This window comes from Taurulus bubalis (genome assembly GCF_910589615.1).
Source record: "Taurulus bubalis genome assembly, chromosome: 4".
NCBI classification, from domain to species: Eukaryota; Metazoa; Chordata; class Actinopteri; order Perciformes; family Cottidae; genus Taurulus; species Taurulus bubalis.
This window is the reverse complement of record NC_136592.1, coordinates 21824112-21885059: the sequence shown is the minus strand read 5'-3', so window position 1 is coordinate 21885059 and position 60948 is coordinate 21824112. Positions and strand designations below refer to the sequence as shown.

Here is a 60948-nt window from a genome sequence, read left to right as displayed (position 1 = left end):
CTGCTGGCTTCACATATTACAAAAGTACAAAGTACACGGATATAAAACGAAGTCATGAATAAATACATGGACCAATATCTGTACTTTCGGGTAAATGGTTACGGTACGCCATTAACAGGTTATGCTTGCGCATGCGCGATTTGACGCGACGCCATGAGCTCCGTGAGCTCGTCTTTTCTTGCTGTTGCGTTTCTCAAAATAAAAAAAAAACAGATCTAAGCTCAATATTGAGCATGAATTGAGAGAGGCTGTATCACATCTATAACCCTGTTTATAACATATGTGTAGAGGAAAGCAGTTCACTGCAGCCACTAATACTGATACAACGTGATGGCTCACACATCTGCACTCATTCTGTTTTGTTTGGCAAAACAAATTAAAAACTTATTGTTTTCCACAATGAGCTATTTAGTAGTAACTAAATATGAGTTATTTTTTGCACAGATATAACTTACACAAAACATTGTCTGATGGGGCAATCTGATTTACTTTTCTTTATTCTGTTATTTATAAAAGCACAGATGAGTCACACAATTATGTTATTTACAGAAAAAGTTTGAGAACCCCAGCTTTAAGTGTTTGTGTCGGAGGCGCCGCCGCCGCCGCCTATTTTGCACTATTACAATACTTATAGGCAACTAGTTATCATGTCTTCCGCTCCATGAAACACATGTTAATGCTCAGTAGTACACATATGGTACTTTAATGTATTTGCATTGTAATAAAATGTGATCATTTTAAATGGGCATATATGCAGCTGAAACGGGTAGCCTAGTGCATCCCACATTTTTCAACATAACATTTTAAAACATTATAGTCATTATGGCCTTTATAAAAATGATTGCTTTGGGAGGAGGTGGGGTAGTGCACTATAGGCCCCTGAGATGCGGCTTAAGAGTCCCCTGAGATTCCCCTTACATTACTTTTACTTTTATACTAAAAAGCTTGAGTTGATACTTCAACTTTTACAGAAGTATTTTTAAAACCTATTATCTATACTTCTACTTGAGTAATGAATGTGAATACTTTTGACACCTCTGATCATGTAGGATGATTGGAGGGAAAACACCTCCCCCTCCAAGTATGCATTTTAAATAATATGTTTGTGTGTATATATATATATATATATATATATATATATATATATATATATATATATATATATATATATATATATATATATATATATACATAATGTAATGCTATTATCTTTTGGAAACTATTAATATAGCTCTGTTAATACACTTTGTTAAACAAAAATACACCACTTCTGTGGATGTTTTCTAAACAAAGTGTTGTTCTACTCTTTTGTACTACAGGTTATAGGCATAGTCCTCCTCATGTTCATCTGTGTGGGTCTCATACTGTATGCAATCAGAGAAAGCTGTAAACAAGATGAGGAGGATGCAGATGTAGCCGAGGTCACTGGGTTTTTATAAGCTCCCTCTGGACCAAGACATCATGAGGGGACATACAGCGCCCACCCCTTCTGCTCTGCTGGCAAGGACACTTTGTAAATACTCAGACTATGACTTTTCACAACTGTTGTCAAGAAGTATTGCTTAAACTGTATTTTCCCCTATACAGATTTGACATAGGCCTTGAATGGTCAATGATGCTGCCCCATGAAGTTGCCATAAATATAGACATTATTGAAAACAGTGTTTCTATTTTTTCTGTGTCACCAGTGAATATGTAATCAATATTGTGCCTGTGTTCATCCCATATTTCAGTGCAGTGACTTATTAGTTTTAAAAGAATAGTTTGATGTTTTTGGGAAATACGCGTATTTACTTTTTTTAGATATCATGTCTGTACATTAAATACGAAGCTAGTCAGCAGTTGGATAGCTTAGTTGCCAGGAGCCGTTTTATTAGTAAATAACACGTACGTTTTGGGTTTACATAAGGACACATAGTTATACATAATGTGGTTATACATATTTTACCGTTACAGATATGAAGGCACTGCACATCCAAAGAGTATTAAATCTATGATGCAAAACCTTGACTAGCTATTTTGTAAAATAATGTTGGCAACCTGCAAAAAAAATTTGCATGCTAAAAGTATGACATGTTTGTTTATCAGGGTTTGTCTAGGAATATGTGCTTTAAACATCTATGTTTTTTCTTGATTTTAGCTCTGTCATTTTTACTAGAATCAGACTTTTCTTCAACTAATTAGAAATGTTATTTCCCCCATGTTTTTCACATTTAATCACAGTACAAATAGCTCAGCCAATACTTTAATGTTTACATATTGAAATCATTTTCATTGCAATTGTTATTTTGTTTTAATCAAATTTACTTTTTCCTCTCAGACACATGTAGCATAAACACCTTATCAATGTAGCAAAAATGCCTAGGATTAACAGCACAGCTCCACCTAAGAGGAGCATCACATCAACTGAGTGGTAAGAGTACCAGGGCATTCTGTAGGCCTCTGATCTCAGGTGAGCTGTACCTTTGTGTCTCATGATATACTCTATCCAGAAGATGGCGGTCTCCAGCGGCTTCATTGGCTGATCTCTGTGCAGCCTGGCGAGCCTCTGCATGTTGATCCTGTAGGATGGCTCAGTCAAGACTTCTTGAATAGCCTGAAAAAAGATGTCCTTATTCATCCTAAAAAAATCAATTATTTTCCCTGCTCCTCTTACTTCAATTCTAAACAGATTATCACGCTGATCAAAAATCAATGGAAGTCCTACGATAGGAGCACCATGGTAGATCGCCTCTTGAACACCATTTGTTCCTCCATGAGCCACAAATAGTTTTACCTTGGGATGTCCTAAAAGGTCGTTCTGTGGCATCCAGTCTACTATCAAAGTGTTGTTGCCCAGAGTGGCTGGTCTGTCACCTTTATACCTCCAAATTACTTTCTGGGGTAATTTAGCAAAAGCTGCAGCAATCTCATCAGCTAGGTCATGGGGAAGCTCTCCAATCAAAGTCCCCAGAGACATTATGATGACTCTGTGCTCCCCAGAGCTCTGCACAAACTCCTCCAAGTGTTCAGGAAGAGGTTTTGCAGGTTTACACTGGAACCCTCCCATATAGATAACATTAGGCATGGTGGGACGAGGGAATTCAAACACAAAGTCCACTCTCATGAGCCAAAGGTCTGCTGCTTGAAACAGGGATATGAAGTCTTTCTCTGGACCTAAGTATTTGTCAATTAAGCTGACATAATTTGGTAAAACATACTGTGCAATTTGATATTCGTTGAAGCCAAATACAATAGCATTCAGAAGTCGCTCAAGAAAGCTCATTTTATCTGAAAGCTCGGTCCCCGTCATTGGAACATAAGACAGAGGAAATGAAAAATGGCCTTCACCTTGACTAGTCCATCTGACATTAAAAACAAGAGGCAACCTGAGGTAGTGGGCAAGTATAACACCCCCTGGTAGAGCAGGGTCTGTAAGGACGAGGTCATACTTGGCATCCCTCAGTGAATGTATAAGTTCTACGTTTTCAAAAAGCAACTCAAGCATTTTGCATGTTTTCTCATGCAGCTCAGAGGCCTTTTGTGTTTGTTCCATTTCCAGTTTAAAACGTGTCCAGGCATACTTCCCTTCCCTCTGGATTGCCAGCAACTGGGCCACAAAAGTCGTTGCAAAGTCTTCACCAAATCCAGACTCTGCGTCGACCGTGATTGGAGTATAGAATGGGGAGGTTTCCTTGATGTACCAACTGTCTGTCGATCGCACAACAGAAACCTGGTGGCCCCTTGAATGTAGTTCCTCAATGATGACTTTCATGTTCACCCAGTGGCTTCCGTCCAATGGAAAAACAAGAACCTTGCCACCATAAATCACAGGTGGACAGAGCAAGCAGAGAGTGATCCAGACCCAGGGAGGATGCATTTTGTCTAAAGTTAGGAAGGAAGCATATTGCTTCTTAGCAAATGCATCATGTTTATCAAACCACTAGAATGCATTACATACACCGAATGAGGTTTACTTCAGTGTCAATATAAATTTCTTCATCTTTCAAAAATGTTATAAATTGTAAGCATTGTTTTTGCTTTTAATAATTTTGCAGTACGACTAGCCTTTTGTATTTAGCTTCATCACAGAAAACTGAACTGTTGCAAGTCAGTTACAAATTCACTTTTGGAAAAACACAGTAGTTAAAATAAATAGCTATCATTCATTCATATTAGCAAAATATTAAACAATTATTACCTTTTTGGCTTCCAATGTGTTTCGTTCAATATTTTCCTTTTCAAGACAGCAGCTGGTGCTTCTAGGCTCCGGCCCGGGCAGGACTTTGGTACAGCAATGTTATGTTCTAAAATGCACAGGTGATAAGGAAGTCCAAAATGGAGTAAAAGCCTTCCCAGGTGTGCAACTCTTTCGCAAAGAGCAGTAGCAAGACAAATTATTAAAAAAGTAAATAACTTTGAAAACAACACGATTATGTTCCTATATGTCAACTGTTTAGTCATGTAAAAGGTTAAGATTGTGAGAAAAAAAAGTCAGTTTATATTGTTTAATTGCAATTCCATAACTCAACAAAATGCTGTGATTATGTAACCAGCTAGTTGTGGCATGTGGCCTTCAACACTCAGGTCTTTTTTCTTCTGAAAAATGTCATATTTTAAAGTAGCTGGTATTTTACTTTAACAGGCTGGCAGAATAATGTAAATGGATAAACAACATTACCTGCTGGCTGTCAAAGGCATCAACCTTTTATTTTTTATTACACCTATTCAACAAACCTAGAGCTTTACCTTTCTTTGGGAAAATCCTATGCTGGTTCAGGAAAAAAATAAAGAAATATAAGTGCATTTAACTTTACAGTCCATGTTTTATTCACAATGTCAAATGTTATTTTCAGAATCCTTCCTTTAACAATGGGATTTTAGCATAATGTAGTACACATCAAAATAGAGTATAGAAGAAATCACTTTACTAGTCTAATGGTACTTTGCATTCGCTATTGGTTCTCAGAAAAGTAAATGTTACACTGTTGGTTACATACATAAACAAAAATGACTAGTATTCACACAGACTTTGATCTTGCACGTTGCCTGTCAAAACTGTTGCATTTCATGTCACTTTTCACATTTTTTTCTAGACAACATTGAGTAACATTTCAGGTAAAACCTCTATTCCTTTCAATATTCAACTGATCACAGCTAGATTGGCTGTCACATAGCAGAATATTAGATGTGAAAATGATCATTCCTTCTTTACAGTTTTTTCCGATTTCACTTTGCTTTTACAACACAATTTAAAGCATGACCATACTAACCCAGCAACAAATAACAAAACAACTAACGCAATTGCTAGTAAGAAGAGCATCACATCAACTGAGTGGTAGGAGTACCAGGGCATTCTGTAGGACTCCGTTCTCAGGTGAGCTGCACCTTTGTGTCTCATGACGAACTCCATCCAGAAGATGGCGTGATCCAGCGGCTTCATTGGCTGATCTCTGTGCAGCCTGGAGAGCCTCTGCATGTTCATCCTGTAGGACGGCTCAGTCAGGACTTCCTGTACGGCCTTCTGAAATGTTTTTCTGTCCAATTCAGAAACATCCATAACCTCTGCAACGCCCTTTGCTCTCAGTCTGGAGAGGTTGTCGGCTTGATCAAACACAATGGGAATGCCTACAATTGGAACTCCATGATAAATGGCCTCATATATTCCATTTGTTCCTCCATGACTTACAAATAATTTCATCTGTGTATGTCCCAGGAGGTCATTCTGCGGCATCCAGTCGACTAGTAAAGTGTTGTTGCCCAGAGTGGCTGGTCTGTCACCTTTATACCGCCAGATGACTTTCTGCGGCAATTTAGCAAAAGCTGCAGCAATCTCGTCAGCTAGGTCATGGGGCAGCTCTCCAATCAAAGTCCCCAGAGACATGACGATGACTCCGTGCTCTCCAGAGCTCTGCATAAACTCCTCCAAGTGTTCAGGAAGAGGTTTTGCTGGTTTACACTGGAACCCTCCCATATAGACAACATTAGGCATGGTGGGACGAGGGAACTCAAACACAAAGTCCACTCTCATCAGCCACAGGTCTGCTGCTTGAAACAGGGAGAAGTAGTCTACATCTGGACCAAAGTAGCGCCTGGACAATGCAGAATAATGTGGGCCAACTATCTGCTTGTACAGATGCATCCTCATTGTGTAAAAAACTACGTTTTTCACCCTCTCAAAGAAAGTCATTTGATTTGATAATTCTGAAGGTGGCAGAGGGACGTAGGAAAGGGGGGAGGGTGCAATAGCAAAATGGGCTTCACCATGAACAGTCCATCGAGCATTAAACATTAACGGCAGTCCGAGATAGTGAGCCAGCATTACTCCTCCTCCGTTAGCAGGATCCGTCAAAACCGCGTCATACTTGGCATCTTGAAAGGACTTTATCAACTCTTTATTTTCAAATATGTACGTAACCACTTCACAGACTTTCTTGTGCAATTCAAAGAACTTGTCCTTTAACTCCATGTCTAAAGTAAAACGAGCCCACGCTGACGCCTTGCTTCGTTTAATCTTAATAACTTCAGAGACAAAGAGACGGAAGAAATCCTCATTTCCACCACCGGCAATATCCACTGTGACAGTGTTGTAATGTGGAGATGTTTCACTGATGTACCAGCTGTCTGCAGCTCGGATAACAGTCACGGTGTGCCCCCTTGAATGCAGCTCCTCAACAAGAATCCTCATGTTCACCCAGTGGCTGCCGTCATGTGGAAATACCAGAACTTTCCCACCGTGTGCAGCTCGAATAATGACAGCCAAAAGAGAGATGATGGAAGCCAGAGACAAAAACATCTTGAAATCTTCTCAAACTGTGCCGTCTGAAATACAAGAACAGAAAAAAAGCAAAAGCGGCTACTTAAGTATTCCAGGAAATGTGTGCACAAAAAGGCAGATGATGTACAAGAATGCCGACAAAAGAGTTACAGTGATGCTCCTTTCAATGGTCTCTCTATTTGAGTGGATGCTGCCATTTGTGACAGCCCTCACGTGGATGTAGCACATGCCGCCTCCCTCAGGAAATACTACTGTTTGGTGCCAAGTGCCCCGCATGTATTTTGTGTTGAACCTAATCTCCCCGAGCAGAAGTGCTTTTACAACCGGAACTGTTCATTCTGAAAAAAATATTACGAGAGCTTCTATCTATCAAACACATAATCCCTGTGTAACAAATCCCATGCAGCTATTGATTAAATGTCTAACAATTGACTTGATTCAATAACATTAGCTGTCAAAAGCTAGAAACAAATGTCTCCTCTCTGTACTGAAAAGGTGACTGCAACCTTCACGACAAAGATCACTTACTCTTTTTTTCGTGAACCAAAATCTTTAAATGTCAAGATTACAGAGAAAACATTACCAGCACTCTTGTAAAGAAAGTCTCTCGCCAGATAGTTAAGACCCAAACAAAACAAAGCAGACCAGTGAAGAGCTGTACGTCGCACTAGTGTGGCTATAAAAGACTTCCTGGTTTATTTTGTCCCACCCACACAACAGTTGCAAAATATTCGTGTCCCTTGCTAGGAAGGCTTAGTAGTCATCATGAAGCAATAAGCCTGTGCTGCAGTGCTGCAGGAAAGTGTTACTGCATATGCAGTCGGGGCACCATGCAGTGGCCTTGTGTGTTACAGCTCGTGATGTCTTAAAATACAAGATGAAGAAAGTAGAAAAACATGTTGGTTTATTTTTGCTGCAAGATTTGCACCCCTTAAAAAAGATGTAAGATTTTGCCACATGCTCCAAACAAATAGGGCCAGCATTTTACCTCTACTACTGAATCCAAATGTACCGTCATTGGTTATACAAATAGAAACAGACTAACTACTAGCAGCAGGGCAAGAATACGCACAATTAGACCATACTGCTTAAACTCTGACAGCCTGTAAAAATAACGCTGCTATCTTGTGATCTTCACATATGGCGTCGACAGCGGGCTGGGGGAGCGCTGTGAAACGGCAGTAATAGAACATTTTCTGATCCAGAACTGAAGATCCATCTCCAGGACCTGTTCGTTCATTTTTCCTCACGTTTTAAACTAAAATTCCACAAGGCCATATTTTACGCACTGCACCTGTAAATAACAGTGTATTTGTTATGAGCAACACATACAGTATAATGTGGATGGCACACTAACTGATTGAGCAGTTTAACAACATTTTAGAGACATAAAGTGTGATATTTGGGGGTGTGGGGGAAACAAGACCCTTCTCTCAGCAGTGTGTTGTTGAATGCCAGTACTTCAATGTGTAATGCATGATACTAACTTGCATTATATAGTATATCTAACTCCCTTCCTTAGCAGTGTTACAGAAAGGTACAACACATTTCTTCCACACATCTTATGATGCACATCATTTAATTATCAAATGTATGCACCTCTTTTTTTTAATTATTATTACCGTTATCTTTCAAAAGCTATGAAACAGGCCTTAGATATTTACATTGTTTCAGTATAGCAGTTTTACTCCATATAACAACATATATACAAATCTTACGGCAAGAAACAAATCTATAAATGGTAGACTTACATTGAAACCTTCTTGGCTTTGCTAAACTTCTGCTTCATACTGTAAAGGGCAGGACTGAAGGGCTGTATACACACCCATGAGACTGATAAACCACTTCCTGATTGATTTGTTTGGTCTCGCCCCTGAAAACAGTTCTGCTGAGCCAAATAACATTGAATTATTGTATCCTTAAGATACATTCACTCATTATACTGTAACGAGGCAAACAAAATGTCTAACTGACATTAGACATATAAGTGAAATAATCTGAATTTGCAAGACAACATTAACAAGCTGTAAAACTAATAAAGATTAATAGAAGTCACTCAGCTGAATCTTCAGTCTAAGGCCTCAAGGTTGAGACGCCACCTCTTGGGAAACATGTTTATTAAAGAAAGACAAACACTGCATTCCATTATCCGAACCTCTTATCCTATTCAGGGTCGCGTGGAGACTGGAGCCGGCTGACATTGGGCTCACTGGCTTCTTCTCACTCTGAAGAAGAAGCCAGTCTATCTCAGGGCACATAAAGAGACAGACAACTATTCATGTTCAGAGCCTCCAATTAACCGAAGCTGCATGTCTTTGGATTGTGGGATGAAGCCGGAGAACCTGGAGGGAACCCACGCTGCCACGGGGGATTGGGGATCGAACCCGTGCCCCTCTTGCAGTGAGGTGACAGTGCTAGCCACTACACACCACTGCGCAGCCCTGAAGTCACATGTACTATTATGAAAAAACGTTTTACCCTTAAAAAGACACTTAGAGGCTGCTGCTGTGAGACTTCAGCACATGTGCTTCCAATACATATCCAGTTGGAAAAGAAACAAATAGATGCATTGCATTGTTCTTTACAGCTCACCATTCGTTGATCCAGTATTCTCAAATGCTTCGCTTTAACGAAAAGTACAAACCACAAACTTGGGCATAAACAAAGGCTGTAGCAGGAGCATGAACTACTGAATAATTATCTCACAACACAAAGCAGCAACGCCTGAAGCTGATTGCAATGACCTCCTTACACCAACATCAGTTATGTCTAAAGAAAGATGCACCACCTGGTGGTTGGAGGTGTGAAACTCAAAATGGCTCACGTCACAGAATAAAAATTAAATAATGAATGAGTCAGAAAACATATTCCAGGATGAATCGACTTGAGCAAGCCTGTCAAATCTCTTCAGTGACTAGTTTTTCATAGAGCTGCATTTAGCAACACTAAGCACGGACAACATAGATACGGTGGTTTTAACTCAACTTCTGTTTTTCTTTGGCTGCGGTCGAATAGTCCTTTTTACTTAGGAAGGTTCCTAACTGAGGGAAGTGGCCTCCATTATAAGTGCTGGTTGAATTCTCTAAATGCAAAGGAAAGGAGCTTCAATGCTTCCTTACTTAGCTCATTTAGCATAGGAAACACTGGACCTGCCTTTACAAAAGGGAAGGAGAGAATGATGCACCATTTGGCCATTCAAGAGAACAAACGATCATGACCGATAAACGCAGATCATGTAAATAACCGTTGCTATAACTTGGAAATACTTTCAATAATCTGTTAAACCTGCTGGCAATCTACAAACATGACATCGCTGTTGCTGAAAAATGCTGGAAAGGGATCAAACTGACGTATTTGATATTCTCTCTCTGGTGTTGTACTGCAGTCTCAGCCCTCATTATTTTATTTGACTTCAGCTACAGAAGCTTTGATGAACATGTTAAACTGCACCAGCTCTTGAGTCATGCTTTTGATTATCATCTTTTGAATCAACTATTTTGTCACATAACACTAAAATACTATCAAGTCAACCCTTCTAGGTCACACTGAGTTGTGTTGTGTTTCACAAAGTGTTGTCTGCATATTCTTATGATTAGATGACAATCTGCATATAAACCACAACAACACAAAAGGGATATGAGACATTGTTAGTGGGAGAACGTATTTAATTCAGCATGTTTAAAACTGAACAATGAGGCAGTTTAGTTGCTTTTACTCTGTGAAAAAAACCTTGTTTCACTTTTATATTTTTCTTTAATTTCTATTCCAACCTCGCTAATAAAGTAATACTTTGAACCGGGTTGTTCATGTCGTCTGCATGACGCAACACTGTAAGAACACACGAACAAAGTATTTCAAATGTGTTTCTTTGTAGTCCATCTCCAAAACACTGTAGTTTCAACGCTGCAGGCCGACGGCATTAACATGCACCTGCCGTCCCAACATAACTACGTAGTTTAGTGAACATGGAGTCGGATTTGCTAAACAGCAATATAACAATATAAAATTAAATTAAATTTACATTATTTCTTAGTATTTTTCTTGTAGTGTTCATTATGAAAAAGGTTAACATCCATTTAGTTTGTGCACATACTTCACTAAAATATGATCACGCAAGTTAAAATAATCAAAAAAAATGCCATTACTGTTAAAATGCTGCATAAATGGGCAGTCAAAAAAATAATTTACATAAGAGATTATGTAAATCCCAAAATATATTTACAGACAGAAAATGTATATATGTGTATTATTAGTCACGTTTCACTTTATATTTACACATTGCAGTGTATAAACACCTGAGGAAAATGAAAATAGTTAGAAGCACGAGCAGCCCAGCTCCAGCCAGGAACAAAAACACATCAACAGAGTGGTAGGAGTACCAGGGCATTCTGTAGGCCTCTGCTTTCAGGTGAGCTGCACCTTTGTGTCTCATGACAAACTCAATCCAGAAGAGGGCGCTCTCCAGTGGCTTCATTGGCTGATCTCTGTGCAGCCTGGAGAGCCTCTGCATGTTCATCCTGTAGGACGGCTCAGTCAGGACTTCCTGTATGGCCTTCAGGAAGTTGTTGTCTTTGTCCACGGTTTTAATTGTTAAAAGCTTAGCCGCGCCTCTCTCTTGCAGACGCAGCAGGTTGTCATATTGATCGAAAAACACAGGCAGACCCACAACTGGGACTCCGTGATAAATAGCTTCTTGAACTCCGTTTGTTCCTCCATGAGCCACAAACAGTTTCATCTTGGGATGTCCTAAAAGGTCATTCTGTGGCATCCAGTCTACTATCAAAGTATTGTTGCCCAGAGTGGCTGGTCTCCCTCCTTTATGCCTCCAGATGACTTTCTGCGGTAATTTAGCAAAAGCTGCAGCAATCTCATTTGTTATTTCAACAGGAAGATCACTCACAAAAGTCCCCAGAGACATGATGATGACTCCATGCTCTCCAGAGCTCTGCACAAACTCCTCCAAGTGTTCAGGAAGAGGTTTTGCTGGTTTACACTGGAACCCTCCCATATAGATTACATTAGGCATGGTGGGACGAGGGAACTCAAACACAAAGTCCACTCTCATCAGCCAAATATCTGCATCAAGCACTAACTGGTTATAGTCATATTCTGGCCCAAGATATTTGTCACATATTTGCTGGTATGTTAGCTTAATCACCAGCTGTTGTTGTGTTTGAGTTATTATATGAAGAATGTTGTTCTTAACTCTCTGAAAAAACGCCATTTTATCAGTGTTTCCAGATCCTGTTATAGGAATGTATGATAAAGGTGAAGGAGCAACAACAAGATGACCCTCTCCAGCTATCAGCCACCGAACATTATAAACCAAAGGAAGGTTTAAATATTTGGCCAAAATGGCTCCATGACCCCAGCACGGGTCAGTAAGCACCATGTCAAACTTGCCATCTTGTATGGTTCTCATCAACTCTCGGTCATCTAGCATTGCCGATACAAATTCACCCACAGTTCTATGAGCATTAACAAACATGCCAAACATTCCTACAGTCAGGTGGAGAAAATTCATGAAAGGAAGGGCCCCTCGTTCATGTTCAATGATGCTGGATATCATTTCTTTAATTAACTCCTGATCAATCATCCTCTCCACCTGAACTGTATAGGTATTGTAATGAGAGGAGCTATCCTTGATGTACCAGCTTTTGCTGGAACGAACAATAGTTATATTGTGTCCTCTCGAGTGCAAAGCTTGAAGTAGAATATCCATGTTTATCCAGTGGCTCCCTTCTATGGGAAGCACCAAGATGTTGCCACCTTCACAGGCTCTGGGAAAGAGGATGAGCAGCAGTAAAACACTGCAACAATAGAGCAGCCTCATCTGAAAATAAAAAAAAAAAATGGACAATCAATTAACCATGGTTGGGAGAAAAAAATCTCATTAATGTATTCACTTCAAACTTACTTAAAAACAAATAAACCAACACTTGTGATGCTATCCATGCTGCAGGAAACAGGATTATCTTAAAAGGGAAAGTACCTCACATTTAGAGTGATCAAGCACTAATGGAATATAAAAACAATAATAAGAAGAATGTTTTCTTCAGCTTATAATCACCTAAAAATAGGTATCGTTGTGTGTTTTTCACCGTACAATGATCGTCTTATATCTTCATATCAATGGCCGAAAAACCAAACCTCCCATCTGAAAAAAAACACTAAATACTGAACACTAAAAAATATTATTTGTTAAGGATACCCGATACATAATACAAAATAATGAAAAATACAGATAGTGCAGATAGAAGATTTTTCCTCACTTTTCATTTTGCAGATAGAAAGTTTTGCACTTTGGCCATTGATATGGAGCAGGTGTCCTTCACAGAGCAGGCCCGACATGCTACGGTAGCCCAAACATTAGGTCTAGATAGGGCCAGTCTCTTTTGCACTTTCACCTTAGTTCTCTTCTCCACGCTTGAAACACAGGATACGTTGCAGTTGGTTGCAATCTGCAGCCTCACTAGATGCTGCCACATCCTACACAGTGCACCTTAAACACTTGTGACGCTGTCCATGCTGCAGGAAAGGATTATCGTAATAGGACTATTATGTCTTACTTTAATGATTTATTTGATACTGTACACCTTCATCACTTTCCTTTTTTTATTTTTATCAGCTCCTACAAGCCCAGACTGTTCTTTTTAAATCTCACCTGCACAATTTGCTTCTTTCTTTTTGTTGTTGCGTTTCTGCTGCTTAGATCTACTGTGCAGACAAGTAAATTAGATCGAGATTTAAAGCTTATTTTTATATTTAAAAAAATCAATACTTTTCGCAAAAAAAGCATTAAAGCAAGATTACAAACTGCAGCTGGATTTGTGAATCTCTTTTCACCATTAACGTAGAGTAAACTTGCATACACGGTCATACATTCTTCACAGGGCCGCCTGCAGGCCTACTTACTGTGCTCGGTATTGTTCCTCCACACAGGAAACGTCACAGTAGGGAACTTGCTTTGTCCAGTGCATGCACGTTAAACTAGAAGGAATGAGTGAGGGAAAGGTAAGAACTGTCAGCAATGTGCTTGGAATCACCATGATAAGGACGTTACTGATTAATAAGATCAGTACACCAGGAACTACGGCACAAATTATAATACCGAAGATCACAATTAATCTTTTCATTATCAGATAGACTTATAAAATTAGAAAGCTACGTGGCCATTTACTATAATTCTCTCTCTCTCTCTCTCTTTTCTTAAATAACTAAAAATATCTTGTGAAAACTTACCTTGACCCAGTAAAGTCTCGAACCTTCATAAATGAGGTGACTTAGTTTATTGAAAGCCTCCATTTCTCCTTTCTTCCACTGGATTACGAGACACATACAATAAATCTTCTTACCCATCTTAAGACGGATCTGAACCTTTCTTACCTTTCTTCATAAGAAAACAGGCACTGAAGCAGCGTTATCCTCGTTACTGCTTTGCAAAAACAGCTGGGAGATTCGGAAATATGTCCGTACACCGATTTCATCCTGTGGTCGACTAAGCAGAGCTGATGGGCGGGTTCTTGGTGATTTCCCGAGTGTCCATTGGTTAGTTTTTTCTTTTTTTAGAAAGTGACACACATATCCACCAATCACGCACGCTAAGAGGCGGCGACGCTCTGGGGGCTGTTTACAGAAACACCCGAAACTTGAAGTCTGATTGTATCTCATTTTGAGATGACGTTTTGATTTTTTTTATTACAGAAAATGTTTTCCCAACTGTATTTAAGGGACAACAAATCTGATCTGAGATAGGATAGAACACAGCCAGGACTTTAGGATTTGCCTCTATAATAGACATATATTATTTTCCTATATCTTTGACAATAAGGTAAGATAGGACAAGCAGTTAGGGTATTTTTGTGTATAGGCCCCTGTCTCCAGATGGCTGTGAGTCACATGCAATCTTGCAAGAGAAAAAACCTCGGAAGCAAAGAGGCTACAGATTTCATCTGAACCTACAGTATGTCTGAACCCCAATCAGAGCCAAGGCAGCTTGTCATATAGATGCAACAAGATTGGTATTACACACAGCCTCTGCAACTTTTTCACTCACCAGATCGAAAAGTTGCTTTGGGAACAAATTGTCTTCAAGGCTTTTAAGCTAATTATTCTGCATATGCAATTCAATTTTATAACCGTGTTACTCAAGATAACACAGACCATGTTGTGACAGCCCTTTGAGCACCACCAGCCAAGTGCCATAGTCCCATTATATTAGAGAAAAGACATATCTAAGACCGATTCCTCCAAAACAAGGCAACTTACATCTCAACAATTTAGATTTATAAATAATACTACAGATGAGAGAAAAAAGCTGTATTTTTTTAATCATTTTGGGTTGAACTGTCCCTTAAAGATGAAATCAAAGAGAAAAATTCATAGAAAATACACAAATCCAAAGGTCAGTATCTGAACATATTGTTTACAAGCTAAATCATAATCATAATAAAAACTAAATATGATGTTGCAAATTGATTTTACAACACAAGATGGATATTTCTTTTTTTCCCACATCCCAGACAGCATCTCTGGGTCCCACAATATGCTGTCGCCATGGAAGCACATACAGACTGAGAGGAACTGATAGAGGTACAAAATGTAGCATCACATCACAAGCAGCATCTCAGTGGCAGCGCTGCACATGCTATGCCCTGATGCTGCTGTGGAGCGGCAGTGAGGCTGCTTCGTGGAGGGGGCGACCATCCCCGTCTGTGATGAGTGACCACGCGAGTGCTAGGAGAAGGGGCGGGAAGAGGGCGGGCTCTATGTATGTAGAGGAGGAGGAGGATGTGTTGCCTGTCCACAATTGGAGGCAGCAGGGAGAGAAGCAGCATCTGTATGAGGCGAGAGAAAGAACCTGCATGGAATGGAGGAGCGCTAGAGCAGCACTGTCGTCCAGACTCCCACCGCCTCCACTTCTGCTGCCGATCTGGATTGTGTGTTGATGGAAGACACTCAAAGCAGGTATGTCTCCAGCATTTACATGCTTACTGTGTAAAATGTAACAATTACCTCGGAGAGGGTCCGAGTAGAGGTGTGATGAATGCTGTTGGTCCTTTAGTATGAACGAAATCAGGATGTTTAGCTTACACAGCTGATTCACTGGCATCAGTACCTGTGATTGCATAGCATACCAGAGAGGACCAGTGGTGGCTGCCTTGGGATTTGAACCCTTAACCCAAGGCGTAATAATTACAGCCGTTCTCTTAATAGCTCACATGTTTTCCTATTGTACACAAAAGCTAAACATTTTCATTCATAACCCCTGTTTTTAATATTTATTTTCCAGCTCTGTGCTGCCCGAGGGACCGGCTGTGTGGATCCAGTGCCACCTCTGATATGATGCTGAGAGCAGGAGGGGCAGCCACCTCTCTCGCACTGCTGCTGCTGCTGCCATTGCTGTGCTGCTGCCACCTGTGCCACTCGCTGCGTGAGTTTCCCAAGGACTGGGAATGCCTCATCAAATCACCGTGGTAGAATGTAATAGCCTCAGTGTGACAGATGGCCTAGTCGTCAAATATAAGTTGGACTCTAGTGGATATGTAGAGTCGGAGAGGGAAGATTGGCAGATGGTTAGAGAGGAGTGAAGAGAGCCTGCCCAGTAAAACAAAAAATGTCAGCGCGTCTACTTACCTAATAACACCACATTTTACTGTTGTTCTGGTAGTTTCATTTTTGCTGCACGGACGCTGTCATACTTGAGCTCATTTAGACCATTTCTCATAACTAAAAGACAGAAACCCAATAAATAAAAATGGGAATCAATTATTTGTCTCCTTATACATTTTAGATAACATCCTCCAGCTGATATTGTTAGGATTTACTAATAAGATTAATTTGTATTTGCTACATGCAGAATAAACAACGCAGGAAACCAGGAACTTTCAACAGTAGTTAAAGGTCATGTTGGATGGATGGGAAATACAAATGGTTACGACTTGGGAGCATTCACATCATAGGACAACTAGGGATAGTTGTGTAATGGCTGAGTTGTTCATGTGAGAGTAAAACACTGTGTGCATGTGTTGGCTTAATTTCTGGGCCCTTCCGGAAAATGCAATTCTTGTGAGGCTTGCATGTGGTCGTCAAAGAGCAGACAAATGGTAATCAGAACAGGAACATTCAACTTAATTAACGAGGCAACAGATAGCTGTCCTTTCATCTTTACATCCTGAGGTGAATCCAGCCCAGCTAGACAGATGACCGGGTCAGGTGATGAGCTGGGGCAGTAAACTCTGTAATGACAGCTTGGGGGCAGGTGAGGAACAGCTGGCGAGGAAGGATGAGAGAGGTTAATACAGGATGCACAACACAGAGATCAACCGTATGTACAGGAGAAGAGGGAAGAGACAGGAACCGCTGTTGCCATGACAGCGTGTGTATATTTGTGCATGTGCATGTATCAACTGTAGAGTGTACGTGTATACATGTAGACAGTATGTTTATGCATATGTTTGTATGTGTATGGCCTTTTTGGATTCATTTGCCTTCTGCTATCCAATCTATTGGTTTCTCTTTTTGTCTTTCAGTTATTGATGTTTTGCATATTTGGCCGGTGTTATCTTCGTTTGATCTCACTGTAATCCTCACCATCTGCATGGTAGCACACCACACATCATATTATTCATGTTTAATTTATATTGATTTAGTTTTTATCATCATGCCCGCTGCACCTGTCAGACAGCATTGATTTGGGTCTCCTTGAAAATGAGTAATCATTAGATAAGAATTTTACTCAGCATGAGGTGCATCTGAGTACATTTTTTACACATACATTATATTTGTGTATTAGTTCATTTCTGACTCTATACTTTCCTTCCATCATACACTAAAACAGAGTAATGTAGAATCCAGCAGAATTTGCAGCATGCTGTTCAGTGGATGCTGGTGATTGTGGAGGAGAGGGTCAACAGATGATGAATTTGCTTATCACACAGTCATTGATTGAGGGTGTTGCGGCCTTGTCTTTATTGATCCACACACACTGAGAGGGTGACACAACCATACATTTGTGGTCAGCCTTCTGGTAGATTTCCAGCCACATTCCCCATCCATAAATTGAGTATATAACCATGATGGTGAATGATTTAAAGAGCAGGATGAATATAAATGGTCTGTAATTCAAAATGTGATCAATATTTTCGACACAGCCGAGGAGCTCTGCTTCAGCAAAACAATGCACCAGTTTGACTGTGATTAATTCCGTGTTATATAAAACAGGACAGTTATCCTCATCTTGTAACTGCACATAATGTCATAACTACATGTCATGTTTGCTTTTATGCATGCATGGATGGAAAAATGCAGTTTTTGTAATTTTTTAAAGCAGGCAAAAGAAGCTTATACTGAATTCAAACACAACAGTAGTAAAGTCATTACATATGCTTAATCTCCCATGATGCATTGGTAAGCAGTGATTTGTAATAAATAAAAACCATGCATCTTGACTTGAGAGTGCATACATTATTTACAATCACTGATGCATATGATATCTGTTTCTTACTGTAGTGAAGGACATGCTCTAAATAGGAAGTGGGGTTTCTCTCTCATTCAGGACTCTTAAGAACATTGTCTATTCAGTGTGTGTTTGGGTCAAAGCTTTAGTTTCTCTAACTCTTGAAACCAAAGCCTCACTGTGGAGGTCATATCCAGAAACTGTAGATGACATAAACACTGTAGTCAGGTCAGAGAGGTGAATGCAGTGCTGTATGAGAGCAATGCTTGAAACAGAGCTGGAAAGGGAATAATCGTCAAGTATATTACTGCTGTATAAATCAAAACTGCTGTTGTATTAGCTAAAAACATAAAAAAATCTCGAAGGAAGTAAGTATACATCTGTAATTTTTCTATTTAAACTTTTATTTATTTCATATTTTTTAGGGGTTCCAAAACTCTCCTCCTTTGCAAAAGCAGAGGACAAGCTGTTCAAATACCTCTTTGCAAACTACCAGAAATGGGTCCGTCCAGTGGAATACCTAAACCAGACAATCCGTGTGAAGTTTGGACTTGCCATCTCCCAGTTAGTTGATGTGGTGAGGAAAAAAAGACAATCGATATTGTTATTGATGTGTGTGTGTGTGTGTGTGTGTGTGTGTGTGTGTGTGTGTGTGTGTGTGTGTGTGTGTGTGTGTGTGTGTGTGTGTCACTGAGGGTTTAACCACAGCCCATGTTCAGTGAACAGTATGGTTGAGAGAGTTATAATCATATTCAAATAGTTTCAACTTGTCTACTTTTTAAATACAAATTTTAACTTTTGTCTTTTCACCGCAGGATGAGAAAAATCAGCGAATGACAACTAATGTGTGGATGAAACAGGCAAGTAGAGCTACACATAACCTAAACATTACATTTCACCGTCATCAGTAAACATGCAGGTAAAGTTGTCAGGTTATGACTCAGTGTTTACTTTATTCTAAAACATACTCTGGGATTACATGGCATTTAGAGACAACCAGTCACCCTTTTTTAATCTGGTCTGGTGGCATTTCACTGACAAATCCTCATTTATATGAGTCCTTTTGGCCCTGTGCCCACGCACCTGCCTCCACAGGCTGTGCCTGTCTGCCCCCTGTCAGCCTTATTCATGGTCTCGGATGTCTTGTCTGTCATGCATCTTTTGAGTTATCCCCACGGACCAGGCTTTGCCGTTGGGGTCAGTTGCTCCCTTTCACATTGATAGATTGCATCATGCAAAAAGGGTGATGCAAGGGCAAAGGACCCAGTACGGATGTCTATCTATCAAACATATCATTTGCATGAAGCATGTCAGATTTAGTCATAGTATCTCCTTTCTTTGGCTATTATCATACATATTACCCTCCAGATTATGCTTTCACAAGGTACTTACCATGTAGCATATCTAAGCCAAATCAAATAGATTTGATAGTTATGTTTCTATCTTTACTTACCATTTACCCTTCCTTGTGGCCTAGAGTTGGGCAAAATGTTGTTTGCAAGCATAACTAATAATAGGTTTTATGTTAAAAAAAAGAAAACACGCATATTGGCTTTCTTGCAGAAAAGTCTGTCCAGTAAATATGAAACTAGCGCCAGCAGCTGGTTAATTTAGCTTAGCACAAAGACTGGAAACAGAGGTAAACTGCTAGCCCTGCTCATACGCTAATTGTAAGTTTAGGTTAGCCATATCCAACTCTTTGTCCATTTTTGGATTAGAGGAAATTATTCTGTGTTGTTACTGCCAAAATGGCGATCCACTTTGAGCTTAACAAAGGCTCTTTAGAAACCTGTGGGTTACATCACAGAGATTACATCCATGGTGTACAGTCTACGTCTGAAGCTAACTAATTAAGACATTGTAAACCGTCATTTTTACACTTGGGTTTTACATGGATTAAACAAATGAGATACAACGTGTTGATTAGTTATCGTCAGAGTTGCTGGTGGGCAGGTTTTGTTATCAAGGAGCCAGGTTTGCTGTCCTCCCCCTCCCCCGTAACCCCCCTGCTAAGTTAAGATAGCCGGCTGCTGGCTGTTGCTTCTTAGCGACGGACAGATGATTGTCATCAAAATGATCATTTTGCCCATGGCAATACAACGGATAAGTGTACTTGCCAAAATGTCAAACCTTAACTTTAAAGCCCCTTTGATGAGTTTTTACTACATTTTTCCTTCTTAAGTAGGAGTGGCTTGACCGGAAACTCAGATGGAACCCTGATGACTATCTGGGCATCACAACTATCCGAGTCCCTTCTGACAGGATCTGGCTCCCTGACGTTGTACTGTATGATAAGTATGTGCCATTATATATGGAAGGAAATTTCGATTATATTCCAAAATGTACACAATAGTCATGACCATACTTATTCCCTGACAGCACTCTATCATGAAAAGGCTTGTAAGTATTTTAAAAGGACCAAAAACAATTTTTGAGAAAAAGTTGAGAAAGTACAGTACATAAAATAAACTTTCAGCTATGCATGAAGTAGAAGTTCTAAATAAGTCTAGCTATCAGTGAATCTTTTAGATGAAGACATTATATATTTTTCAACAGTTCAGATGGGCGTTTTGAGGGTACTGTCACCAAGGCAGTTGTTAAGTACGATGGAACCATATTATGGACACCACCAGCCAACTACAAGTCAGCCTGCACCATTGATGTCACCTTCTTTCCTTTTGACCTCCAAAACTGTTCAATGAAGTTTGGCTCCTGGACATATGATGGCTCTCAGGTGAGTCTCCTCTCCATAGTACATTAGCGTGAGTCATGACCAGTGGTTGACATGAGATTTAACTCTGTGTTTAACAGGTGGACATAATTTTGGAGGACTTCCATGTGGACAAGAAGGACTATTTTGACAACGGTGAATGGGAGATAGTGAAGGCCACAGGTAGCCGTGGTCTGAGGACAGACAGCAGCTCTACCTATCCCACCATCACCTACTTCTTCATCATCCGCAGGTTGCCTCTTTTCTACACCCTCTTCCTCATCATCCCCTGCATTGGCCTGTCCTTCCTCACCATCCTTGTTTTCTATCTGCCTTCCAATGGTGGCGAGAAGATCTCTCTATGCACCTCAGTCCTGGTGTCTCTCACAGTTTTCCTCCTGGTCATTGAGGAGATCATTCCTTCCTCTTCGAAGGCGATCCCTCTCATAGGGGAGTACCTGGTCTTCACTATGATCTTCGTCACACTTTCCATCATCATCACCGTCTTTGCCATCAACATCCACCATCGCTCCTCTTCTACACATAACGACATGGCACCCTGGGTGAGGAGGATCTTCCTGCATCGATTGCCTAAGCTGCTGTGCATGCGCAGCCATGCTGATCGTTACGCCACAGCGGGAGTAGCCCGAACAGGAGGAGCAGCTGGACAGGGCAAGATGAAGGACTCAGCACCTGAAGTGACATCTCTACTCTACACCAGACATAACCTACAAGCAGCTTTGGATTCTATTCGCTACATAGCCATGCATCTGGTTAAAGAAAATGAGGTCAGAGCGGTGAGTAAATTGGATGTTGTGTATTTGTAACTCCATAGGTAATAATAGAAATGGTCACAATACTAACACTCATTTTGGCCCGATGCTTTCACTAATATAGAACAAAACAAATCATGACAAAGGCTTTAATAAATCTTGCACGATTGAATAATGTATGTTACTCATTCACATAGATTGTTAAAATATGGCTTTTAACTATGGCCTAGAGACTGACATCTGCTTATTTTTTGTTCCAGGTGGTTCAAGACTGGAAATATGTAGCCCAAGTCCTGGATCGAATGTTTCTTTGGGCCTTCCTCCTGGTGTCAACCCTGGGCACTGCTCTCCTCTTCATCCCTGTTATTTACAAATGGGCTAGCATCATCGTCCCTAACCATGCTGGAAGTACTCTCTAAGAACCACAGTTCAACAAACCACAAATGGAGGCAAAGCACATTAAAAGCTCGTTATGGGTCTTATTTGAAAGTTGAAAGACTGAGATATTGTGATTACCACTCAAGATAGTGTCTTGCTCTGCGTATCCACAATAATTCTGCAAACCACATTTGTGCCAGAGATCAAGCTGCAGATTTGGGGCCTCATTTGCTGAGTGTATCTCACAGAGAGATGTTTTTTGTTTGTTTGTTTCAGATAGATTTTAAATTCTGTATTTCTGAGTTAAAAGATAAATGAAAAGATGAATTGATATATTATGATACAAAAAATCTTCCATGTCCCATTTTTTTTGTCCCCATCTCACATATCAGTATGCATTTCAATGCATTCAATTCACTATACTTGCTGGTGTCATAAGGAAGGGAGATGTATATGTGGGTCTGATAGAGGTTCATAGGTACAAAATGTCCTCACAGGATCATTTTGGATAAATGTCCCACTAATGGCGTTTGTTGCAGGAGACAACATATTTATGTATCGATTCAGTTCAATTCAATTCAAATAATTTCAAGACACCTTATTATATGGTAGCTCGCTAACAAGATTGACAGATACACAATAGATTGGAGAATACCTCAATTCTCAGTTAAAATACCACTCTGTATCTTCATACCATTTGGAAAGATGACCACTAAGGCAATGAGATAATCATTGGCATGATTCAAGTAATGACGATGGTTCAACTTTGCTTTTCTGTAACTCTAATTTCACAAATGGGAACAAGGTTGTTAGCGTTATGTGATAAAGAACAAGAGAATATAACCACACATTCCTTAAAAAAATCCTACACCCCTCAATTCATTTTCCTGTGTACATTCAGAAGACCACAGCTACATGAACACAATCTATAATCATAATTTCGAGCAGTCATGCAGGTAAGACATTCCTCTTTAGGGACACTCATGGTTTGTTCATTATGCTTGACTATGCGTGGGAAGGAAAGGTGGACTTTCTTGCCCAGACTTGAGTGTCTCTGGCAGCCCTTCCTTTCAGCCTGAGGACAAATCCCACATTCTTTATGGAGACAGTGATTCGCTCCATAGCAACAGATCAGTGCAGAGGCACTGTGGGTCCTGGATGTTTTTAGCCTACAGTAGCTTAGCACAAAACCTAGCTCCATCAAATGTGGTATAATGGGTCTTATAACAACTCAAAATCTGTCTTGTTATTTGATTGATGTTTCATGCAGATACCTCACATGATGTATTATGGAGATTTGTAATAAAGGGCTTAAGGTTCACTACAAGACTCCCTCTAAGCACTAGGAAGACTCTCTGTTCCCCAGCAGCTGAGGAGCTTAGCCATTGGTTGAGCCTGCACTGCCTCCATGTGGCCGTGTCTTTACATTACAGCCGAAAAAAAGAGAGAAAAAAAATAGCACCACCAGCACGAACACTTTGGTCATTGTAGTAATACAATCAGTAATACAATCAGACACACAAAAGGAAGAGGAGATCCTCCAGAAAACTCTGAATAAAACCAACTTATATGACAGCTGCTGTTAGGCACTGCTTTTGGTATGTCAGTATCATTGGCTGCTGGGCTCTCTCTCTCAAAGAATTACAGGCTTTAGGTCTTAGTTTTGTATGAGCATACCTTTGAAAAGCCTCCTCTAAGAAGAGCATGTTATTGACTATAAATATGAAACACTGAGGGGGGGGAATGCTACTCAGAATAAGATCAATTCAGAATAGAATTCACACAGGGAGTACAAGAAAGATGTTCCCGACTTCACCACTCACTTTATTGCAGACAGGCTTGACAGGATGTACAGAAATACATTTTAGTTGGTATTTGTAAGTATCTGTGTGTGGTTTCTGAAATAGGAAGAATAAACAAAAGAAAAACCATTAAACCCAAGCATCATAAAGAACAACATGACATGCACCGCTATGCAGGTGGAACCATGAGGCCACAATGGTGACAGCTAAAGTTAGCGGCAATTAACTATCAGGACATTTAGTTATACAACCCACAGGTAGGACACCAAGACTACAGACTGACAGCAGTCAAATAAAGGAAGTAACACCGGTTTTGACCTAACTACCTGGAACGCTCTTGTGGCCTTCGTGAACTAAACTGATAAGATGGAACATCCCACTCTGAGAGGGGAATAGTCCGAGTGGTGTGGCCTTTGTCACAGTGGGTAAATAAGTAGCTCTAATACATATTTGCCCACCGCTTCAACAAAGAGGCCACATTGTTGTTCATTTCTGAGCCCCTCTAAAAAAGTCCATAGTCCATTTATGTAAGCTGCCCGGGAAGTTATGGTTAAGTATTCAGTGGTACTCACACCAACATCTATGCACATGCATGCTCGGAGCTACTTCATGTGAAACAGGTATGTTACAGATATTGTATGTCATTTTCCTTTGTTGGTGGACAACTTTAATGTAAAAAATACTTTATTTAATTGTATTTTATGGCGTTTTTAGCCAGATTTCTTGACCAGAGGGATTATTAATGATATGTTATCTATTTTCTCCCTTCAGGTCAAAGATGCTCTCTCACAAATATGCAGCTTCTCTTCTGTTTTTTATTGTGTTCTTGTCATGGAGATTTTGTCATGGAGGAAATGTTTTGATTGTTCCTTTAGAGGGAAGCCACTGGGTGAACATGGACATTATGATCAAAGCTCTCCACTCTCGAGGACACTCTGTCGATGTGGTACGAACCAATGAAAGCTGGTACATAAAGGATGACTCTCCGCACTACAAGGCAATCACAGTTCCTGTCACTGAAGCCTTTAATCAGGACTTCATCAACCCGATTCTGAAAAAGATCATTGCCATAGAAAGGGGGGAGAGCTCAGTTTGGAGCTTTGCAACTTTGCAGGCTGAGATGTTTACTGCGATGTTTAACGTGCATAGAATAATGTGTAAAATGGCTACTAACATGTTTGAAGATAAAGACTTAATGGATACTTTAAAAGGCAGAAAGTATGACCTGGTCCTAACAGATCCGGCATGGGGTGCAGGCATAATGTTGTCTCATGCTCTTAAGCTGCCTCTGGTCTATAATGTGCGGTGGATAACTAGCGGAGAGGGACATATGGCAATTGCGCCTTCTCCTTTATCTTATATCCCGTTGACCGGCTCAGGATTGTCAGACAAAATGACTTTCATTCAAAGAGTTAAAAATCACCTTTTCTCTGTTATTTGGCAATTTCAGGACGGATTTTTTATCCGTCCACAGTATCAAGCTGTTTGTGACCAGTTCTTTGGCCCAGAGGTCAGATATATTGATTTATTACATGGAGCAGACCTGTGGCTCATGAGAGTGGACTTTGTGTTTGAGTTCCCTCGTCCCACCATGCCTAATGTAATCTATATTGGAGGGTTCCAGTGTAAACCAGCAAAACCTCTTCCTGAACACTTGGAGGAGTTTGTGCAGAGCTCTGGAGAGCATGGAGTCATCATCATGTCTCTGGGGACTTTTGTGAGTGAGCTTCCTGCTGAAATAACAAATGAGATTGCGGCAACTTTTGCTAAATTACCGCAGAAAGTCATCTGGAGGCATAAAGGAGGGAGACCAGCCACTCTGGGCAACAACACTCTGATAGTAGACTGGATGCCACAGAATGACCTTTTAGGACATCCCAAGGTAAAACTGTTTGTGGCTCATGGAGGAACAAACGGAGTTCAAGAAGCTATTTATCACGGAGTACCAATTGTGGGTCTGCCTGTGTTTTTCGACCAAAACGATAACCTGCTGCGTCTGCAAGAGAGAGGCGCGGCTAAGATTATTACATTAGCCACCATGGACAAAGACAACAACTTCCTGAAGGCCATACAGGAAGTCCTGACTGAGCCATCCTACAGGATGAACATGCAGAGGCTCTCCAGGCTGCACAGAGATCAGCCAATGAAGCCACTGGAGAGCGCCCTCTTCTGGATAGAGTTTGTCATGAGACACAAAGGTGCAGCTCACCTGAAAGCAGAGGCCTACAGAATGCCCTGGTACTCCTACCACTCTGTTGATGTGGTTATGTCCTTTTTGGCTACTGTTGCAGCAGTTGCTTTTCTCCCTCTTGTGGTATTTAGATGTGTGTGTCTTGAGAAATGCTTGAAAAGAAAAAACAATAAAAAATGACAAGAAACTGAATTGTGTCCTACTCTTTAAATTTGTTTTTACATTATCATATTTTGGAATTTTTGATAAACTGAGCATAAATTAATTCCAGGGTTAGGGTTAACCTAAAAACAGGTATCCCCTTGTCCACTATGAATAGTCCTCCTTGAGGAGGGGAATTATGGTTGTGTTGCATAATGTAAGCCTTCACTGAATAACATGTATTAGTTTCTTGCTTTTCCATGCAGGATACATGCTTGTCTGTGTGTAACAATGAGAACCCCTTCCAAGGAGGCCAGGGTGAAAACAAATGTGACATTGTCCAGATTAAGGTTTTCAGGCACAGCAAGTACATAGAAATGCTGATTAAAAGTTCAGGATCGTGGGGTGAGGCGTGGCTGCACAGATTGAGACGACAAGCAGTGAGTTTTTTAACTCAAAGGTCTGTATTTAGATGCTTCTTAGCAAAAAGGTCAACTTAAATCTAACCAAAGGTCGTTACACAAAACAAAACATAAATCCTGCAGTTTACTCCTGGTTCCTTGGTTCTTTAACGTAATATCAAATCTCTCCTTCTTCTCCTCTACTCCTGTCCTTAGTTCTTCCTCACAGCTCTCTGCAGGGTAATCAGGCTCATCCCTTTCATCTGGGCAGCAGCCTTAGGCCTGGCTGCCCTGCTGACTGGGAATTGTAGTTCATTCATCCGATGTCATACTGGATTGTAGTCCCTGCTGCAACCACTGGGAGGAGATGTACCTCCCATTAATGTGACACTCCCTCTCATGACATCACAACAGACATTACTATCAGTCGAATGAGTGTATATTTTATCAATATTTTTCAAATCTTCTATTAAAATGGAAAGAAATATTATCATATTGTTTTGCTGAATTCTTTATTAAATCTCCTTTTTTAAAAATACATATTATCATAAAATGTAATATCATCTTAAATGTAATTTACATTGAACAATGGATACAACAAAGAGCAAGAGAAGAGATTCGACGAAGTAAAATCAATCAACATTACAACACCCACTCTTTTCATTAAACAAGTAAAAGGGAATTCAACCCGACTGTAAGACAAAAAGGTTGATGTTACTGTATCAGGACATTTGTCATCCTATGCCTGCTATACTGCTATTCAGGTGGACTGTAATAATGTGATAATGTAAAGTTCAGAAGTACCACAGACACATACAACAACTTAATTCATCAATTATCAATGTTAACATTTCCTTACTCTCACAAAATGTAACGCAGGCTGAACAAAACAGCAGTGTGTCACAGGCAGGTGTGCCGGCTACGCATCTCAGTTAATTACAATCACGTCTGCACTTGAGTCTTCTTGAGTTTTTCTCTTCTGGAGGACACTGCATACACGCCCTTAATTTCGACTTTTGGATCAACTGTGGTTGAGAAATTCTCGATTACAAAGCAGGCCATGCGACAAATGTTTTTATAGACGATAGTACATTTATTGTTGGTTCAACTTTATTTCTGTTTACCACATGTGATGCCAGAATTAGTTCTATTGAGTCAGAGAGCATGCTACAAAATGCTGTTCACATAAGGTATCTGTGCTGCTGCAAATGGAGATGTGGTTTCCTGTAAGATGAAAAATGTTCTCATCTGAAATGACCAGCAGCATTATACTAAGTTATGCCTTCAAGGCTGATAACTTAATGACATGGTTTATTATTTTCACTTTTCTCCTTTTTTGTCCACATTGCCTTATTTGTGAGAGCAACGACCAAATGTTTCATGAGTGAATTTATTCTAACGTTGCCAACTGTCCTGAGAATATTACACTATAATCATACATATTACAGTACCTTTAGCACTAAAAATGTGTCAGTTGACCTACATCTGATTAATGCCACTCTCTCCATCATCCCTCTCATCCGTCATCTCCATGACCGTTAACATGTTCAGTTTAAACATATTTCTGTAATAGCACAAAATAGCTAAATCTCTTACCTGCCACACTGTACACTCTGTCACAATCATCTCCGCTAGTGGATCCCTCAGCAGCCACAATATTCTGATACCTGAGAAAATGTTGTATTGATATTTCAATAACAGTCAATAACAAAGCAAAGTATTATATCTCATGTGGTTTAAAATATGATATCATATAAAAATGACGCTGAAATAATGATTTGCATTCAAATTAATTTAAGTTTCTTACTCTTCATCCTCCTCCAAGCTGAAAGAGTCTCCTGAGTTGAACAATATTTTTAAAATGTATAAAACAGAGAACAATAAATGGGTTAATTGTTTTCTATTACAAATCTATATCTGCGTATATTTCATTCTAATCAACAATTATTCCTAGTAGTTTAGCACTGTTGCACTTTTCTTAAGAAAGTCACAAACTGCTTTCACGATAACCCTAAAACACATCATGATGAAAATTATTTTAACAAAACAGAATTAGCAAATTATGAGAAGATCTTCTTCAGGAATTAGGATTACCACATGGAATGCATGTAAAACCAAAGATCTTTCATGCATTTTAGGTTTGGATCCTCGTTAGGAGATAGTTTGCAAAATAAGATTTTTAACCCTTCAAAAAAAATGCAAAAACCAACATGAAGGTGTCCCTGATCTTGTCTAAATCCAGGCAGAGGAATAGCTGTACTTACACAGACCAGAATGTAGCTATGCTTTATTTATAAATGACATCATAGATTATTTCATTACAAACTCCCAAGAGTATGCCTTTACTGTAATTCCATTTTCAACATACCGTCTTGTGCTTCCACATCCTCTCCCTCTGCCTGTTCCTCCACCCTGTCTGCATTTTCCCTCTGACTCGCCGTGCTGTAAGAACACACAATTCAAGCCCTTTAATCAACTCAGCATTGGCAGACTAGTGGCAGATTCACTTGTGTACCCAGTATATTTTATTTCATGGTAAACATCCTCCATATAAAAAACTAAACAAATTACTATCTGCTTCTCTGCTCATACTTTGGGAATGCTCTTTAATTCATCAAACAGCATTAGTGAGAAGGGGTCAAAAGTTAAACTCACTTGGACGAAGCTGAGTAGACTGCTGAAATGAGATAAAAAGGTGTGTGGTTGGTGAGACAAGGGAGTGTCATGCAGAATATAAGTTAGATCTTTTTTCATGTAATTTAATGATAGTTCTACATACTACAAAATATCTCAAACTTGCCTTTTGATTTCCCTCTGCTCATTTGTTTGTTCATCCAGCAAAGAGACAGACCCATCAATGAGATCATGGTTATTACTCCACAAGAGAAGATCACATGGAAGACGAAACTCACTGGGGAGCAATAACACACTACGTTTCAGAAGACTTTTAACATTGAAGCACTATATAAAGCAAACAGAAAACAACAATAGTTCTATATTTCTACTACATTTTGTAACCATGAGCAGCTAACCTTTGACCTCGAGCAACACTGCGTTATTTCCAGAGAGGGTTTTCTCTTCAATGCATTTAGATGGCAGCACCACGCAGCTGTAATTGCCCGAATCTCTGTTGACTGCGCCTTCGATGGGGAAAGTTGCCTCCATCCGGGTGACATTGAACGCTTGCACTTGGATGATGTTCTCATTCCTCCTCAGGTAAGAGTGGATGAGTTGACATTCGCCGAGTGTTTGCAGGGTGTCAGGAACAGTACATCTGAAAGCAACATTGTCTCCCTCACTGACAGTTGAAGGCCCAGCTATGGAAATATCTGCATGGAGATAATTGGCTGCAAAGGCAAGAAGGACAAAATGAGTGGAGAGAAATAACGTTGACATGCTTTCATATATGGATGTAAATACTCACATATAACCAGAATCTGAATTACATTGTGTCCTCTCTTGGCTATTTTGGGAAGCAAATAATTCCTTATGGAGAAAACACAGCTGTAGTTTCCACTATCACGAAGGCCAACTCTTTGTATGGTGAAGGTGGTGTCATCTTGATCTTGCTTCTGCATCTTTTTATTGATCCAAAAGTCACCATTACATAAATAAACATAAACTATGGTCTTTTGCTTAAACCCAAACGTGCTGCAGGTTACATGAAGGTCACTGTTCTCGCTGATAGTTTTCTGATGGGCTAGAATCCTCGCAGGAAAAATATCTGTTGTATTGGGTTGTTAAAACAGAGACAGACATTTCATTTATAAATCATGCAATGCTATTACAATCACATTGAGAAAACAACACACAGATTAATGAATTAAATGAAAGCTCACCGTTAGTTTTGTGGCTTGTGTTAGTTTGGCTTGTGACCTGATTTCCGAGAGCACCTTGAAGAAAAAGAAGGCAAATAAATCCTCTCTCTTCATACAAACAATTAAATAGTTAAACCAACATATCACTTGTCAATGTACTCACACAGAAGGATGGTGATTATGATCATGATTATAAGCAATGTAACAGCCATGGACTCCACAGACAGCACCTTGTGAAACCTTGTACAGGCACCGATCATGTGTTCACCCACAGGGAACTGAAATAAAAATCGAACCAAAACAAAAACCATACTGAGCCACTTCCTGTGTATTCTGTGGTGTCTTGAGACACTTTTGTTCTAAATTTAAACATTGTTCATGCATGCGTTTACTGAGCAACCAGTACATCTAAAATTTCCACTGATACCTTGCAAAGCTCCTTCATTTCGTACATCATACGCTATCTGTCCGGCAGATCTGCTGCCCTCCTGCAGATCAGCCACACACGGGTTCTGAGTGAGCTTTAATTAAATTCATTAGACAGATGTGACAGAGAGCTGGTATCTGTCTGTGCTTCCCTGCCAGCATTCAATTAAATATGGGCTGGATTTTCTTGTAATCACATAGCTCGCCATCTGCTCAGATTTTTTGTTGCATAATAAGAATCAGACAGTGACAGGCCAAAGCCAGGACACCCAGACACACAGTACATGTCGGAGATGTGATTTTAGTTGCTAGTACCAAACATGGAGATTGTGCTTTAAGTGAAATTTCCATCAGCCCATTTGATCTATAACCGGAGCAAAATTAAAGGCAACCATAGGCCATATGTCTTTAAGTACATGTGAGAATTTGACCCTATTGACTGAGAGCATCAAACCTGCGGTGGAAGCACTGAGGTACTGAGAGGCAGTGCAAACCCCTCGTAGTAAGAGCAGAACATTTTATTTTTGTCAGAAAGGAGGGTTAGAAGAAGAAAAATCCAATAAGGTTCTTCATCACTCGCTCTCTATATTGATTGTGATTCAATAAGCAGAGTAAGCTCCAAACGGGCACAGATGATGTGGAACAGAGTAATATGCGGAGCTTCAGTGGCCTCTTTGAAATTACATCTACATCCCGCAGATACAACACAGGTCCACCTTACACCTTTGTATATAATGTCTTTAGAATATTTATTTACAGAAATATGGGATTAAAACAGAACTGAAATGTGTTTATAGTTTGTTTCTTTGCAGATGGAATACTTTCAGGGCATTGCAAATACAAGGTCAAACAATTTGTAGATTGCATTTTCTCATGGGGTTGCCTTATACACATAGACTACTAGTATAACTTGACAGACAACGTTACATTTGGGAATACGTTACAACCGAGATGATTACAAAATGGGCGACATATCCCTCTACAAAAACCAGAGGGCCTTGCTATCATTTGTAGTAGCAAAGCATTGCCACATGATGTCACTCTTTGAACACGGTCCACCACCATGCCTGGTTCTCAGAAACATAGAAAGACATATTAAATGTCTTTTTCTTCTTCTGTTATCTCAATAAACACATTTACATTTTTGGCATGGCCCTCAATGTGGACTAAACATTTAAAGAAAAAAGTACAGAGCTTCCTGGTGACACAATGGCTGCATTTGTGAATGCACGTGCATTCTTACTTAATGTGAAATTAGGCGCTTCAATTCACTAAATTTAAACAGTTTCTATCATTTACTCTTCAAAATTATTGATATTGCAAAGGTGTGACCTTGGCATTGATGATTATATTCAGAAGAGGGAGCAAATGTGCGCACATTCAGGCAAAGCTACTCGGCTGCGAGACAAAAATGTCTTAACTGCAGGACAGAAAGTTGCTGACCAGCGGGTGACAATGATTCGAGTTGATTACTGCGTCTATATGAAATGAATGCTGATACAGATTGAAATGTTGTCTTAAGCAGAGAAAAAGAGAAATACATTATTTATTTAGAGATCAACAGTGTGCAGACCTCCTTTTGTGCCCATCATTGTATATTATATTGCTATTTCTTGAATAACTACTTTGTAAACAATGAAATGACCACCATGGTCTTTGCCATTGTTTGTTAACAATGTCCTCTGCATTGTAGAGTCTTTAAACCACTTCTTCAAACAAAAAGTGTCTACTCTCTCTGTGAAGACACAGTAACTTAACTGTTCTCAGTCATAGTTTCTACTTGATTTCGGATCAACTCTGTATTTCCTCTGTCTGTATAATAATTCCTGTGCAGTTAAACAATATTGAAGTATTTGCTTTATCAAACTGATTCAAATGTCGTCCCACAGTAATAGAGGTTGGATGAAGAGGCCAGCTGTTCCCAGGATGCACACAAGGACAAAAACCCAGAGGAAGATTCTGTCGATAACCATGGCAACGTACTTCCAGTCATCCTGAACCTGTGAGAGGATCACAATGAAATTTTTTTTTTTAATGATGTGGTGGCATTGTCAAAGTAGGTCTCCTATACAAGTTTACAATGGTTAACGAGGTTGTATGATTGCGAGCACTCACCTCCTTTGCTTCATTCTGTAGTCTCATATTCTCTGCTATGTATTTGACACTGTGAATGGCCTCCTGGATCTCAGGGGAGAGCGGCAACAGGGACATTATTCCTCCTTCCAGAGACTCGGTGCTGGAGCACTGACTCCCCGCTCCGACCCCAACAGCACAGCCTCCAGTCAGCGGCCCCAAACCTCCCAGTCCCCCGCTCCCTCCCCCGGAGTCTGTAGGCAGTTGGCTGGTTTTCTGGTTCCAGTAGCAGTTGCAACGGCCCTCACAGCACAAGAGCGCAGAGCCTGCACCTTTGGCCGGGTCTCCACTTAAGTTATTGAGGTTTGAGAGCTCTGTGTTGTTGAAAAGCCGTTGGCGGTTTGTCAGGCCGGACACCACGCTACAGGACAGGGCCTGAGGTTTGTGCTGCTTCTGAAAAGTACCTGACGAATGAACGACACGAGGCCTTGAGTGCGCCGCCTGAACATTGCCGGCTGCCGCCGCTGCCACCTTCTCAGGGTCCCTCTCTGGCCTCGTCATGAACATCACCCTGGGCAGCAGCCCCAGGAACACAGTTTGCACCCAGCAGGGCATTGTGTGGGTCTTTGGCGTGCGGGAGTGGACGTTCAACACAAAAACTGTGATCACAATAGAGAGGGTGACAAAGATCATGGTGAAGAGGAGGTACTCGCCAATCAGGGGAATGACTAGCGAGGTAGAGGGGATGGTCTCTGTTATGACAAGGAGGAAGACAGTTAAAGACAGCAGCACGGAGATACACAGAGTGATCTTTTCACCGCAATCAGACGGCAGGTAGAAGACGAGCACGGTGAGGAAGGAGATGAGGAGGCAGGGGATGATCATATTGATGGTATAGAAAAGTGGCAAACGACGGATGTACAACGAGTAAGTAATATCCGTGTAGATTTCCTCGCAGCAGTTGTACTTAATGTCATGTTTGTAACCAGGGGCATCAATGATCGTCCACTGGCCGCTCTCCCAGAAGTCCTTGAGGTTGATGTTTGAGCCAATAAGCACCAGATCGATCTTGGCCTTGTCGTACGTCCAGGAGCCGAACTTCATGGTGCAGTTTTGATAGTCGAAGGGGAAGTAAGTGACGTCAATCTTGCATGAGCTCTTGAATATGGCAGGAGGGATCCAAGTGACATCACCATTGTAACGAAGGAGGGCCTTCGTTTTGTCATCAACCTGAAAATCTCCGACTGCACTGTAGAGAGAGAGAGAGAGAGAGAGAGAGAGAGAGAGAGAGAGAGAAAATAAAGAAAGATGAAGATATCAATCGAAATATATGATTTCATTAAATGGCACCCTGAGATGTTCCTTATAAGAATATGCAAACTACAAATGACCCATGCAAAATGAGAACTGGTTAATGATAGCTTGCCATTGTCCGGCAATGCTGTATCTTAAATGCACTCAACAATCACTAGAGATTTTGAGCCATTTGTGAGTTTGTTGTTACGCTCACTTGTTGTAGAGCACAATGTCTGGCTTCCATATCCTGTTGGATGGCACTCGGATAAACTCCACGCCTCCAAAATCCTTTGGATTCCATCTGAGTTTGTAGTCATTCCAGATCTAAAAAACAAAAACAAAAAGATTAACACATTAAAACAAAAAACAAAAAGTCAGAAAAATTACAGTGATGAAAACTTAAGGGATCTTAAAATATCATTCTATTCCATCCAATAGTTGTTGAGAAATTTCCCTCAAAACCGCAAATCTCAACCTTGTGCTGGTGCTAAAGGAAATATCAGAGGATCACCAAAATCATTAGAATGCATCCTCTGGGGACAATCAATGCCTGTAACAAATGTCATGGCAATACAAAGTGATAGACCGGCCGACAAGGCATTCCCTGAGCGTCCCTTCAAAACAAACCCTAACAAGTGCCAGGAGGCCACATCTGCAAGCACAGTTGAGACAAGTGCATTATTTATTTCCAGGCAGTTTAAACAAAACAAGGTTGTTGTTGTTGTTGACGGCTTTATAAAGCTACAAAACTGAAATAATAGCAAGAAGGTACCAGTTGTTTTATTCTGGTGATTATCTTTTACTGTACAAATCTTCTCTGACTGATTTTAAACACATTCTCTTGTAAAATGTTGAGAGGTCATCATCTTCCACTGTGGCATATAAACTGACTTTACACGGTGTGCAGTCTGAGAGGAGACATAATGGAGCACAGTTTACAGTGTGTTTTATGGACCTTTTGGCTACTGTTTTTGACCCTCTCTTGAGGACAGCAAGAGATGCTTATGAGACTTTTAAACTCATGACTCATAAAGCAACAAGAAAGCAACATCAGAGAGCTGTAATGGTTTTAGTTAGAAACCGATTTAACGTAGAAACAGGAAGTATGTACAGTGTGTATCTTAACATTTGGACGGTCAGTGCATAGAGAGACTCCAAAACAACAAACATCAAAATAAGTGAAACGGTGCTTCAGCTCTTAGCACCAAAGAGCAATTACAGCTCGCCCCTTTAGCAACATGGAAAATGTGTATTTGCTCAGCAACTGTAATGTAGGACTTGGAGGCCTGCCCTGCTTCATTTGATTCAGATCTGGTTCACTGCACTATGCATCATTGCAGCAGGGACATTATGTGGGAAACGACAAAACAATCAAACCATACAGCATGCACGGCTTGATTTTTTTTGTGCATGATTATGAAATACAATTGAGTTTAAATCAGTTAAATCTGTCAGGTTCGGTGTGTTGCTTAGAGATTTCTGTCACACTGTCAGAAGGAATATTATGGACAAGTATGATATGAATTCCAGACCACAGTCAAATTGTTTAAAAAAATAAAACATTCCAAAGTTGACTACAAAATCCCAGTGGAATTGGTTTGTAGGATTTGGTTTTATTTTAAAAAAAAAATAGGACTAGAAGGATCAATGTGCTTCAAGAGCTTCCTTCCATGAATAATTCAACCTGTCAGTCCAGCCCCGAAGAATCATGTATGACAGGAGGCTGGATCCATACTTGATGTCCTTGCTCAAGGTCCATTTGCACAGTCATGCGCCATAAACTTACATGTCTCAGCCACAGATTTGTCTCCATGATCTGATTGATTTCATCCTGAAAACAGAGCAGAATTGATAATGAAAAAAACAATACATGCTAACATCTTAGAATTAAAAAAGGAAGAACACTGTCACAGGCGATTGTCCAATTCGGCGGTGAGGATCATTGGATTGTGTGCTTTCCACGGGGTCAGACCTCTGCGTATGCCGGACAAGATGATTAAGAGAGGCGCACCTGGGTCCTCCACGCCTGAGGCATAACCAACATGACAGCTGGAGCCAAGAGGTCACAGCAAAGCCCTAACTTTAACAGGCCGTGGGACAAGCTTAACTGGACTATCTTTGGGAGACTAGTGACTTTATAGTACCCTGATAGCTAAGGCACATGTATCTGTATCTTATCATCAAATCAGAGTGCAGGACACAAAGGAGATTAAGATAAATACAATTTAGAATTTAGTGTGTTCTTGCCCCTAGTATGTACAATTAAAGCTTCAATATCGCTTCTCTGGCTGCATGATTTTTTAATCACTTGGGTTTTTAAATAAGAAATAAGATAACACAATAACATGTGTGAGCTTTAGAAATTGCTGGTAGGTGGATTGTGGGATTGTGTTACCTTTGGAAAGAGCCAGTCTCTTTGCTCTAACTTTATATTTAATGGACAGACAGACATTAGGGTGGTTTTAATCTTATCGTCAAACTCTTACAAGAAACTGAAAAAGCTGAATTTCTTTAAAGTACAGTTTCTGATACCACACTGCCACCTGAACCCACAAGCACGGAGCCTATGGTATTATGTTCCCTGATTGTGACTAAACCACATCTGTCTAAATGAGCTCATTTAGCCCGGTTGTAATCGGTGTAGGGTGAGCAACACCAATTGTATCTTTCTTTCGGAGCACCAGGTGTGCGGATATTATGGTCATCCATCAACACGGGGAGCACCGCAGCCTGCCACAGCAACTGAGTTAAGGAGAATATAACAACATATACTTTGTCTCTTTGACGAATCTAGATCCAGATAGGTCTTCAATTCTTATCTAGCTCTTGAGATAAACCATTGTCTGTGGGCAATAGGCAAAGTAAACCGATTTAGATGGCCCACAATGTGGCAGACCCTTAATATTATCCATTACTGTCTCGAACAGACCTTCTGTAAAGGCTACTGCATAGTGACATATACCTTAATATAATTGCTTACTATTGGCTGATATAGTTTGGGGAAAAGATTGGGAAACACTTTCAATATGTATGCTAAACTAAGATAAACAAGTATCCTTGCTATAGTTTATTTATTTACAGTATTTCTAAAGGTTGTTAATTTCATTCAAATGCCTCAAATAAAAGAGCTGATGACCTCCTCTTGTTATTCAGCACAAGCAGGGAGACTGATGTGATAGAGAACAAGGCTGTTAATTTTGTAAAGAAGCTGTCCTCCCTCTCCAACGCAAGGCTCTTTGCTTAATTATCAACATCGGCTCCAGGTCTGAGTCTGTCTGCTCCGCCAGTCTGCAGTCAACACAATCTGGTGAAACTCCTGTTAAATCCAGAGGTGCTCATCTGAAGTGGCAGTGATTGAGTGATAGAGACTGCCTAAACTGAGGGACTCAGACAGATGACATTCGCCATCTTGTCTTGGCCAGACAAACAGCCACACTGCCCCTTCTTTGATCGAGTAATGCCCTCCTCAGGATTCTAACCCAGGGGCTGGCATGCACGATAGCAGGGAGTATCTCAGGTGTCTCAAGGCATCTCAATAGTCCCCTTCTCTGAAACTTTGTTGCCCAAAGTCCACAAACCCTCCACATGTAATTCCTTGTTGTTTTTCACTCCGGTCATGATCATTAAGCTGTGTGATAGATGTCTGATTGTGGTGAAGTACAGCAGCCCGTAACTCACACGAGCAAGAGACATCAGCACTTACCACTTTGACCAGCTGTGACATGGACACCTCGAACTGCACAACGACTGGGTCGGTCACATTCTCCACCGGTCGTATGTACTGGTTGTAGCTGGAGAATATCACAGAGAAGAGCTTGTGCTCTGCTTCTGAACAGGAGCCTCCTGAAAAGAGCAGATTGTCAGACATAGATATGTCACTGCAATGTGGTTTAGTAGCTTATACAGTAGTCTATACGGCTTTGTTACAAGGGGACTTAGAGCCAAGATAATTGTTTGTTAATGGTCAAACCAGGGGAGCAACGTATGCCTTCATATTAACCTATTTCAGGACACTGATTGAATAATAAACATTGTATTTGTAATCTCAGAGCGTTACCTTCAATCATGCTGTGTTGGTCTGATTTATTTTGATGTTTTCTTCAGTGTGAAGAATAATTATTTGCACCAATACAAATGCATGCATCTCTGAATTAACAACAGCCCAAATGTTTCATTCATCACTTGCCAGAATGTTTGTCTTATATAGATTTGAACGTGAGCATATTTCACACATGAGGTTATTTCAGTACCTATTTTCAATTGATAATTCTATACTGGTAGCCTCCATCATTAATTGTGGCAATTATTGTTAAACACATGTATGTACAGCAACAAGTATGACGTGTTAATAGTAGCTCATTACTCACGTCGAAGAAGAAACACAAGGACAAGCACAATGAAGCAAAAATTGGCTTTCATCCTGTTTGAAATGACAAATCTGAGTTGTATCCAGGGTCAGCGGCAGCAGCAGCGCACTGGGGAGCTGACAGGAGGAGAAGAGTGAAAGCGCGTCCGCAGTTACAGAGAGAGCAGAGAGAGGGAGGCAGAGCAACCCGGAGTACACGGTCACTGATAGGAGGCACACTGCACTGCAAAAAAAAAGTGCAACCTATAGCGACCTAATCTGACAAAACAAGGATAAAACTGGTCAGGGGTGCACATTTGTTCACCTCGTGTTCACAACAGGCGACACATCATCCCTCTGGTGGATTTTGACTCGTTGCTTCAGTTTCCCAGAACTCAATGTGTCTGTACAGTTTTTCTTTAATTCTTGGAATTGGAAAAACATGTACGCACTTTTTGTAAGGAGGTTGTAAGAGACAATAAAGTCATTGTATACAAATCCTAACATCACATTTTCTCCATCAGGTTCTAACCAAGAAGAGATCCTAACATGAACATGTTTTTTTCTGCCAAAGTTAGTAAAGATTGTGATTATTTTACATAAGAGATTTCAATATTTATTGTATTTCATATTTCGGTTTACCTTTACGTTTGTATTTATGTAATCTCACGGACCTGAAGTGGGCGAGGCTCTGTTGAAAAAAAAGGGATGTTACGTTTGCCAATCATGATTTAGCAGCATTTGAATGATGAAAGTGTGTGGGCTGTCAATCAGATATAATCAATCAGTCTATAAGAAGGAGATCAGCTGAGCTGTCAAACTATTAATAAATATTACTCAGACGGACCCAGGTTGAATTCACACATAGTTCCTCCCATAGCAGACATCTTATTAAATCACCTTCAATACCTCAAACAAGATCAATAGCCACAGCATGTGTGCTACTTGGTTGGGGTTTGTGTGGCCTTCAGCATGACATAATTTATCTTGATTGACTGAATGATTTTAAATTGATTTTGGTTCAGACAACATCCTGTGTGTGTGTGTTTATTCTTTTATAAAAATGTCTGCTGGTAAGCCCCCTTCTATTGTTCTTTCTTTATTGTCTGTTCAGAGAAGGACTTTTCTTTCCTTTAGTCAGCAGACTGTTCCAGTGGTTTGACAGTCCTGTCCTTCAGCTGGATGAAGGGGAGGTCCAAGTGCCTTTCAGCAAACACCCACCCTGCTGAAGTGCCCTCACACAATAAATAAATCACTTTCAGCACCAGAGTCGCTGTTTGGTGTCTGACCCTGCACTTTCAACTCCTTTGAGTGGGACAAGTGAAAAGAGAATCACCCCTATGGGATATTACATCACATAGAGGTAGCAATACATATTCATTTGACCTTCATTCTTCCGGACAGCCGCACAATGAAACTTAGGTTGTTTACATTAGGCTGAGGTTCATTTAGCTATACATCCCATGCCACAAAGGCTATCCTGTATATAAAAAAACTTGGGATCGGAAACTCTCACATTTTTGGGAACTATATTATGGTAGATCTTTGTTGGAAACTAATTAATGCTTCCTTATGTGGCTGGGCAATTCTCAAGGACAATGCTTCCATGCATATCTTATTGGAGACTAATGACAAAAGGCTGCTGACGTGATTTATGGGACCTTCCATCGAGTGCTGAATGACGACTCCCCTAGCTTTGTTTGGATTAAAACAGATGACTCGTTGATGCATATGTTGCGGCACCGCAGCGTCTCTCTTCACTAATGTCAAGAAACTGTTCTGAATGAGAACGGTTTCGAAAACTGCAAACAGAGATTAAGGCAAAACATTACGCAGATCGCTGTCTCTTGATTTCAGTGAATGTCTCACAAAAGAACCAACAGCCTGCAGAACCTAACCAGCCCACTCGGCACAGTTTATTGAGCAGAACATATGGAGTGTTGGTTTAGTTCTGCACGTGCTTGTGTGTTTTGTGAAGCTCGGACGGATATGTGTGCCTGCATTTGCCGGTCTGTGCAAATAAGCAATTAACAGAGATCAACTCTTATGTAAAGACACAAATAAATGGACATGCACTTTGTTCAAACCATTGTACACATTCTTTTAGAAGTGTCTGGCTGAAGGATATTTGGCAGGGCTCTGGCCTCTAAAAGCACTGCGGCTCAAGACATGTAGTCCAGATCAGCCACATCTCCGACAGTTTTGTTGTATCATCATTATTTTTTGCCGGGTCACACACTCTCACATTGCAATTGTCTTATCTTTGTGATGAAATGTTGTAATTGGCACATTTTAAGCGAACGTATTGGCTCTGAAGACAAACTTTATCACCGGCAACACAGATTAATGAAGCACTTATCCTAACAATTTGAAGACCTTATTGGGGATTTCATACATTTGATCAAAATGAAAGAGGACATTATTCATTCTTTAATCACACATCACATTTCGATGACATGGTAATGGAACTTACACAAATAAGGCGTCAAACAACATCTTACAGCAGACACAGGTTCCTCATAACTCAGACATATTGGCTATATTTCTGCAAAAGTTCAGCATACGTAAGTGCAGTGAAAGCTCTATTCAGTTCAGTTCTGCAGCTGTCCTTTGTATACATGAACGGAAAGGACCTCAGCGCAATGATGCCTCATTACTTTCATTGCAGATGTACCCTTTCCTCAAAAATGTTAGTACTGTCGATGGTTGTATTGCTGTGGACCATGTGATTTTGATTATTAGTAGACATTCGATCTACGTCTTAACTCGCACAACGATCCTGTCTGTTCCACTGATATACACAATAAGTGGTTGCAAGTACTTTTTTGTCTGGTCCTCTCAGATGCTTTATTGGTGGGGTTTGGCATAGACGACGATGCTGTCACTGCTTTTCGGCCCCACTAATACGGTACTACCGGTTTTAAGGAAACTCTCAACATTTTTGCAACTACTGCAGGCCTGCAGATGCACCGCTCGATTTGCTAACAGAAAACAAGAAATCGCTGTGTTTTCTTCGTAACTCATCATATACGAGGAGTCTCTGAGTTGGGCTGCTGGTTGGGAACAATCTGAGGCTGGAGGACAGGCTGGAGAAATAAGCTCAGCGTGCCCACCACACACACTATTATAAAGATCCACAGGAACATCCGATCCACCACCATGGCCACATACTTCCAGTCGTCTATCACCTGCAAATATACAGAAATCAAATCAAACTTACTCAAGGCTCATGTTTTTGCCACAACAAACTTAACACAGGCTTTTGTGAAAATGAACCATCAGTATTGCAAAACAGTGAAATGAGTATGTAATCCTCTACCGGTGTGTCGTCTGCCGACGCTACCATGCCTCTGAGCTGCCACTTGGGGGCAGAGAGTGTAATGAATGAATAAATAAAGTGTGAGAGTGGTTCCCTTTCTGAATCCTTGCATCCAAACAAACTGTCAACCTTCACACATTTTACATACATCAAATCAATATGTCTCGTGGTCTTTGTTGGCCATTGAATTGGGTTGAATTGGAACATAAAGTGTTCTGTGATAGACTTAATGATAATATCAATATACTGCCGTATGTGTTCAATCAATTCATCACTAATATAGTGTAAAAGGTCATCTATTTTTTTAGGGTGCTGATGGCTGACATATTTTAGTTAAAATACAGACGTTTCCATATTGCTAAGACCGACACGGAAATAGCTATTGACCCTTTCAACACATTATGGTTCCTCCTTATTTCACTGATTTATCAGAGAACGAGATTGATTACCAAAAGGCTGCCTTTAATTTGCTCGGTCACAGCCCTTACTTAAGGGTAGTGTATAGTTCTTACTGCGCCTCGGTGGTAACAGAATGTACAGTAAATATTATCACGCCAATGCAAACACCTTTGATCCAGTTTATTGGGATCAGGATAGAAGGAAGAGGAGGCAACTGACAGTGTTGAAATTGTGCAAATACCTGCACTTTTTGCAAACTTGCTTGGGTGTCTATGCTAAGCTAGCATAATAGCCTTTCTCCACAGAAATAGATTGTGTGTGAATAGGTGTACTATAGCAACATCTAGCCTCTAAAGATGCGGATCAGGCTACAGAGGTCTGATAACCTCACCCTTTTCTAACTCTTCGAAAAGAAAATTGATTGAGGGGTTGGGAGGGCACTGGCGAACGACTAAGAGGGAATGTGTATGTTTAACAGTACTCATTCAATATACAATCTGCTCATTATGAGATGAGTAGAATAGCATAGACAATGGTCCAATGTAAATGTTTTTGTTTTGTGATACATTTAAAAAAGAATCACAAATCAAATCAAAATGTATTTATTATTTGACCCTAAAAATATAAATGTATTATTCCTTAGACAAAACTTCCATCTTTCTTGAATTATTAAATATCAGTTGTGAAACTATTTAGTAGCACAACACATTTAGCAAAAATGTGGCTATAGCACTGTATAAACGTAATGAAACATTTGGTTGAAATGTGGATACATACCCTCTGGTCATCATCATCTCCCATCATGTGCTCAGCCACAAAGCGCACCCCGTTCACGGCCTCCTGGACATCGGCAGCCCAATCTGAGTTGCTTTTCTGCTGGAGGTCATAGGTGGAGGTGAAACCACTGGAAATGTAATCAGTGGAGCGCAAGTCCCCCTTCCTGTTGGAGTGACTGTAGCCCAGCAGAGGAGCGACATTTTTGTGTCCTGGGGTTGAGAAGGCAGAATTGGCAGAAGACAGCAGGGCAGAAGACGACGTAAAATCTGTTTTGGATGCGACTGGGTAACCCAAGCCCAAAATGGATCTCCTCGCCCTAAAACACCGCTGTCTGCGAAGTCTCTGGCTAGCAGAGTTATTCTGAGGGCGTCTCATGAAGAGTAAGGCAGGCAGTTTGACAAGAAATATCAGCTTGACCCAGGAAGGCATGGTGTGGGTGCTCGGAGAGCGGTGGTGAACGTTGAGCACACACACACTGGTGATGATGGAGAAGGTCACGAGCACCATGGTGAACATCAGGTACTTGCCGATCAGGGGCACATCCAGTGAGGTGGGAGGAACAATCTTTGAGATTAAAAGCAAGAACACAGTGAGAGCCAAGAGCACGGAGATGCAGAGGGTCATCTTCTCCCCGCAGTCTGACGGTAAGTAGAAGACCAGAATGGCCAGAGAGGTGATCAAAACACAGGGAATGATGAGGTTTATGGTGTAGAAAAGAGGCTTCCTTTTGATGATAAAGTCATACGTGAGGTCCACATAGGTGGGATCCAGGGGGCTGACAGTCCGTCTGCCTGGCAGCGCCAGGATATCCCACTCCCCGCTGGGAGTAAAATCATCCATACTTGCCACCTCAGACTTTAAGATCAGGTCGATCTCCGTGTGGTCATACGTCCAAGAGCGGAACTTGAGGGTGCAGTTCTGCTGGTCGAAGGGGAAATGCTTGACCTCAATCTTACAGGCACTTTTGTAGATGGCTGGAGGAAGCCAGTTGATGCTGCCATTGAAAAGGACAATGGCATTGGTGAAGACGGTTACCTCATAGGTACCATCAGCACTGTGAGAAGAGGGAGAGAGATAGAGAGAGAACTTTAGAGAATCTGTGTTATCAAGAATCCATGTGAAGTGAAGATAACAGGAAAGCTATACATATTGAAGATGTTGTATTGGTTATTCCCTATTGCAAATCAATATCAAAATTAAAATCCGCTGGGGAAAGATTAAAACCTTCAATCATATATAAACACTGCAGAGGCTCCAGAGAATTATTTTGGGAAAGATATTGATGGTGAACAGAAACCACCTTAAATCTCAGAAGTCTAACTGTCAGATAGAGTTTCCCATTCCCATTCAAAAGAATAGCGTCATGGTCCTGGGATTTGGTTGTAGTTTGTTTCATGTTTTATTTTGCCCTATCCTTATGTGTAATGTATTTTACTTCCTGCCTTTGTCTGTTTCCCACCTGTTGTCTATCTCACCTGTATTTTACAGTTTGATTAGTCCCGTGTGTATTTAGTCTGTTAGCTTTTCTTCTTTCAGTTGTGATGTTGTCTGTGTTTGTTCCCCTTGGAGTTTGTCTTCAGTTTAGAATTTGGAATTTGTCCTTTATTTCCTTTGTACTGCCTCCGCATGCGCCCTCAGTTTTTGTTGCCAGTCAATTTTGTTCTTGGAGGAAGCTTTTGTTTTTAGAACCTTCTATGTAATTATCATCTACTTTAAAACATTGCACATACGAATGTACAATCTCTTTGACACACTGTGTAACACTATGACATTCCAGTGACGCTTACTTGTTGTACAGGACAATATCTGGGAGCCAGATGTGTCTGGAGGGAATGCGCAGCTTGTTGATACCTTCGTACTTTGCAGGGTCCCATGATAACCTGTAATCCACCCAGTGCTGCAGAGACAGAGCGCCCTGGCTGTCAATTCCGATTTCCAAACACTTTCTCAATGCCAGCTCATTTCTAATTACATGCTTCGTTATCAGTTAAATATGTCTGGAGCAAAATTACAGAAGCAGTTTTTTCCACACTGAGAGAGGAAGAATAAATATGGTTTAATTCAAGTTCAGAGGGACAAAACATACACTGAGATGACTACAAAATACAGGTGAGCTTCAGCACACTTACCTGAGTGAGCCAGACATTTGTGGTCATGATCTGTTCTCTTTCATTCTGGAAATGTACAAAACAACTAGAAATTATTTTCACTTTTCCTGCTCAAATACAATTGAAATTGTGTATTGAAATATAACTGCATATTAGTTGACCCTGAACACTGTATTATGAGGAAGAATTGCCACCTATTATGCAGTTGTGCAACTGTTGTTGAGTAAATGCATTCCAATAAAGCAATAAATTCCTCTGTGAGTGCTATATTGACAGAAAGTTGAGTTCTCATCAGGAGGAGGTTGCTTAAAGATTTATTATTTAGCGTTCAATTGTACTTAGCTCCACCCTCTCATATCACTTCTGGTTGCAAAAAGCCAAAAATGGCAACGGTAAAATAAACCCATTGAAGATGCTGAGGACCTGAGAGGCGACTCTAGTTTCTGCTGGTGTAACAAGGGCACAACAAGGTTTTGCACACAGAAGGAATTACTATCTAGGCTGAAATAAATAGCTGCATTTAAATCCACCCGTCTTCTCTGATTGCTTGTTAACACGTTTGTTGACGGCATTGTCATCACACTCCCATGACATACACATTCAATATAGTGATCCCAAATGGAAATCATTCCGAGGGTACAATATAAACTCATCCACTGAGCCTGTGAGTCTTGCTGCCTTAGTCGGCAGCGGGAAGGACGCCTCCACTGTAAATCACAGGAGAACCTCTATCGCTGTGGCTAAAACAGCTTTATAGCCCCTTTTAATCCAATGTGCTTGAGTTTCAATCTGGACATGACAGAGGCTGAGATCACAGCTGACCACATCTATCCTCTACTGCATCCATCCATTCAGAGCGGTGGCCTCGCTGCACTAGCTGGTTGAGAACTAACTGCTTTATCAAAGCTTTGTGGCTCTTGCTTTGTCTTTTCCTTCATTCTCTTTGTCTTTGTCACAACAGCACATATTCTCTCCCACATAGACAAACACATCCACATCTTCATGGTGGGCAGAAGTATTCGGTGCCTTACCACACTGATGAGCTGAGCCAGAGACACTTGCAGCTTTACTGGGACTCTCTCAGTCCTGTTGACAGCCGGGCGGATGAGAGGATTGTAGCGATCCTTTCCCAGCAACCAGTTCATGAGACGCTCCTCTGAGTCGGCACAGCTGCTACCTGGTGATACAATTTTGTTCAATGATTATTTTTATGCACAGGTAGTATGAACACATCCAACATATCAGTATCAAGACAAGACCTTGAGAGCATAAATGTTCCATGGAGAGAGAGAGATATGCTCAGACAATTTTAAGTCCATTCTACTTGTTTTCATATAGTCACATAGGTTGTTTAATTAAAGCCACTATATTCACCTGTCACATTGAACTATTTAATTTATTTTTAATATGTAAGGTCTGGAAGGAGTTCTAAAATCCAGAAATAGATAGATAGACAGATAGATAGATAGATAGATAGATAGATAGATAGATAGATAGATAGATAGATAGATAGATAGATAGATAGATAGATAGATAGATAGATAGATAGATAGATAGATAGATAGATAAAAATATCGGAATGAAAAATACTCAATATATACAACAGAGGTGACTTATTATAAAGTCTAATAGCAGTGGGCAGGAATGTTCTCCTGTATCGTATCGGTCCTTGTGACAGCGGAGCTGAATCAATCTGTTGGAGAAAGTGCTCCGCTGTCCCTGCAGTAGGTGGTGAAGTACAGAGCACTGGCCACAAATTAGTTTGGTTCCCTCGTCTCTAAGTCAATACTTGTTTTTAATGGGATATTGGTTAAATGCCTGTGGTGAACACGAGCTTCACGAGATTTTCATGTTGTGTACGATATAAAATATATCAGTAAATACTCCTCTCATTAATTTTGAAGCTTTTACATAAAAGGCGGTTGCTGGAAAAACCCCATTCGTTTTTTTGTCGGGGGAACCATTGCAATGCTGACTACCCCAAAAAAATTGCAGCACTCTAAACGATACTGGTCCAATAACGGTGTAATTCATAGGGATACTGGTCTACATGTAGACAGGTATACCCTCTCTATCATACATCTGTGCTAAAACTCTCCAACACTACGTAAACAAAGGGACCAAATCTATTTAGCAAAATACTGTTCCTCATCCTTGTCAGGCTGCTTCATACAAACTGCACGTAAAGTTTTAAGGGAAAAAACATCTGGCAATTAAGAAATACAAGGATGGCTTTGTTGTGCGATTTATAACGAAGTATGATGAAGGCCCTACAGTCATGTCCTAATAAGTAATTACATTTGGGATGGGGGCAGATAGTTTCCCACCATGTTAACAATTCTGCTTTTGCCTTGAGCCAAACCGCTGGATGTATCATTAAAGTGAGAATAAACCATGAATACCAACACTTCAACTCAACCTCCTTCCCTCCATCCCTGATAAATGAAGCCCATGTCAGGGGTGAAGACGAGCCCGACTGACACTGATGATTAGTGCGTCTCATTTGGAGCAGAGTGAATACATGTAGCATTACCTCCTCCATTTTCTTTACATCCAGCAGGTTATTTATGCCCCCATGGTCTGGAGCAGCTGAGTCGACTAACTCTCGGGAAACACTCAAACGCATGTGAAGCACACAAGACTCTTACTGATGTGCCTGGAGAAAAAAAATCGCTACGGTTGTCAATATTCAGCAGAGTGATGTTCATGGCTGCGGAACTAATGCAAACAATAAGCTTGTGCCTTTTGTGAACCGTGTGCCTTTTGTGAACCTTTGCGATGATGCTATAAGTAAGAACAAGGTTAGACTTCCAACTCAAATGCTTCTCTTCTTGCTCAGTATCAAGCTGTGTGCGCCATTATCGGCCCACAGACTCCTGGAGCTTTGCAGGGCGTGGCATGCATACAGCCTAGCCCCACGGGTCAGCGCATGCTGCCATGACTGTGCCTTGGCTGCAGTCCCATCCAACGCAGCCAGACTTTCACAGCACCCTTTAACAGATGGTGTGTTGTCAAAGCCCTGAGAGACCTGAGTTAAACAAGCTCTGCCTTCCCCAGAGATGAGGTCCACTGCCAAACCAGCCAAACTTGTGATTACCTGCTGTGAACTGCCACTGCTGTGTGTGTGTGTGTGTGTGTGTGTGTGTGTGTGTGTGTGTGTGTGTGTGTGTGTGTGTGTGTGTGTGTGTGTGTGTGTGTGTGTGTGTGTGTGTAGGTTTAATGTGTAAAATGAACAGCGCCTCAAGTATTGTGTTGACATTACGTTGATGGAGAGCGAAGTCGGGCGTGTCAGCGGTTGTGCAGTTGATAAGGTCACTCTGCACAGCATATTTGAATAAAAATAATACAAAAATGTAATAGAGTTAAGAGACCAGAGAGCGTAATGAGGTGTGTGAATAGACCAAAACATGGTGCAAAGGTTGAAAAAAATATATTTCTTTCTCTCTCTCCGACTCCTTTATATTCCATCTCTTAGTGATATGATGATCTGTAGTAATAAAATGTGCACATCTTCCAACGTCTTTTTCCTCCTACCTTTTATATGTAAGGAAAAATACGAGACATATAGAGCTCTGCTACACACATGAGGATTCATACTTAATTGTCATCACTGATATTTATACAAAAATACAGTCACATTATCAGGTATTGATCTTCCCAAGTGAACCCATTTTGGTGACAGGAAAAAGTGATGTTAAAGAAGTCAAGAAAAGGACGGGAAGTTACTGAAACCGATACTTGTATGGGTTCAGGGGACGGTAGTGTGTGTACTTCTTGGGTGTATCTGTTGTATAGCATATTAGTTGTGACCCTGCTCTAAAAATCTTAAAATACAGTGAGGGTGAATACAGTCCACATTTTACAACAAGGCCAGGTCTGACTAATCAAAATGTCCCTAATGAGACACTGGCTCTGTATCATACTGTTATATGTTGCTATTTGTTCATGCATGTGTTTGTAATCTAAATTAAATTGAACCTGTATATTTCAATTCATTGTATTGATTAAAACAATAAAGCAAGGCATTTGAGGTATCTGCAAATGCACCACGGAACCACTTCACTGGAAACTTCAAAAACAGAAGCACTTTCAACCCCCCACCCGATCCAAATGTGGAGCCGACACACATGCCAAAGCAAATGAATAGAGCAGCCTTAATTAGGCCACTAAACGTGAAGAAAGTGAAACTTACAGTGAACCAAGGAGAGGAAGTAAGCGAGGATGCAAAGAGTCCGAGTCATTTTTTCGGCACCATCTGATCCGCAGGAGTTGTCGGTGTTGATGCCTCAAAGCTGCGGTGTTGAGCGCTCTTCCTCTCGGACATGCCGGAATCTACGCTTTGGACACTTCAACAGCACGGTGCTGATGCCTAGAGAAAAGAGTGATAATTCGCCAAATAGCGATATATCTGTTGCTCCGTCTTTGGGGGTTTGCTTGAAAGCAATCCGCCCCATAAACTTCCCCGAGTCTCCTGTAGGGTCTTTACGCGCTGTTGACACGCAGCAGCCTCGTCCTGGAGCGCTGCTCTGTCCGTCCCCAGCCAGTCCTGCAGGTCCGGTCCCGGGCTGTGGTCGGCGAGACGTTTACACCAGCAGCTCTTTTAGGTGGCATGTTCACTGAACGTTCACGCTATATTTCACTAATTGAAAGGGGAAATGGGAGTTATGAATTTCTAAACTTTTGCGCTTGGATTTGGTGAGAACATGCATCAAAGCTATAGGGGTGTAAGCTATAGAGCCATATCTATGGCAATAGTTTTGTTCATTTGAAAACAAGATTTGAACCTGTAAAAAAGATGTGAACCCGAAAAAACAAGATTCGAAACTATACAAAAAAAGAGTGAAAGTTGAAAATATAATATATTGTAATCTGTTATTGAAAACTGAAAAAAACAGAACCTAATCAAAATTATATTTAACATGACCTAAATATGTACATTTAAGATGTTTAAAGAGTAAACTCTTGTGTAACAAAATTATTTAAACCCATGTCAGTGGGCATTAGTTTAAATGATTTGTCATGCTGTCATACATGAGAACCAATGTCCATTTTTCAATTAATGATTTAATCTGAAAATACACTGTACAATGTGTGTCCCTTTCATACACTTATTTTTATTTTGAATACATATGTATTTATCTGACATGTCTTGCCCTCACACTCAATCAACTAACATTAGATGACGATCCTGGGACTTCCCATGCTCTGACTTCACAATGCTTTGGCGATTGTGGCCATGAGAGAACAATAAATTATTCTCTGGTCCTGGATGTGAGATTTAGTGAGGTGAGGGCCAGTCAGATCAGGAGCAATGCAATTTAAGCCAGGCAGATTTAGAGTGGCCACGCAGTTTAAAGCCTCATTATAATGGCCAGTAAAGGAACTGTATCCGGCATGAAGAGCAGCCCCAAGGACTCGCCTGGAGTTGTAAATTCTAACTCCAAAGAGTTATATTCTGGATTATTGAGAGCAGATCAATGGGGGCTGATTAGGTTTTGAGCCTCACATGGTTTGGGCCATGGGCGGCAGAGTTTGTCCAATTGCCCAACATCGTATAGACATATTGTTTATACATAAAACAAATGTTTCATTAATATGCACATTGTATTTTTAATCCAGATGCAGACAGAAACAATTGGATAGAGTAGACTAAACTATTGTTTTTGCTTTCTTCAGTCTATGTAAACCTTTTCAGAATCTTCAATGTTTTCTTCCTATCTTACTTTCATTACTTTCATTAACTAATAGGATGTCATCCCAAATATCTCAATGGATAGATCGATAAATACTTACAGGTCGTTGGCACTATTCAGATTTTTGTTTTCTTAATAACTTGATTGAAATAATATAGTTTTTTTTTAAAATAGATAACTGTAGATTCAGAAAGGTTAACTTGAATTAGTTCTCAGTCAAACAGAGGAATTAAAGTAAAAACAAATCTACTTTTTGCATCGACACATACACTGAGAATGGACTAGGAGACACCTTATGTCCAGTAACTATTTGCATATTCATATATTCTGGGTTGAGGCTGAAAAAGCAGGTCTAATTTTAAAAGCATTTTACAAGAATGTTACTTTTTGTAAAAAAAAAAATATCAGGAACAAACCAGTGTTTTTAAATGTCTGAAAATCCGGTAATTGCAGCTGTTAGGATAGAACCATGACAAATACAATAGCAATTGTGTAAAGGACAACCACTAAGGTCCATAATCTAGACAGCCGACTGAACTGGAAGGCCAACATCAACGCTGTCTATAAGAAGGGGATGAGTCGACTCTTTTTCCTGCGGAAGCTTCGATCCTTCAATGTATGCAGCAAGATGCTGGAGATATTCTATCAGTCGGTTGAGGCCAGCGCCTTGTACTTCGCCATTGTCTGCTGGGGGAGGATATGGTCCGGGTTATCCATATTGTACAACCCGGACCACCCTCTCCACCACCTACTGCAGGGTCAGCGGAGCACAATAAATGTCTATCATTATTATGGTAAAAAAAAAACTTTTCTGACACACCTAAAATAAGAAAACCAGTTAAATAACATTCAGCAATATATTTTATGTTCAGCAATATAACAAGCAGCCAATAAATTCAAGGGCCACAGCATATATCATCTGAAGGGTATGTTGTCTCGAAGTCTGGGCTGGTGTGCTCACATGTCAGCAGAGACTATTTTGTTCTGGATGTCAGAATCAGAATCGTATATTTTGTACATTGCACATACAAGGAATTTGACTAGGTGAAAGGTGCACAACCATAAACATGGATATAGAATAAAACAATAGTGCAATAATTGAGACATAATCTAATGTGTGGTGTTTTCAGTTTACACAGGATCTTGCCTACATCTGCTCACTCTGGCAGGAAGTCTGTGTGGATTCTCGGTGGATGCAATAAAAACAGGAAACATGATGAAAATCATGGCGGATCCAAACATATCTGGCAGACTGACAACCCCTCATGCTTTACATTGCAGTAGTCTTGAATAGAGTTTAATAAAACATGTAACGGCTCATTGGTTAACCATTGATGATTTAACAGTTTCCCCAGTAGCCTGGTGCGGTGTCCCATCAGACGAATCACCATGAAAAGAGAGCCCCTTTGCTTACAGTTCGGCTATCGCTCTTTTTTAGATAAGTTTGTGTTTAGTGCTTGTCTAGTTAGTGTCTTTTCGCAAAACATGTCCCTGTATGTTAGGGAGGCATGATGGAAGAGCAATGGCTAATCAAATAATAGCTGTTGTTGCAGTACCATGTTGCACCACTGCAATCCCACCCTGAGGGATATATATCAAGCAGGCAGTTCATTACCTGGAGTGCTTGGCTCCTGTACCAGCAAGTCGCAGCCTCACATGAAGATATCGATTGCCCACCATCCATTGCCTGCTGGGGAACAACCCAACTCATAGGTTCAATGTGTTTCAGTATTATGGTGACAATCTTTTTTGGTTTTATGTGTGTGTGGGCATGTATGTCGCAAAATTCATAAGACACTCAAACTGTTCTTATGGTGTAAGTGCAATTTTCAGGTAAAGCACTCCACCATATTTTACAAGTACATATTGTATTTTACACCCCACTACCTTTTTGACAGGTCAAATTCTGATACACTCTGGATTTAAACTTTAAAAAAAAATATGTGATGAGTAATTATAGTTAGTAGTATAGTGATAATATAACACTACATGTTTGATACTAAAACTTTACTTTTTACATTGTGAAGCTTTACTTGAAATTAAAGGATCTGAATACATCTTCCACAGCTGGTCAGAAATAAGCAAACAGTGGTCAACAATGATCCAAATGTGGTGCATTACATAGTTGTATTAATTATAAAATATATCCACGATGCTGATATTATATGGACGCTCTCTAATTGTTTGAGGCCTGTCATTGAAACTGCTAGCCACTGGCAGGCATCCAATGTTAGGCACTTCCACTTCCACTAAAACACCATCCACAAAGTCTGCAGAAAAACATTTACACTGACCGCAAAAATAATGACTTATTATTGATTGATTCATATTCCTGCAAGCAAACAATTTTCATAAGCAGTTTTTTTAAAGGCAATGTGGTGGGACTTCAAAAAGGACATGCGATGAAACTTGTAGATGCTAAAACACTACATTTGCAATACATTCTGGGGGATGGACAGTGTTATTGAGGAGCATTTTTGCACATTCTTTTCTCAAAAATAATCATTCATCAGTAAGAGAAATTAGACGAGAGAGCAAAAGAACGCCGAAAATATTAATTAGCCAGAGGGACTGTATATCTCAACAGTTCATATCTGTTTCGTCAGACTGAGTGGTCAGTAATGAATAGTCTCTGGAGAAGACAGATTAGCCTGTTTATTAATGTATTCAGCAGTGATAGACAGGGCAGGGAGACTGCTCCCGAGTGTAGTGTACAATAAGTCAAACAGCAAGAGTGAGGAAGATAAATGGTCTTCTATGACACCTGCCGATGGAGCAGGACCTACTGAATGTACTCTGCAGTGCCATTCTTTACAGCTCAGGATGGGGCATTAAACTTCACCTGTCTTGAGCCACAACACCACAAATCCTGAAACAGAAGTCTGATTTAGAGGTGGCCTTCTCCTAATGTCCACAGTCAAGGGCCTTGTCTGGTCATTTTAGCCTTCAAAGCCGTCACTGAAGTGGATTGAATGTTGAAAGACTGGTTTATCTAATTCTACGTCGCAGATTAGAAACTGAGAGGCTGACAGACCAGAAACTGCAATAAAGAGCTCTCATACTCTGCTGGTGTTTAATTTAAATAAATTCCAGCTTGAAATAGTGCTCTGGAGATGGAATCATTAAAAAAAGATTGAGAAAGAAGAAACAGGTCATGGATCTCATTTGTCACTGTGAGGAATCTTTCCATCGGCACTATTTAGTGACATACAACCCCACAATCACAGCTGACGAGAATCAGTTCTTTCTGCCCTGAATGAGATCCTAATGTGCTTAGAAAGGTGCCTAGGAGCTGCAAGACAAGAGCCCGATTCAAGCAAAGCCAGCAAACTGTGTCTATGTGTAAATCTTTTCATACTGCTTCTTTGGTTACAAGAGAGGGTTCGATGTCGGTAACAGTGCTGGGAGAGACACAGACAAACGAATCAGTGAGTAAAAACAAAAGCAGGTTAAGAGGAAGACACAGCATAAATGGTGCTTCTATATAACTTAGGGCATAGACAGGCAACCGAAAACAAAATCAATTAGTAAGTGTGCAGTAATATATGTTGGTGAGATGCTGATCGATGATGCAGATTCAAAATATAGATTTTTCCGATTTACGCGAAAGAAATTACAAAATGAATAAAAACCGTTTGCTCCAAATTGTAGAGGTACTTTATGTATATATAATCCATTACCAATATCTGTGAACAGTAAAGATGTAATACTCAACTAACAAGATAAATAAAATGACTTACACAGTTTAACAAAAAAATTATATTTTAGCTTATTGGGAATTTTGTTTTGTCATAAAAATGTATTACGCAGTTCTCCAAAAGTACACAGTCATGTTGTTTATTCTGTTCATTTTAGAAACAAAATTGTCCTGACATTAATGTTATTGCAGCATGGAAGAAATATTCTCAACATATTTGTGTTGAACAGGAAGAACTGAAGACACTGGTCCTGGCTGGAGATAATTATGATGGAGTGGCTCCGAGCTGTGCAGATTCAATCAATGCCTATCGTGGGCATGGAAATGACTCGCCTAGGCCTGACCACGAGTATGAGATCGGTAATATAAAATATTAGGGTGGTCCCAGTGGAAGGATGCATCTTTAGAACGCACAATTGAATCCACTGTTGGGCCAGATGGAAAACTCACTATCCATTAATTCCATAATATGACCTAATCCTTATAGGTGGAAAGATGGTCTAGTTTTGAACAAAAATGTCCAGGCTGCTATCACAAATTGCACTTTCATGTAGGAATTTAATGTGAGTTGGAAATTTCTTAACTTGCATCCATGTGAATCTATTGTGACTGCCATAAAACATCCCAGACACGGAGCACCTGGAAACTTCATCATAGAATGAAGAGTTGCATGATTGACGTGTAGTGTAGTGACCTGTATGCGACTGGAGCTTTCATGACGCAACTATATCCTTTTAGCCGTTGCTCAGTTGATATCTTGGGTTAATGACATCTGGACATTTGGCCAGGATTGTTATGTCTCTGTGATTCAATGCAGTGTATGTGTCACCATCAAACCAGCTCTCCAGGGAAAATGATAGACAGGATAAAGCCGGTCTGTCTTCCATGGTGCCCAAGAGACCCTCATCATCGCAGAGAGCTCATCCTGGGGGGCTGGGTTCAGATGGCGAAGGGACTGATTGCTGTATGTCTGTCTGGACTGGCTGCTAATGATGCAGGGCAGAGATAATCAACTAACCACAGGCATCGTGGCTGGCAGTTGCTCCAAAATAAGTGAAATAGATTGGATGGGAAGCTGCATTTCCCACATGGAAATCTAACCATCCATCAATTAGTTGTAAGCAAATACCCTCAGGCCGAAAGGGACAGTTTGTTATTGGTGAAGCGGCTCGAAGGTATCCCCACATACGCTTTCCATCCCGTGGCTGTCTTGCATTTTGCACCAGATACTGTGAGCTTGACTTATGAGGTAATATAATTTTAGTCAAAGACAGGAGTGTACAAAACAAATAGTACAGCTTGTCTGTGCAAATGATGCATGCACTGCAAAAAAAGGAAGAAAGATCAGAGTAATAAAAGTTAATTTTCTTGATTTTCAGACAAAGAAGATGTCCATATGCTTGTTGTAAGTATACTTTTTTTGTTTTTTTGTTCATAACTTCCTGTAAGATGCTGAATTGTAGCTTTTACATTTGTTAGCGAGCTGTTTCCCCCCGATCCAGATATTTATATATACTTTTTAACTTCTGTTACTTCTGTGTGTTTTTTTCTAAATAGGCAAATGGTTCTACAATACTGATATCACCTGTTATTTACTTTACTATTATTTATTTACTGAAATTATTTATGTCACGGTTCAGCGCCACACGTTTCTCTATTAGTTATTTTCATCCTGTCTGCCTGTCTGTTTACTAACTGTCCTGTCATTTCAGATCCTGCTTCACGCCCCCTTCATCAGTCACTCCCTCCTCGTCAGCCCGTATTCCTTGCACCTGGCCCATCCCCGTCTCACCTGTAGCACATTCCCTCATTAGTCTTCACTACTTAGGTCCCCTCACTTGCACTTGTCCCCTGCCAGATTGTCTTGTGTTTTAGAATCAAGCTCTCTAGTGTTGTTGTGTAAAGTAAAGGAGTCTGAGTTTGCTACCTCTGTCTCGTGAGTTGTGCTTCTGGGTCCTAGTCTTTCTAACCGTTACAATTTAATGCATCTCAGATCTTTTAAAGAATAGTTCTGCTTTTGTGAAATAGGCTTATTTTCCTTCTGGGTGAGTTATGCTTATTAATACTGTTGAAGTCACAAGAAAACAAACTGCATGTCTTATGCCTTTGAGTGTTAAGTAGACATTTGTGACATCTAATGTAATGAGGGTGATTAATTTCTTCAATGTGGCATTTTATTGCTTCTGTTCCCTTTTTTTGTCTAATCTGAAGACATTTGTTTGGAAGTAAGATAAATGATTAATTAAATAGAAATCTTCCAGCTATAAAATGTGACGGATGACTTCATCGCCAGTACAACGATCAAGTTATGTGACGGTATGAATAAAAGAGCCTTTCCTTAACATTAAACCAGTGAGGAAGGTTAGGGCGACGTACTTGGCGTGATGCATGTTCAAATCCCAGCATTGCATACCTTAGTCTGGACTGCTAATCTTAAAATGAATTGCATTCATTTGGAACATGGTAGTTGATGATAGTTGATATTGTTAGGTACAGTAGGCTAATAGGATAACAATACAGAAAGTCAACAAAAGTAAAATCTGCTCTCTACAGAGAGAAATTTGACCCGTCGGAAAGGTGTGTCTTGTGAGGTGTGACTACATCTAATCTCTCTGGCTGTTGCCCTGGCGAGGACTACAGGGAGGTTGCAGACTGTTCCACAGGTAGAGGTAAATTGGATGTGTCACAGTTCGCAGGATTCCAGATGGCATGTTGCTCCCCTTGAGACCCTCTTCTTCTTCAAGTCTCCACTGTGATCAGAATCATTGATGGAAACTGCTATCTGCCACACACAGCTTCTCAGCAGAGCCACCATATGTCTCCCCCCACCTTGTGTGATACCCCTCCTTGTACTCCACACGCCCGCACAGAACAGGAAGGCAGACGGGTGGAGCAAAATCTTAGAAACTGTACAGATTGACTCGCTCCTCAACCACAATTCTCCTGGATTTGTTGGGTTTGTTAGCTAACGTTAGCTTAGTCAGAGTCACTAAGCTGACCTGTTATAGTAAATTGCCCCACATTTGTAAAGAATATTGCCACAATAATAGTTGTAAACAATAAAAGTGACAGACATAGTTCAGAAATTTAAACCTGCCTAGTGTACTTTCAGTCTTCCTGGCCAATCACTGTGGGAAGTGGGCGAATTGGCAGATCTTCTGTTTTGGAAAGACCCCTGCAATGAAGACGATTGAGAAATTATTAGACAATCAGACACACACTTTTGTTCTGGCTTAGTTTCATAATGTCAAAAGGTTCATTGGACAAACTGTACACTTACTCTAAGGAGTGTTTTGATTTATGAAGCAAATTATTTATTCAAAGTTTGATCTCCGATTTGACTTTTTGTGCCTAAGCTAGTTGATACAGTAAGTGTATGCTGAACTGTCAACACCTCAATCCTAACTCTTGCCAGGACTGAGTGAGTAAAGGCTACTCTCTGCCTGCATGTGCCTTCTGTTTCAGGCCCGTTGCCCAGGGCCAGGCAGGGTATGATTTAGATGATATTTGTCCTCTTAGCTAATTGATTTAAGCCAGGTCTCCTTCCCCCATTGTCAGCCTGGCAGGTTTCTCCCACTGGTCCTGTAAACTGTATTAGCATACATTGGCAGCGTTGTACTCATTTACGAGACCCCTTCCACCGGCCCATTTTGCCTCTTGCCAGAGCAGCAGTGCCCCAGAAAGTAATAAGACTTTGGCTTGAATGTGATTAGGCAGCAGTTTACTTAGTTAGACCATATGAGAAACAACAGATCCCACTGAACAGTGATGCTCCACAGATAACCCTTATCCAATTAGATTGGCACAACACAGTCCATGTATCCGTTACCCTGTAAAACTGAAAAATAGATGACGCTACAAAATCTAAGGACTGCCATCAAATATCCTTTCTTTGCGTCCTCTCGGGCTGTGGTATTTCCATTTCACAATAAAGTCCTTCTTTAACCTGCCTCTTTCCACACCTTTGCTCTATATATCAATGTGTGCAATGGCTTCAATCTGGATTCATGCTTGGCATTCAGGAAGGCATGAGCACTCAAGCTATAAAACCAGCACACAGCATCATTGATGAAATGTGTTCCGTTATTAAAGTTGTAGATGTTGTTTCTCTTGTTTTCCCTGCACTTATTGCCGCTGTTCTTGTGTGGCCTCCACACTGACTAAGTTGGAAGCTTGATAATCATCAACAGCTTATTGGTGTGAAGCATCTGTTATATTTTCATAGAACATGATTTTGAATATAAGGCTCCCGCCTGCAGACATCTTCTTCAAAACTGACTCCATCTGGGGCTTCAACTTTTTAACTGATGAAATGAAAAGACTGTTCAGACACTTCTGGCAATTCCACTGCAGTTCAAGGTGACATTTGGTCTTTATTCAGTACTATTTGAGAGTAATGGCCCTCTGTGGGCTCATTGGAGAAACACTTAAGTCGACTAAGACCCATGGAATTAACAAATGCCTTTTTAATGTGATTATGTTATGGAAGACACTGGTGTAACCACTTAAAATACACTGTATACCTAATCTATAATACACCTCATCAATTGAATTTGTCTTTCTTTCTTTGGAATACACTGGTGTAAAAAGTGTAACCACTTAAAATACAATGTATACCTAACAATACACTTAATCTTTTACATTATGATTTACTTATTTATTTATTTCCATCCTGGAGCCACAGTAATATATAGCTGCCTACTTGTTAACAAGGACATGAGATAATGGACATGAGATAATGTTGGGCACTAGAGAGTATTGCCCAACATTATTTGTATAGTTTAGCTTTACACAGGTTGATTGCTGTCTAATCTGCATTTCACTTAACTTTCTAGCCAGGAATGGCTGCATTGCTCTTGTGGGGTCTAAAGTGAGAAAGAAATGATCATGGTCCTCTGGGGGACAATTTCCCAAGTTAGTATCAAGGGGACACCTCCCATTAGACATTGGAAATAAACCTGGAGAGCTGTGCTACTCGCTGGCCCGATCTCTCTGCCATAAAAAGAGTACACTGAGAAGACTGTAGCTGATGCTATAGGACTTTGTTGTAAGTTATATCAGCTGTCCTGATATAGTCTATTTTTATTTTTACATACAGATGATTCATATTATTTCATGAATATTATTCCAGCTGTTGGATTGATTCAAGATTTTGATTGAGACAGACAAGAACATTACAGGGTGCCAAAGCAAAATAAGGCAACTCAAATCACTCACATGTATTGGGCCATGCACAGACTTAAGTACAGCTGTGAACGGGTCTATTAGAACTTTTGGTTTCAAGCAGAGTGCTCATACTATGGTACATTAGCCAATAGAAGGGATCATTCTCAGAAAGGCTTTATGATGTCCCGTATAGTCTAAATGAAGCCTTTGTGTCCAGCACTATGTGAGACATAAATAAAACCTCTGTCAGTTATTTGAATGTACTATACTATACTGTACTATAATACTGCACCCCAGAAGAAAATTGAATTTCGCTCCTTCTTGGTGAGAATGGTGCAGTCTCCTCTGACAAACTGCCCTGCATGTGGTGAATCAGCAGAGGCGGTTGAGGAATGGCTTCAGCAATCCAAAGTTAAACATCTAAACACCTGCAAATCCCTATAAGACATTGGTTAAGCACCTAAGTGCTGTATTTGAACACTTCTCTTACCCTTTCTGTCGATAAGGACTAATGAGCTGAACTCGTCGACACAATGCACAATACACTCTAGTGGAGTTGAGCTCAAGAGGGATCAGATGGTTCAATTTCACTTCTGCTTTCCTCTTTATTCAAAGGCATGACGTAAATATAACATGCTGGCAGTTGTATATTTACATCTTATAATCAAGATGAAAAAGAAGGCATATGGAGCCTTCATGCCACCCACTTCCTCAGCTCTAGTGGTGTTCATAAAGAAATAATGAAGGCTGTAAATGGTGGGAGATGATTTGCTCGTGCTGTCCGTGATGAAATGGGGAGACAAGGCAAGGCTTTAATTAAGTTTTCGTCTAGTGCAGATGGAGGACAGAAGAGCAGGATAAATCACAAAGGACAACAGCAATCTGCCTCTTTATTAGTGCGTACACAGGCACACTGGGACAAACTGCCCGTCAGCTGCTCAATCATAAAACGGGTCTGAAAAGACAATCTGGATTCAACCAAAGACATTTGTTTTGGTGTGCTCTGACCCTTGACAGTTTTGGAACTGGCCTTTGTGACATCCCTGAAGATATGCTCTGCCAAGAATGTTTTGTATACACTCAGCCTAAAATATATGAAACTAAGCACTGAGGTCCACAATCCATTTCTCAAGTGTGTCTCCTCGGCCTTCATTTGCGTGTCCTCTTCATGAGTGAAATGGAAGTAATACTGTGGGTGCAATCAATATGCAACATCGAAT

General features: G+C 40.4%; 7 protein-coding genes across 7 annotated transcripts; 2 read left to right on the top strand and 5 right to left on the bottom strand.

The window, feature by feature from the left end:
• Positions 1-2293: 2293 nt before the first annotated feature.
• LOC306735311 (UDP-glucuronosyltransferase 2B15-like) lies at positions 2294-3859 on the bottom strand (the record flags this gene model as incomplete). The annotated part of the gene is made up of 1 exon (XM_079216773.1): positions 2294-3859. One exon carries the CDS (start codon positions 3857-3859, stop codon positions 2294-2296), a length of 1566 nt encoding a protein of 521 aa, XP_079072899.1.
• A 926-nt stretch (positions 3860-4785) lies between these two features.
• Positions 4786-6775, bottom strand: LOC306735308 (UDP-glucuronosyltransferase 2A2-like; the record flags this gene model as incomplete). The annotated part of the gene is made up of 1 exon (XM_079216770.1): positions 4786-6775. One exon carries the CDS (start codon positions 6773-6775, stop codon positions 5180-5182), a length of 1596 nt encoding a protein of 531 aa, XP_079072896.1. The 3' UTR covers positions 4786-5179.
• A 3637-nt stretch (positions 6776-10412) lies between these two features.
• Positions 10413-12590, bottom strand: LOC306735309 (UDP-glucuronosyltransferase 2C1-like; the record flags this gene model as incomplete). Its single annotated transcript, XM_079216771.1, has 1 exon — positions 10413-12590. One exon carries the CDS (start codon positions 12588-12590, stop codon positions 11007-11009), a length of 1584 nt encoding a protein of 527 aa, XP_079072897.1. The 3' UTR covers positions 10413-11006.
• A 3509-nt stretch (positions 12591-16099) lies between these two features.
• chrna5 (cholinergic receptor, nicotinic, alpha 5) lies at positions 16100-22257 on the top strand (the record flags this gene model as incomplete). The annotated part of the gene is made up of 7 exons (XM_079217603.1): positions 16100-16190; positions 18641-18792; positions 19031-19075; positions 20401-20510; positions 20772-20949; positions 21027-21722; positions 21959-22257. 7 exons carry the CDS (start codon positions 16100-16102, stop codon positions 22115-22117), a joined length of 1431 nt encoding a protein of 476 aa, XP_079073729.1. The 3' UTR covers positions 22118-22257.
• Positions 22258-24656: 2399 nt separating this feature from the next.
• LOC306735330 (UDP-glucuronosyltransferase 2C1-like) lies at positions 24657-26249 on the top strand (the record flags this gene model as incomplete). Its single annotated transcript, XM_079216791.1, has 1 exon — positions 24657-26249. The coding sequence occupies one exon, from the start codon at positions 24657-24659 to the stop codon at positions 26247-26249; it is 1593 nt and encodes a 530-aa protein (XP_079072917.1).
• A 6477-nt stretch (positions 26250-32726) lies between these two features.
• Positions 32727-38092, bottom strand: chrna3 (cholinergic receptor, nicotinic, alpha 3; the record flags this gene model as incomplete). The annotated part of the gene is made up of 5 exons (XM_079216790.1): positions 32727-32855; positions 32971-34177; positions 34439-34548; positions 36011-36055; positions 37928-38092. 5 exons carry the CDS (start codon positions 38090-38092, stop codon positions 32727-32729), a joined length of 1656 nt encoding a protein of 551 aa, XP_079072916.1.
• A 3500-nt stretch (positions 38093-41592) lies between these two features.
• Positions 41593-49496, bottom strand: chrnb4 (cholinergic receptor, nicotinic, beta 4 (neuronal); the record flags this gene model as incomplete). Its single annotated transcript, XM_079217258.1, is given in 7 exon segments — positions 41593-41757; positions 43065-44118; positions 44852-44961; positions 45194-45238; positions 46204-46349; positions 49365-49439; positions 49442-49496. Coding segments are annotated over 7 exon segments (1650 nt in total).
• Positions 49497-60948: the final 11452 nt, after the last annotated feature.